At 37.7% G+C, this 66,937-nt stretch overlaps 4 protein-coding genes and 1 pseudogene across 6 annotated transcripts in view; 2 read left to right on the forward strand and 3 right to left on the reverse strand.

The window, feature by feature from the left end:
* Positions 1-271, forward strand: part of LOC133284692 (endoglucanase 11-like) — a 7,059-nt gene extending 6,788 nt beyond the window's left edge. The window contains exon 5 of the mRNA XM_061481769.1: positions 1-271. This exon is cut by the window's left edge and continues 392 nt beyond it. Coding sequence (XP_061337753.1) covers positions 1-271 — 271 coding nt within the window.
* A 35,455-nt stretch (positions 272-35,726) lies between these two features.
* Positions 35,727-39,465, reverse strand: LOC133284683 (disease resistance protein Roq1-like). Its single transcript, XM_061481755.1, has 5 exons — positions 38,975-39,465; positions 37,692-38,796; positions 37,224-37,520; positions 36,326-37,111; positions 35,727-36,236 (listed from the first exon to the last, which is right to left on the reverse strand). Exons 1-5 carry the CDS (start codon positions 39,463-39,465, stop codon positions 35,727-35,729), a joined length of 3,189 nt encoding a protein of 1,062 aa, XP_061337739.1.
* A 2,804-nt stretch (positions 39,466-42,269) lies between these two features.
* On the reverse strand, positions 42,270-44,002 carry LOC133284678 (purple acid phosphatase 18-like; annotated as a pseudogene).
* Positions 43,784-46,871, reverse strand: LOC133284677 (dehydrodolichyl diphosphate synthase 6). Of its 3 annotated transcripts, none has more exons than XM_061481746.1 (3): positions 46,694-46,871; positions 45,438-46,301; positions 43,784-44,401 (listed from the first exon to the last, which is right to left on the reverse strand). In XM_061481746.1, the coding sequence occupies exons 2-3, from the start codon at positions 46,258-46,260 to the stop codon at positions 44,349-44,351; spliced, it is 876 nt and encodes a 291-aa protein (XP_061337730.1). In that variant the 5' UTR covers positions 46,261-46,301; positions 46,694-46,871; the 3' UTR covers positions 43,784-44,348. The 3 variants fall into 3 exon arrangements, with proteins under 3 accessions (XP_061337730.1, XP_061337729.1, XP_061337728.1); XM_061481745.1 differs by having other exon boundaries at positions 45,155-46,301; XM_061481744.1 differs by having other exon boundaries at positions 43,784-46,301.
* An 11,039-nt stretch (positions 46,872-57,910) lies between these two features.
* Positions 57,911-60,513, forward strand: LOC133284697 (glycine-rich RNA-binding protein 4, mitochondrial). Its single transcript, XM_061481774.1, has 4 exons — positions 57,911-58,073; positions 58,176-58,244; positions 60,009-60,115; positions 60,184-60,513. Exons 1-4 carry the CDS (start codon positions 57,938-57,940, stop codon positions 60,289-60,291), a joined length of 420 nt encoding a protein of 139 aa, XP_061337758.1. The 5' UTR covers positions 57,911-57,937; the 3' UTR covers positions 60,292-60,513.
* Positions 60,514-66,937: the final 6,424 nt, after the last annotated feature.

Consider the following 66,937-nt stretch of genomic DNA (forward strand, 5'->3'; position numbering starts at 1 on the left):
GTATAGAGAGAATAAATGGTTCATTGGGTGCACACAAGGCTATGATAATTGGTACAACATCAAGGAACCAAATCCTAACATTCTGGTTGGGGCTTTAGTTGGAGGGCCTGATTATCATGACAATTTTGTGGATGAAAGGAACAATTATATGCAAACTGAGGCCTGCACATATAATACTGCCCCATTAGTTGGTGTTTTTGCAAAATTCTTGCAAACGGAAAACAAAAGTTTGGTTCAAACTTCTGATTCACATTTAGTTGCTTCCTTTTAGACACTATATGAATGTACTGTAGTATATGTTTGTCAGAAGCCAATTTAATTTTTGGTTTCTTTTTATTTATTTATTAGATGAGTGATATTTTGCTTAGCTGAGATGTTTTGGCAGCAAATGTATTTCTTTATAAACAAATCTTTATTAAATTGTTGATACCAAAGATGAAAAGATTTACTATTTATCGAATTTTTGAATCATTAATACCTATCGATCTTATGGCATCAACGTCCTTCAATCTTATAAGTTCAACAAAGATATTTTTGCCAGCAACGAATATATTTTTACTTTTTGCTTTTTATTGAAAATTAGAATGATCAACGGTACAATCATGAAAATTAATTGGTAAGAGGTTGTTTTATCTTAACTAGTAATCTTGAGACCAGGTTTTGAGAATGTAATTGTGTTAAAACTTGATAAGGAAAACTTTGCCACTCATGTGTCTCACCCGGATTAAATCGGACTAATAAGATAATTGATGAATCAATAGGTAACATAAGAAAAAAAGAATGATAAATTGTAATTGAATGGAAAATGGAGGGGGTTAAGTATGAATGTAGGTTTAATTTTTTAAATGACGGAATCACAGTACCATAAAATATGTTCACAATTTGTTTTTGGTATTTAAAGTATGTTCACAATTTTTACCAAGAAGTATATATGCCCAATGATAGAAATGAGTAATTGAACGAGAATATTCTAGACGTGTATTGTGAAAGGACAGTTCGTTGTTTTGTTACACATGGGAGAATTTTGGTTCTTATTTATTGTAGCTGCTAGGTTATATGTTCACAATATGTTTAGCAAATATTATCTCATTTCAACACTCCCCCTCAAGTTGGTGCATAGATATCAATCATGCTCAACTTGCTAATTGCTTCTTCAAACATTTTTCCTGATACAACCTTTGTCAAGATGTCGGCTAACTGATCTTCAGATTTGATGTAGGAAAATTGAATAATTTTTTGATCTAGCTTTTCCTTGATAAAGTGTCTATCCACTTCTACATGCTTGGTTCTATCATGTTGAACTGGATTATGGACAATTTCAATAGCAACTTTATTATCACAATATAACTTCATAGGCTGATTGTAGCAGATTCCTAAGTCTTGTAGGATGCTCTTAATCCACAACAATTCACACACTCCATGTGCCATTCCTCTAAACTCTGCTTCTGCTCTCGATCTAGCCACAACTTTCTGCTTCTTACTCTTCCAAGTAACTAGATTGCCTTCAACAAAAGTAAAATATTCTGAAGTTGACTGTCTGATAGTTTTATCTCCAGCCCAATCTGAATCTGTGTAGCATTTAATTCCGGGACTATTATTTTTTGAGTAAAGCATACCTTTTTCTGGACACCCTTTTAAATACCTTAATATTCGATACACAGCAGTCATGTGATCCTCACTTGGGTTGTGCATGAATCTGCTCACAACACTAACTACATAAGCAATGTCTGGCCTAGTATGTGATAAATAAATTAACCTCCCTACTAGCTTTTGATATCTGCCAACATCAGTTCGTACTTGATCAGGATATAAACCCAATTCATGATTCATTTCAATTGGTGTTTCTGCTGGTTTACATGCTGTCATTCCTGTTTCTGCAAGTAGATCTAAAATGTACTTTTTTGTGACAAAAAATTCCCTGATTTGATCTAGTAATTTCAATTCCAAGAAAGTACTTTAATGATCTTAGATCTTTCATTTCAAACTCATTTGCTAAATGTCTTTCCAATAACTCCATTTCAAATAAATCATCACCAGTCAAAACCATATCATCAACATACACTATTAACACTGTTACCTTTCCTCCATTATGTTTTATGAATAGGGTGTGGTCTGCATTACTTTGTTTGTATCCGAACTTCTTCATGACTAGAGAGAACTGCCAAACCAAGCTCTAGGTGATTGCTTGAGGCTGTATAGTACTTTTTTTAATCTACACACTTCATTTCCCTTCAAGTTGGCATGTTTGGCGCCTGGTGGAATTTCCATATATACTTCTTCTTCTAAGTTTCCATTTAAAAATGCATTCTTTACATCAAATTGCTTGAGTGGCCAGTCCCTGTTAGCTGCTATAGAAATCAGAATACGAATTGTGTTCAGTTTTTCTACTGGTGCAAATGTATCTTGGTAATCAACCCCGTATTTGTAACAGCCCGTTGTACACCGGTATTGTTAACATTCATTATGATATTAAGCGCAGTTACAATCACAGCAATTCATTTATAAAAATGCGAATAAACTTTTTCCGTTATTACGCGAGTATTTAAAACAATAAAAAGTGTAATAATTAATAGCTGTGACCATAACTGTAAACCCTTGCGGAATACTTGTTTAAACTATTTTTATATCTTATCTTACTCAATACAAGACACTAAGGGGTTCCCATAAACTCACTTAGCTAATTTCTCGATTTTGCGTTTTCCACTCATCTGAACATGGTTCGATTATTATTTTTCTGCGGACATACCGCACAAAACCAGTCCTTCCTCTTTAGCTATATTTTTTTCTTACTTAAATACCTTTCCAACGAACCATCACACAAGTCATTTCGATCTCGTTTGCTCCGGATATTGCCGTTTGAGGTTGGACAAACAAAACTGCCAGCCAACTCCAAAACAGCTCCAAACATCCTTCACTCCATGAATTATTGCAAAAAAACACTCACTCAATTGCTCTCAAATTTTTATACCATGAACTAGACACCTCAAGCTTCAACTTGATATATCGTAAACTTAATTTGACTGAGAAACGAAGCGGGAATAAAATTCTCAAAAACTGCCAGAAACAACCCCTGCACAGGTGCGTTCTGGACAGTCTGTGTTCTCAGGTTTCTACAGGGTTGCGAGCAACCCAGAAATTTTCCATATTTTAACACAATGTAGGGGACATCTCAAGAATTAAAATGGCGTATGGAACGTCCATATCGGACCTTTGTGGAGGGAGATATACTCTCCCGAAATTCGTCTAAATTCTGCCAATTCTACAGAAAATTCGTCAGAGTTTCCTTTGTTTTTCCTAAAATCTCCAAATTTGTAATTGCTTTCTAATACCTCAAATGTACCTAATAACCAATGGGTGGCACACACAAGGAACAACAATGCCTTGGGGCACTTACAACCCAACTCAGTTTATAGTTATTACACAATTTATACCATATGGATCACTTTATAAATCCTTAACTTGTTTCAATCACCAATGTCCATTTACATGCAATTTCTCAACATACAAATAATTATAATCCTAAAATAGGCCTAAAGCCCTTCCATCATATTACATCATGTATCCATTGTACAATTACAACATTTCACTTACATATTACAACTTACAACTTCATAACTTTAATTACAACTTGAAACATGAACTTTAATTTACAACTTGAAACATGAACTTCAAATGACGTATACAACTAACTAGACTTAGGCAAAATGACATGAACAAATATGACTATGAAACTCATCCTACATACATATGGAATGTACATGCCCTAAGTCTAGCCTAGGCCAAATGGCCATCAAAATGCAAAAAGTGCAAGTCCTCCAATAACTCATCCTACAGGCTTCTTGCCCGCCGCTCCAGTACCACTGCTACCTCCTGAAATAAAACCCCCAAGACGGGGTGAGATATACGAATATATCTCAGTAACCCAGAGGTTCTGGAGAAAACTCCGCCCAATGGCTCACTTCGATGCATAGGCGGACCCAGGGGAGGGGCTAGGGTTGGCCACTGCCCCTCCCTGATTTTTAGATTTTTTTTTACTATATATATATATATATATATATATATATATATATATATATATAAATTTTTGACCTAAAAAAAATTATTTTGAACTAAAAAAGTTAAGTAATTGGGCTGAAAATTTCAAAAAAACTTAAACAAACACAACTTAAGAAATTGAAATTGTAGTTTTTTCCAAAGGAATGAGCAAACTTTTAGGGTTCAAGAAAAACTTTCAAAATCAGACACACTTGATTATCAAGAGGGTGGCAAAAATCATTGTCAAAGAAGACAAAAACAAAACACACAAACAGGGGTTCCAATTTTTTGAGCTAAATATTGGGGAAGGAAAAGAGCCCACATCCATTGTCGAATGGAAGATAATCAAGACTAGACTTCAAAATTGAATGGAAAATGAATTTCTTGATGATTCTTTGATTACATATGTTGAAAAAGAAATTATTTTGAATTTTAGCACAAATTCAATTATAGAAGAGTTTAATAATATGAAAAAACGTAGAGTAAGAATTAAGTGAATTGATCTTAAATTTTGTAATAAAACTCTTTCAAACTTTTTATATTAAGTTCATATATGATTGTATGTACTTTTCTTAATAATATATATATAAAAAATTCGCCCCCCTCTATAAAAATTTCTGGGTCCGCCATTGCTTCGATGCATATAAATAATATAAAATAACCTCTTTTCAAAACGGGATAAAGCAAGGGATTTAGAGAAAGTGGGGAATATATGAATACAAAATACGACGAAGCAGGAATGGTAGCTACCAATACCACGCAGCGTCCTCGGCATATAAGCCTATGGGTCTCATCCAAGGCGTGTTCCTAGAACATCAACCAAGGTACCCCTCCCATCCGCATACACCCGAGACTTCCTAGTGTGTTCCTATCCGGATCACACACCACGACCCTGGGTCAACTGGAACTCCCTCTCGGAGACCTATCCAGTGGAAGTCCGAAACGTCCGAAGGCAAAATCTGTTTACTGGCCAAAGACTCGGTACCTATGTACCAACATACATCTACATGCATGATCATGTTATTCTACACTACTCATATACATTTCCTACCATCACCTTCAACGGGTATGGTGGAACACACAAGGGGAACAACCCTCAGTACCAAGAGGTTACCTCAATGAGCCTCTTCACTTAGCTCCACAGAATATACTCTCCGAGCTCGCTACTCAACAGAATGCCTACACAGAGGACATTCCCAATTACTTAAAACTCATATGAATACATGCAATTATCAATTATATAGCATGATTCCAATCGCTTACCTCAATCCCACTTGGTCCAGGAACAAGGGCAATCCACCGACTCACGGTTCGGGGTTCAAATCAACGTATGACAACCTACAATAACCATGTACAAACCGTTAGTACACGGCAATTCTATCAAAACGCAAAAAAAGTCAAAACCCCCTACACCCTTGTAGGTTAGGCCTTCTTAGGCTTATTTCACAATTTATTTTTCTAAATTTTCTTTCTCATTTTATTATACTTCCTTAGGTTGCCAAAAGGTTACACCAAGTGCTGTTTTTCCATTTTACGTCTTTTAAACAACGTTTTGCCTAATATTTTACTCTAGGATCCTTTATGGCATTTAACACCCTCCATTATTTTTCATTGATTCTTCCACTTTCCAACCACCACACAACCCATCTAAATACCATTTAATACATGATACATCATTCAAACAATGTCAACAACACCAATTCTCCTCTTTTGCCCAATGGCTGAAAATTCAACATGGTGACCTCCAAGGGATTTCCATCAATTCCAATTACTCCACACCTCACACAATCCTATTATATCATCATATAATCATACCACAACTCACCAATCCAATCCCAATGTATTTTCAAATTTCAACGTCATGACACCTCAAAATTTTCTAAATTACACAATCATATTTTTCACCAAAAATTTTCATTGCATTTATAGCTAATACACATTATTTTAAGACATATTCATGTACAAACTTTTTTCAATTAAGCTCTCTAAACACATCAATCACAAAATCCCCCTTTAGGGTTCAAGAAATCAATCACATGATTCAACCGTTTAAAATACAAGGAGACTCACCCAAATGCAAGGCACAAGGCTCCTCCTAACCATACTCCACCATTGGAGCACCTAGAATCTCCATGAACACAAATCTCCAAGCTTGAGCCACGGCCAAAAGGGAGGAATATCTCAAAACCTATTGGTTTTCAAGGCTTGGGAATACCACCAATGACTTTAGAAGGCAATTTCCAACAAGTTTCAACTCAAATTTTACTTGATTTGGTGCTTGGATGAGTGATTAATGGAAGGAGAAAGTTTGAAGAAATTTTGAAAGGGAGAGAGAGGAGGGCGCGGGTTTGGAGAGAGAGAAGGGGAAATAAGGATGATGATGAATAGTAGATCCTAGGTGGCTTAAGTGGACTTAAGTGGGGTGGGGCCCACCGCCACCTCACGCATTCCAAACTTATTTGAATTTCCACTAAACGTCCGTAACTTCACAACCTATTTAGAAGCTCTAATTTTCAACATTAACCATTGTCCTTTAATTATACTTGATTAGATGAATCCTGAGTTTTCCAGTCGTTTGGAGAAAACGTTGTTTTAAGTTGTTGCGCACGCCGTTGGCACGCTTCCCCAAACTAACTTATTTCCATCAATTTTTATCAGAAATCATATTTCCTAGTTCTATAGACCATTTATAACTCATATTTAAAACCTAGAGCTCAAAATTCATTCGGCACGTTTTATGGTGCAATCGTACCGCGATATTTTTACCCGGTAAAAACACTATTCACGTTTATCAACAAAAAAAAACACTATTCACTGATTTTTCTGAGACTTGCCTAACCACTCAATTTTTCGTTCTGAATCCATTTTCAGGGTTATTTCTATCATCTGAGACCTTCTACTCAATTTTTTTTATCTTTCTAGGGTTGCGTGTTGGCTAATTATCGTTTTGCCCTTTCTTTGTATTTTGGTCTAATCTTCAGGATTTTCACTAATCCTTCACTTAATTACTCATTTAATATTTTAATACTTAACTTAGAATTGCGAGGTGTTATAGTATTTTTGTGCGTATTTTGCTTGTATTTTGCTACTGGCTTTATATCTGTCAAGGCTGCCATCTGCTTTAAGCTTCACACTAAACAACCATTTGCATCCAATTGGTTTCTCCCTGGTTAGTAAAGGAACCAGGTCCCACGTTGAGTTTTTTTTGTAAGGCCTTCATTTCTACATTCATGGCTTGCTTCTAATTTGGATCATCCAAAGCATCTTGCACATTGTTAGGAACAAATACACTAGACAATTGATTAACAAATGCAATATATGATTCTGGAAACCTATGATTGGACATGTAGTTACCGATAGGGTATTTGACCTTAGAGTTTAGATCTGGTTCATAAATTTGTTTTGGTACACCTTTATTTGGTCTTTGTGACGCTCTAACAGGTAAGATGAGACCATCTATGCTAGTAATAGAAGGTCCATTTGAAGAAATAGGAGTAGGATTAGTGTTTACCTCAGGTATGGATTCAGGAACATCCAGGGACGATGCCTCAGTTATAGGTGTTAGACGCGTAACAAAATCATCCGTGAGAGGGGTAACATCCGATCCATGAATGTGTTGAAGAGTTATAATTTCTTCTCCAGTAGTAGGTATCTCCCCCTGAGAAGAAGTAACATAATCTCCCCCTGAATAATATGGTTCCAATTCTTGAAAAGACACATCCATGCTGACATGCATTTTGTGGAGAACGGGATCATAACACGTGTAAGCTTTTTGTACATTAGAGTAACCCACAAATACACATTTTTTCGCACAAGGATCCAATTTGTTTTGTAATTCCTTGGGGATATGGACATACATCGTGAACCCAAAAACACGAGGCTCAAGGTTGGGAATGTGAGGAATGGAGAAATAAGATTTCAGAGTATGTTGTGGAGTTTTAAAGTGAAGGGCGCTGGATAGAGTACGATTGATAAGATAGGCAGCAGACACAACAGCTTCACCCCAATATGTTTTAGGTAAATTCATACCAAAAAGGGAGGCACGAACCACTTCTAGTAGTTGTCTATTTTTTCGTTCAGCTAGGCCGTTCTGCTGGGGTGTATAAGGGCAAGAGGTTTGGTGTCGGATCCCCTGTGTGCTCAAGAAATCAATAAAGCGGCCATCTAAATATTCTCTGCCATTATCAGATTGTAGAATTTGAACCCTAGACTGATATTGGGTTTGGACCATGCTGAGAAATTTTTTGAAGGCATCAAAGACATCACTTTTGTGTCTTAACAGTGACAACCAAGTCATCCGAGTACATTCATCAATAAAAGTCACATAATAGTAAGCTTTTGAGAAAGAAGGCACCTTTGCAGGGCTCCAAACATCGGAATGAGCAACTTGAAATGGAATAGAACTTTTATTAGTACTAGGAAAATAAGGAACTCTGTGACTCTTGGCCAATTCACAAGTGCTGCATTTGAAATCAGCATTATTCAAATGGGAAAACAACCTAGGAAATAACTTTTTCATATAACTAAAGGAAAGGTGACCAAGTCTTCGATGCCAAAGCCAAATGGTAGCACGAGACTGTTCTGGACCGGTTGTTGCACATGTAGTAGCCAAAGAAGGATGGCTAGGATCAGGGACCTCCAAGAAGTAAAGCTGGCCACGTCTAACACCATAACCAAGAGTAGTCCGAGTGGGGATGTCCTGAAAAACACAGTGAGAGGGAAAAAAGTTACTGAACAGTTAAGCTTTGAAGTTAATTGGCTCACAGAGAGTAAGTTGTATTCAACAGAGGGTATAACCAACACAGAGTCTAGAAATAAGCTATCAGAAAGGGTTAAGGATCCTTGACCAGTAATTTTTGAGGTACCCCCATTGGCAGTGGAAATAACGAATTGTGAAGAATTACAGAGATTGAACAACTGGGAAGAATCTTTAATCATATGATCAGAAGCACCTGTATCAATTATCCAAATATTATTCCTAGACAATGTATAGAAAGCAAGAGACTTACCCAAAATACCAGATTGAGTCAAATTGGCAGAAAGGACAAGAGCATCTCTAGCGGAGACAATGGTCATGGCTTTCGCAGGTATTTTCTTCCGGGAACGTTTATTGAAAAACTACGGGGTTGAAGATTCAGAGGAGGTTTTGGGATTGTTCATGGGAAAATAGAAATTCGAATTGGGTAACAGAAAAAAAAATTCGAGTCAAGCAAATTGAACAATACGATGTGGAAGGTTGAATGAAAATAGGTTCCTGGATCAGAAAAGCTCTGATACCATGTCAAGACAATGGTGCCATATTATGAATATTTCTGCATGTTTATTCTTCCTCTACTGGGGTAATTATATACATAAATGAGGACTCTAGGTCCATTACAAATTAGCTGTCAATCGGCTATGAATAAGGAAATGAAATAACCTGTTACTATTTCTATTTAATAGAAAACTCTTATGATTATGTCAATCAACTGCAAATAAGAAAATTAATCTATTTAATACAAATCTCCTATGATTATGTAATTGTGTAATCAATGAATAAAATTCCAACAATTGTACAACTCAGCAAATATTATCTCATTTCAACATATTCGAACTTGACCATATTGTGAATGTGATGCTAATGGCCATTACATTAGTTGAGTAAGACAACCTATTTGCCCCATCAGCATAGGAAAGGACTAAGTTTCCCTTGTAGTTACCCTTGGTTGCCAAGGTTTTGTGGTAGTGGCTACATATACGATAGGCAACTAGTGGAGAAACAAGGTAAGTGGCTCCAAAGAAAATCTTCAATTACCATAAAGGAGTAACCGCTTTATGTGATTGGCCTCTCTATTCTTGCTTTTTTTTTTCTTCAAAAAAGAAAAAAATTATTAACCTCTTGCAAATTCAAGATAAATATGTCTATTATAAAGTCACCCAATAAATCTGACTCTTCAATGAATAATGCACATAATGAGAACTTTATATCACCATGCTGCATTTTTTGATAGCAGTTATATGAGCTGTTATCAAAGGAACACTATGACAATGTCGTCCAATAGTGCATAAAGGCGAAGATATAGTAGGTATAGCCTCAATATTTTCCCACATGCCATTAGGAAATGGAACATTGGTTGTGTCCATTTGTAAAGTCATGGCCGAAAAAGTTGTACAATGACATGATCACAAATTCATGTGATCAAAATATGGAAAAATATCAGATGAGATCTAAAAAAGCTAGAGATTTTGTCGATCTAGAGTCTAATTGGGGGAAAAAAATTTAGTGCTCGTCTCCCATATGGTCCTTCCATTGAATGAGTTACGTTTATACTGGTCCTTCCATTGAATGAGTTACATTTGTACTCTGCGAGCACCAAAACTATTCTCCTAATTGGGCATGCCAAAAAGATGTTGGCACGTAAAAAGAGAAAATATTTAATATGATCCAAGTCCATTTATAATTCAGCGATCTAAGCCAATAAAAAATGAATATTTTCTGACTTGCTCACATGGAGGAGAGAGAATTTTTTTTTTTTTTTTGAAGTGGCAGATCTTCAATGGAAGGAATAGGTGTGTCAGGACTACTATAAATACTCTCAAAAAAGCTAAGAATCTAAGATTGCTTTTGTGGATAAGGCATGCTTCCACGTTTTTTTGATTCGATTCGATGCCTTTTTTATTCTATTGAAACAAGAAAAAAATGCTTTTCTTCCATAATTTTTAGAGATAAGTTATATTTATAAATTTTTTATTTACAAACTAAATTATATACTTTGAGAAGTATATACTTAAGTATTTGTACTTCCTTGAGGCTTGAATACATGGTTTAGTTTGTAAAAATTTATAAACAAAAAATTTATAAGTATAACCCTTTCCTATTTTTTATATGGAAAAACCTGTCATGTGTTAGCATTTCTAGTTTCAAGGAGCCTCCTCACCAGTGTTCCATGTTTTAGTGGGACAAATTTTTGGATGAACTACCTAATGAAAATATATACCTTAACCCAAGCTCTCAACATTTTTATAGACCATACGCAATGCCCAACCAGAGCAAGAGTTAAAAGACTTCCACCGTTGAATTGCCAGATGAGTATGGTTCAAACAATACTGGATGGGATTGATGTTTTTTCATTACCGGTGTCCCAAGCATATATGAGTACAAAATTCAGACACATCATAGTTGTAGCAACACCTAAAGCTTTGTTGCTATTCCTTAAATTCCTTGCACATAATTTGTTAAATTTAATCTAGAATATGAAGCGCACACATTTAGAATCCTAATCCAACTAGACAAATAACAGTTGAAGATCATTCTACACATTAAAGATTCACCAGATCCAGTTGATAGTCGGTGATGGCAATCACAAACTCGTCTTATTCATTATTTTTGTTAATACCCTTTTGCTCCTTACATCCTCTCTGTTTTCTACTTTCTTAGCCTTTTAAGCCCTACCCCTCTGAATCCTTAACTCCATTCAATTTTTCATAGTTAAGCTAAGGTATTGATACCACCCACCATTCATGCATGAGATAGCAGAACTTCACCATTTGAAATAAGAGAACATCCTTCAGCTAAGCTATCAAAGTTGTACATTAAAAATAGTATCAAACTAATCCCCTTCAAGAAGGTGTTTAGCTTTCTTTCTTTCTAATTCCATCATATGTTAGTTCATATATAATTCACTCAAACTATAATAACTATCTAGTTTACTCATTTTCGGAAGAATTTCCACTTATTTTGTTTTTTATAGGATCAAATTTCTACAACCAGATTCTCATAAAGTGAGAGTGAGCTTTCGGTTGCTTCTTTGTGATCGGAAGGTTATAGGTTATAGTCTAAAAAATATCTCTTTTGCAAAATTATAAGAGTAAGACTACATATAATCAACATTCACCTTTTTGCTAGCAAAGTTAGGGAGTCTTTTTGCACTCGGATTTGCCATGTGCCTTTTACATTCATATAAAGTGTAGGGTCTAACTTCTTGTAGAATTCAAATACTACCATCGAAGCAAAGGGATTACAACATATCAAGCAGGCATACATATGAATTTTGGTGCCAGTGTCATCATGTTAGAGCTAGATATATATCCATATCTGTACCATTTTGAGGACTATAAGCCCACTATGTTCCCTTCTGGGATGGAGTCACTGTATGAGTTATATCTATAATGACCCTAACATGATAAATCTTAATTAGAGATCTAATTTAAGGATTTAAATGCCATAATTAGATTCAGTGAGTGATTTCAAGTATTTTGACTGTAATCATGACTTGGTTATGAAGAGTGCGTTCTGCCGGAGAATTTGCAGTCTTGTAAATTAACCGGTATAACGTAAATAAGCAAAACGATTTTAGAGACATAATTTGACAATTCTGACGCCAAATATGAGTTCAGAACGAAAAATTGTAGTCTGGCACTTTCCGTGAAAATCTCGTGAATAGTATTTCTACCGGGTATTTTGTACCGCTGTTTAAGCAACCGGTAGAGTCCAGAAACAAATAATTGATGAAATGAGAATAAGAAAGTCCAATATATGCCAAGAAATTCAAAATAGACCCAAGAATGATAAGTTTATAAGTTTTAAATTTCGGATGAAAACAGTTCACAATTAATGAACCACAATGCATTTCGTCAAAAACGGTGCAGAAACGGTACTGTAAATTAAGAATATTGTTCCTTAGGAAATAAAAATTAATGTAAATGAGTTTAGAAAAATAAAAATATGTTTGTAGCTTTAAGTTGGTTCCGGGGCAAATTAAGTAAAAATACATGATAGAAAAACATCCGATAAAAAGGCCACATGTGCCTATATAGCCTTGTCACTTAAATGAATCACTATTCATTTCAGATTTTCTTCTTCTCTCTCTTGTAAGGCCGAGCTGCACATTGGGAAGAAGGGGCTAGGGTTTTGATTTTTCTTTCTTTGATTTCTTCATCATCCATCCTCCAAATTCAAAGACCCACCATATGAAATTGATTAGAAACCACTCAATGAATCCATTCCACCTATCAATTTGAGCTATAGTTGAGTGTGTGAAGAGTTCTTCCTCCCCCCATTTTCGTGGCACTATTCATCAAGGAAGAGAAATGACATTTTTGGTGGAGCTTTGCTTGGTGGATATCTTCTAGGCTTTGGAAGTTGATTAGGGGTAAAAAACCTTTATTTCCATGATGTTATTTTGATGATTTGAGTCATAGAAATTGTGAGCATGTGTAGGGGTGTGAAATAAATTAGTATAAAAGAAAATTTGATGATGGAATTTTGATGTTTTGAATATAAGCATATGAACTAAGCATGTATACATGTGTTAAATGAAAAAGAAATTCCTTGTGTTGCATCTCCCTAGGTTCGGCCATAATGGGTCAAATAGGGTTCATTGTGCAAAATTTTATTTGATATATTAAGAGGGTCTAAAGTTTTGGAGTGAGTATGAATTTGGTAAATTAGTGTGAAGGCCAAAGTGGGAAAAATCCTTTGTGTCTTGATTCCCTATGATTCGGCTATGGAGAGTGGTGAGGGACTTGATGTCCAAACATTAAGTTGGAACAATATGGAAACATACATTTGTATGTGTAAGTTACACGTAATTAAAAAGAAAAGAACCCTTGCCTATTTCCTTATAGTGTTCGACCTAGAAGGTGGTATAGGGGTATATTTTGTTACATTTTATTTTAATGAAATATGTTGTAATTCAAGATATAAAATTGAGTAAGTTAAGAAGTTAAATGACTTGAAGGATGGTTGAAAAATACCTTGATTCCCTAAGGGTATGATCGCGGCCTTTTGATGTAAAATGGCGTGAAGTATGTTGAAAATTCTTAAGGGAATACTTCATTAAATTAAAGAACACTAACGATTACAAAGTGGTCTAGACTTGTGTATTGGCATAGGATTGGCAAAAACGTGAAGAAGTGAAAATAAGCGATAAAATGTATGCCTTATGTAAGAACATGGCATTAGAGCATTTTATTGATATTATTGTGGATTCTTCTCTAGGTGTGCCTAGGGACTGAAAATGATCGGAATCTCTTGAAGATATATAAGTAACTTGTGCTACAAGTAAGCGTATTGGTAAAGCTTCAAGAGGTAAGCTCTATGTTTAAGCAGTCTTTTCCTGCTTGAGTGCCCCACCATGGTTAGTGTACTATGGTTGGATTGTATGACTATTGTTTTGATACTTTGTATAGATGCATTCATATAGAGTTATATGATAACATGATATGACTTGTACTGATATGACTTCTGTAATAATGTATGGTACACTGATGCCTTCTTGGGGTTTCCCTGAGATTGACAATGTACACCTCTGATATGCTTTGGTTCCGCTTGGGGTCCTCCCTTGGGAACAAGTGCTTTGGTTCCGCTTGGGGTCCTCCCTTGGGAACACGTGTGTTGATTTCCGCTTGGGGTCCTCCCTTGGGAAGGACGGCGCACGCCTCTGATATGATATGGATATGTGCTTTGTTCTGTTATGATATCTGTTATATGTGCATTGTATACTCTGTATCTGACTTTCATGCAGGAGTGAGCCAGGGGTATGGAGAATTCTCTATAAACCTGGAGCTTATTGAGATTTGTAATCTCACCCCTCGTTGGGGCCATATTTTCAGGTGCCCAGATTCCCGGTGAGACCTCTCTAGTCAGGGACGCGACCCGTGGCTGAGGATTTTGGACAGATTGGATTTTGAGTAGCTTTAGGCTACTTCTATTTTGGAATATAGTGCTTTCATTTAGTATTTCAGTATTTTGTGGATCATGATGTTAGATCCTCTATTTTGTATATGGCCTGTATATGTTTTGTACATGTCTGTCAATCTGATGCATGTACATTTGGGTATTCAGGCACATTATATGATGATGTAGTATTCAGTTATATTTATGTATTGGATTGCATGCTGTTAGATTAGTGGCACGGAGCCATGTTATGCATGCGCCCATGGATGGGTATATGATTATATTTGCATGACTGGTACTTCTGGATTGATGTGCTGTATAAACTGTTTATCAGGAAATGCTTCTGAGTGGGATTGGAAAATCCCCAGTTGTCCAATTTATAGAGGAAACTCTGTCCGATTTTCGTTTACGTCGAATGAGAATTTAAAAAGAAAAAGAAAAAGCTAACTCGTATTTTCGTAAGTTAAGTCTTCAGTTGTTTCTGTTTATATCATATGCATTTTAATTGAACCGGCTCGAGACGGGGATGTTACAATATCTCCAGCACAGGTAAAGACCAAGCTAGGAGATATAGTTCCAAATATGAAGCTAACCCGATGATAAAAGGGGGATTGGGTGTGTGTGTGTATGTGACTCAAGATAAATGGGATAAATAACGATAGATAAGATACATCTTCTTGTGTATGGAGAGAGGTATTTATAGGGGAAGGTGATGTTGATCTTGTATGGGTTGGTGAGGAGGGGGTCAACCCTCATTGGGATTTGCTAAGGGTGGCAGGCGCTGCTATGATAGCAGTGATGCACCCCTTGTGCCTGGCGATGTCAGCATGTGACAAATGGCAGTTACCTCTTATGGCACTTGGGGCGGTCTCCTTGGGAGTTATAATCCCAAGATGAGACATTTTGGTGTCTCACCTAAGAAGCATCATCGTTTTGGGGACAGTGAGGCTGAGGGTTGGTAGGGCTGACGTGGGCAAGGGTCTGGGCTTAGACCTTTGGGCCATTATGTCGTTGGGCCATCCGGAACAGGAGCCCCCCCAGCTTGGTAGCAAGCGTAGGTTGGTGCCAAGATACAGGACCCCCCATCTGAGTGGCTAGTATTGGCGGGATGAAGGGTCTCCCAGTGACTTGGTGAACATTTGGAGTCTTGTACGTTTGGCTCCTTGGCGGGTCATGTGGCCTGCGGGGTACTTCTTCGGCCGTTCACCTGTCTTTGACAGGAAATGTGGCTTTTCAGTTTTCGAGGGACAGTAATGATGGGTGCCTCCATCATTGCAATTAACTGCAGGCACTCAAACGTCACGAAGCACGACACATTAATGCGATGTGAGGGGTGTCTTGTCCCCCTGTAATTACCATAGGGTCCTTCATCACAACCGCTTATTATCTGACGGTTGTGTTATCCTACGGTCGAAGTTGTGGGGCACTACACGTGTATGCCATCCTTAACCCTTTGGCCCAATTTAAAGGGGGGTTTTCCCTCTATGAAACCTTCTTCACTAATCTCTGGCTCTTCGTGTTCTTGCCTTCTCTTTTCTGGTTTTCTCTCTTCTGTGCGAGTGCTCGCATTGATCCTCTTCCCTTCCATTCTTCCTACCTCTACAATCTTCATTTTCTCAGGTACAGTGTTTCTAGCTTGTAACTTTCGCATTTCTTTACTTTTCTTTGGGTTTGCTTATCTTCTCTTCTTTCTCGTGATGGTCGAGTTAAAAGACTTGACTGGTTTGGTCTTGCCTGAGTTGGGGGTGGATGTTAAAGAAGATGAGTTCGATGAAGCTTTCGACACGTTTGATGGCTGTGTAGTGGGGATGGCTACGCGGGAGTTCCTCGCTGGTCGTGGTGGGGAAGGTAGGAGCGTCCCCCCTCTCCGCTCTTTAATTCCTGGGGTTGAGTCATTACCCCATGGTAGGATACCAGAGCTTCTGGGTTTCAGTGGAAAGGAGATACAAAGTCTCTTGCCGGAGAGGGCTTTAGGGCCTGTGGTTCCGTATTCTAGTGAGGCTTCTGGTTCCTGTCTTCGTGGTGGGCGCTAGGCTGTAACTGGTGGGGGGCTTCTAGATCTGGTAGGCACCGGTCTGCGGGATCTAGAAGGCGACGATCTGGGGGATCTGGTGAAGGTGTTGGGCCTCGCCTTTTGCGGAGGAGTCATTCCAGGTCCTCTGATCGTTCTTATGATCACAGGGCAGGTCCGCGCCGCCGTGCTTTGCGGGGCTCAGCTTTTGGAGTAGGGCGACTTATTCGGCCCTTATCTTCTATTAATCGCCAACCTCAGAACCGTCCACTAGAACTTTATTAGCATCCTCCTCCCTTAAGAATAATCCATTCAACTGTTGAATCCTCTGTTTCCTTGTGCGCATCTTGCGGTCATGCTCCCCCAATTCCCAAATCTTTCCATCGCCTTAAGTACGACGAATCAGCTGACAACCGACTAGGTAGGTACCACCCGGAGGATGCTCGGCTTGTAAGGTATGGCGTGTCGGATGCCATTTATGAAGATATGTGGATTTATAAAGTACCGCCTGCATGGTGGCCTTCTCCCTTAAGCTATTCAGACTTCTATACATCAAGTTCTTCGGAAACTTCTGATTCTTCTGGTAAGTTTCTTTGTGTTTGGTGGTTTTTGGTTGAGTTTATTGGCGAAGGGGTGGTGGTGGTTGAGGAGCAGGAGTTGGACGAGGTGGAGGTTTGGGGCTTGATGATCTGTTGACTTCTGTTGGCGTCAGTTAACGTGTTTGGCGTTTGACTGTGTGTTTGACCCTCCCAGGTTTGATTTATGGGTAATTTCCTAACTATCATGGCGGTTGTACAAACTCATGAAATTTTTTTGGCGAGGAATTGGGCGGACGACGATGTGGTATCTCCTTCCTCTTGTTACACAAATACAGATATTTTGAGCGAGGCTTATAACTCTAAAGGCAATTTTGACTTTACTGAAAATGCTGAAGACGAGATGAGATGGCAAAGCTTTATGGTAAGAGAAACCGATCGAGTCTGTGACAAGCCACGCCGTGAGGCGGTCTCTCAATGGCGGTTCATGGTGTATAAGACTCACTTTACCGATCAGAAAGTGAGGTTCCCTTTTTCTGAGTTTAAGATGGGAGTGTTAACACATCTACAGGTTGCACCCTCTCAACTGCACCCTAATGCTTGGGCGTTCGTTCGAGTATTTGAGAAGATATGCCGATACTTCGAATGGGTGTGCTCTGTACGATGATTCTTCTACTGCTTCCAGGTGTTTCCCTCACCAAAAAAGCTTGGTTGGGTTTCGCTGAAAGCGGGGACCAGACTGGGAGCGATATTCTCTACGTACGCTGATTCGAATAAAAACTGGAGGGTACCTTCTTCTGGGTTCAACCAGTACTTGGCGAGGGGGAATTACCTTTCTTCCTTGACTGGGAAAGTGGGGAAAGTCGGATTGAGCTATATTGGACTAAGGCCCATTATGAGGTTCCCGCCAGTCAGTATTCGTTTGGGTATGAAGCTTTGTCTCCGGAAGAGATACTGGTAGTAGACTGGTTTGTGGAGGTTAAGGGAGGCTTCGATCGGTGGCCTACGAAGCAAGTGTTGCGTTATGGAGGTATGGCGGTGACTTGAACCATTTATGTCTGTGTTGTGAGTATTAACTGTCTTTATTAACATTTGTGTCCTTTCTTTCTTGCAGTTGAAAGCTTATCGATGGAGGCGTTGAGAATCGCGCGTGCGGCGGCTGCCAAGGTTAGGGCTGCTAGTGGCGGGGTTCCTCCAGTTGTGCCTGGCCCTGCCGCGAAAAGAAAAGATGTAGATAAAGGCAAAAAGAAGGAGGTTCACCATCGCAAGAAGAAGATTCGATCTGCGGTTAATATTCCTACTGCCGAGCTGGAGAGAAGGGCGGCTGGGCCTATAATTAAAGAGACGGCAAACAGGGCGGTAGGTTCGTCGGCGAGCGAGTCTACTTTCAGATCCGTGTCATCTGGGCATGGAAACTCAGGGCTAAAAAGGCCAGGAGATGGGACCTTAGTCCCTCCTGGGGGTGCAAAAATGTTGTGTCTTGAGTTATCTGAGTCGAGGCAGTTGATGGATAGTGACTGCCATGTCTCGGGCGGTTTCTTTGAAAAATCAAGTGTCAGTGGGATGATGGTGACTAATGCTCCAGATGGCGGGGGGGCTCCTGGCGACGGCAGGTGTACAGGAAACTCCTTTGCCTGCTAGAATCCCAGTCGGCAGGGCCCTGCAGTTGTCAGAAAGGTATCTTGACTCTACTTTCCCTAAACCCGTGCTGAACATGGTGGTACCAGATCAGATCAATCGCCAGGAATCATCGATTGCACGCAAGTGGTCATTGGTCGAATTTTGGCTATCCAAGAGATTGCCCTCGCTGTCGATAGTCATTGCTCTGCCCAAGATGATCGCCTCGAACAGATAGGGCGTAAAGTAGATGATCAGACCGCCGATGTTGGACGCCTTGTGAAGAAAGTTAGTCACCAAAACACTGCATTGCTAAAGAAGGATGGAGAGGAGGTTAAGCACCTGACTTCTGAAAAGGAAGGCTTGTCAAAGTTGTTGGACAAGTCTATAGCGGAGAAGGAGAGTCTCCAATCGGCAAAAGATGCATTATCGGTCGAATTGGTCTCTGTGTATGGGAACCTTCACGCCGCCCAAGAAGACTCCAAAAAATCAGCTGGGCGGGTGGAAGAATTGAAAAGTTCCTTGGCAAGCCTTCTGTATGAGTCTTTCAACAATGCGCTCCAACAAGTCTGCATTCGACACCCTGATCTTGACATTACTGGTTTCAACCCTGAGTATGAGGTGGAGGGAAACCGGATACTTCAGCAGATGTCAGATGGATGGGTGACGGTGATTAAGGAGGGTCCCAAGACGGATGAAGATGATGACACACAAGGGGACCTCCCTATTGGTGACGCATCCGATGAGGGCCATCATGTTGGGGATGAGACTGGGCAGGATTTGTCGATGGGGCTTGCTGGCGTCACTTTATCTGGCTCGGGCGTGGAGAGCGGTGGCGGGGGTGTCATTGTCGCTGGTGTGGCTGAACATGCCTCAATAATTGAAGAGGAGGCGGCCCCTACAGGAGACCGCCAAATTTGATTTTGTAAATTTTACTTCCACCTTTTTTCCATGGTTGGTATGTCAACCATGGACTTGTATTTCTTTTTTCATTAATGAAGTTTGCTGCGCCTTTGCTTTATCTTTCTTATTCACATCCGGTGCATGGGTGCAAATATGTTTTAACTTTTAATTAACTAATGGCTGGAGTGAACACCACCTCATACCGAGGACGTTGGCTGGGGGTGAGAACCTTCCCAGTCCCACGTATGGCGGGGGTGAGAACCGTCCCGTTACTTGGACGTTGGCTGGGGGTGAGAATCGTCCCAGTCCAATGCATGGCGGGGGTGAGAACTGTCCCGTTACTTGGATGTTGGCTCCCGTTACTTGGATGTTGGCTGGGGGTGAGAACCATCCCAGTTTAACGCATGTCGGGGGTGAGAACCGTCCCGTTACTTGGACGTTGGCTGGGGTGTAGAACCATCCCAGTCCAACGCATGGTGGGGGTGAGAACCATCCTATTACTTGGACGCATGGCGGGGGTGAGAACCGTCTCAGTCCCACGCATGGAGAGGTGAGAACCGTCCTGTTACTTGGACGTTGGTTGGGGGTGAGAATCGTCCCAGTCCAACTCATGGCGGGAACCGTCCCGTTACTTGGACGTTGGCTGGGGGTGAGAACCGTCCCGTTACTTTGACATTGGCTGGGGGTGAGAACCGTCTCAGTCCAACGCGTGGCAGGAGTGAGAACCGTCCCGTTACTTTGACGTTGGCTGGGGATGAGAACCGTCCCAGTCCAACGCGTGGCGAGGGTGAGAACCATCTAGTTACTTGGATGTTGGCTGGAGCTGAGACCCGTCCCAGTCCAGCGCGTGGCGGGGGTGAGAACCATCCCGTTACTTGGACGTTGGCTGGGGGTGAGAACCTTCCAAGTCCAACGCATGGCGGGGGTGAGAATCATCCTGTTACTTAGACGTTGGCTGAGAGTGAGAACCGTCACAGTCCAACGCGTGGCGGGGGTGAGAACCATTCCGTTACTTGGACGTTGGTTGGGGGTGAGAACCGTCCCAGTCCAACGCGTGACGGGGGTGAGAACCATCCCGTTACTTGGGCGTTGGCTGGGGGTGAGAACCGTCCCAGTCCAACGCATGGCGGGGGTGAGAATCGTCCCATTACTTGGACGTTGAATTAGCTTACACTTAAAAGTAGTGAAAATTGATAATCACGTTTATTGAAAAAGTGGGGTCCTACCTCGTTAAAAACCTTTCCCAGTAAAACCCATTGGGACAAAAACTTGGGAGAGGAAAAGAGTGCAGGAAGTGTTACATGATAGTTTAACTATAATATCTCTTGAGCTTGTCAGCATTCCACGCCCTGGGGATTGCTTTCCCTTCCAGTGCCTCGAGGGAATATGCTCATCTTCCCAATTTGTTTGCTATCTGGTAGGGTCCTTCCTAGTTTGGGGCGAGCTTTTCTTCACGGGCGTTCTTATTTCCAACGTCTGACCGCCTAAGAACCAAATCTTTTTCCTCAAATCTCCTGGAAACAACTTTCTTATTGTAGCGAGTGGCTGACCTTTCTTTGGAATGGCAGTCGGACTGAGCAGCGTGTTCTCGGAGCTCCTCTAACAGGTCTAATGCTTCTCTAAGGTTTTGGTTGTTGGCGACCTCGGCTACGTGATCTATCCGCCAAGAGGGTTCGCCGACTTCTACGGGGATCATGGCTTCAGCGCCGTAGGTTAATCTGAAATGCTTCTCTCTGGTGGAGGATTGTGCAGTTGTCTTGTAGCCCCACAGGACACTCTCTAAGTTATCAACCCACGCCCCTTTATGTGCCTCTAATTTCTTCTTGATTCCTTTGGCCAGCATTTTGTTGGCTGACTCTACTAGGCCGTTGGATTGCGGGTGTTCTACTGTGGAAAAGTGATGTTGGATCTGCAAACTTTCCATTAATTCGCAGAACTTAGCGTCGATGAACTGAGTACCATTATCTGTAATAACTTTCCCTGGGATGCCAAAGAGGTAGAAAATGCTTCTCCAAAAGAATTTCCTTTCCTTTTGGGATGTAATGGTGGCTAAAGGTTCAGCCTCTACCCACTTAGTAAAGTAATCTATGGCGACAATCAACCATTAGATCCGGCCAGCCGCCATGGGGAAAGGGTCTAATATGTCCATTCACCACTTGTAGAAAGGCCACGGTGAGGTGATTGACGTCAACTCTTTTGGCAGGACTTTATGTACTTCAGCAAACCTCTGACACTTGTTAAACTTTTTGACGTGCTCGCGGGCGTCATATTACATGCTCGGCCAATAAAAACCAACTCTTAGTGCTTTATTTGCTAGCGAGTGCCCGCCCATGTGGTGGCCATTGATCCCTTCTTGGATTTCTTCTACGACATACTCAACGTCGTTGGGGCTCAGACACTTCAGAAGTGGAGTTGAGAATCCTCTTTTGTACAGGCGTCTTTGTACTATGCAGAAATGAGGGCTTCTTCGTATTACCTTCCTAGCTTCCTATTGGTCGAGAGGGAGGGCTCCCTCAGACAGGTAATTGACGATGGGCGTGATCTAGGTCTCTTCTGCGACTTCGGTAGTCGAGTCTGAAATGCTCATGACTATGCATAGGTTAGGCAAATCATGTTGGATCACAGAGCGATTGTTACCTGGACTCTGTTAGTATATGGATGTCATAGAGACAATCTTTTAATTAGATTAGGACATATGTGGACCTTTTTATTGTCGCAAATAAATAAAAGCACTATTTATCCTGTTTCATATTTTGTCTCAATATTACTGTTAATATTTTATATGAGTAACTGGATAAACCACTTGGAACAAAATAGGTATCTCTTGAGTATCTGTGATGAGATCCCGATCATGAGGATTCAAGGATACTGGATATTTATTCTTAATTTTATGTTCCTAGTCTAGAGACACTGAGAATGGGGATCAGTGATCTCGGGTAAGACTAGCACGACTTATCTACTTGTATTCGGATGCAAGGTAAAGACCTCATGAGCTACAGATATGGAGATGTCTTAGCTAAAGTCGTAGGTGGATCTATAAGGGTATAGCTCGCACTGAACAGACCAACAAAAGAGACTCTATGAGGAAATCTCACAGAGACTATCATTAGAGTAGTCTCTTTATATTTGGGTATGTCTTTCCTTAGACCAGAAGTTATTACCTAGACTGTGTTCTAGAAGGCATGCTTTGACTGTATACCTCATCTACCTGAAACATGGAGACTCATAGGTATACTGTTGGGCTTGTCCTGAAAGAGCACAGGGCTAGGGTGATAAGCTGAAGGAATTCGTCAAATCTCTGTTAAAGATTAGGTTATCTGTAAACCGGAGAAATCGGGATGACATTTACAGGGACTCGGGAATCTATGCATAGTAAAAGAGATCATGAGATGATCTGCCTTTAGAGTCAGTAAATTGAAGATTCCCTATTTCGAATAAAGCTTACCCTAAACCGCAAGGGTTGATACGCTTCCTTAACCTAGGTTTTATGGGAAGGTAACCGAGACGAAAAGAAATACATACGGCAACCAAATATGTGTAATAAGATGATCAAGTCATTAATCTAACTAGCTCTGGGGCAACAAAGCATTGCTAGCTCTGTGTTGTCATTAAATGGGTTGTGGGCTTGTTGGGCTCGAGCCCATTTATGTCAGTGGCTATGTTGGACCTAATGGGTCACACACTAACACCTTAATGTCATGATGATATAGCATTAAAAGTATTGGGCCTAATAATGGTTGTTAGCCCAAGATGAAGTTTGGAAGCCCACCTAAGAGGGAGAGGGCGCATGGTATTGTTAATGGGCTTGGATGGTCCAAGACATTACTAATTAATTTAATTAGTTAAATTAATTATCAAATATTGAAATTTTGAATTTTGAATTTGAATTTTGAATTTTGAATTTTGAATTTTGAATTTTGAATTTGAATTTGAATTTTGAAATTCGAATTTTGAATTTGAAATTTGAAATTTGAAATTTGAATTTGAATTTGAATTTTGAATTTTGAAATTTTAATTTGAAATTTGAATTTGAAATTTCAATTTGAAATTTCAATTTGAAATTTGAAATTGAAATTTGAATTTGAATTTAGAATTTAAATGTTTGAACGTTTGAATTCGAATTTGAATTGGCTATGAAAAGTTGTTTCATAACAAAAGGATAAGATGAGATCTTGTTGGAACAAATCCCTTGTATCAAGAGAAGATCTATGGAGATCTCCAAGGGCTGATTTGGGGCGCCATTTTGGTGGGAGATGATTGTCATCTTGTCAAACCAACAAGCTCCAATCAGATTTGGTTGTTGAGAGAATCAGTGAGCTAGTTGGTTCAAACTTGAATGCAACAGCTCAAATGTATCTGGACCCTTTTCGGGCTGAATAAGGGCGCATGAATTGGTGGTCATATGATGACAATTGGTTCAGAATTTTGACTAGATAAAGACCTAGTCTTATGAGGATTCAAAGGGGAGGTTGTTGGGATTTTTGAATTGAAACAACTCCACCTTTGTCTCACTCACTTGTGCGCCACTTTCATTATAAGTAAAGTAAAATTCTGATTTGAAACACTAATTTTCTCCCTCTCTTGTGCGCCTAGTTGGTGAGTTCCTCCTTAAGGTTTTTCAAAAGAACCTAGCCAATTCTTCTATATATCATTCCCACTCTTGTGAAGTTTTCATGCTGGAGACTTCACTCTTCTAAATACATATACCTAGCCTCCTTCTTCACCTATTGAGCGCATAGCAAGCCTCTCCGTTGTGGTCAATTGGTGGCTTTCAAGAAAGCGTTCTTGCATCTTGACGTGGGTGGTGTGGATCAACGTTAGAGGTTTGAACCCTTCAAACCTAACACTGATCGTCTTGGAGTTTTGAACTCACAAACAAAGGTAACATCACATGCCATAAAGAAGGATTCTTGATTGCATGTGTAATTCCGCATATGAAAAATTTTGTTTTTCCCTCTCACATGCTACGGCCTTCAAGGCCATTTTACTTTCAGACTCTTTGTGCTTGCTAATTTGGCGAGGATGTCTGCCCGGGTATTCTCTGCTCACCTGATATGCTCCACTTCTATCGCTTCAAAGGTTTGCATTAACTCCTTAACTTTCTCTAAGTACTTGCACATTAATGGGCCTTTGGCCTGATATTCTCCGGATATTTGGAAAGTTACTAACTGAGAGTCACTGAAGACTTTGAGGCGCTGAGCTCCCAATTCTTTGGCTTGGATCAACCCGGCTATCAAGGCCTCGTACTCAGCTTGATTGTTGGTAGTATTAAAATTGAAAGATAGGGAATGCTCAATTGCCAACCCATCTGGGTTTACTATTATCATGCCGGCCCCGGAACCTTTGGCATTGGAAGAGCCATCAACGTATAGTTTCCATGTTGCTATTGGCGAGGCTTCCGTGATCTGACCACCAGGCTGTGAGTCTTGTATCATTTCGGCTATAAAATCGGCGAGATCCTGAGCTTTAATGGCCGTCCTTGGTTCATAGCAAATTTGGTAATCCGACAACTCAATTGCCCAAGACATCATTCGTCCGGCGAGATCTGGCTTGTGTAAGACCTGACGGATTGGTTGATTAGTTCTGGCGACTATTGCGTGGCACTGAAAGTATGGTCTTAATCTTCGGGCGGCGAAGATGAGTGTAAGTGCGACCTTCTCTACCTGTTGGTATCGGAGTTCAGCTCCCTGCAAAACTTTGCTGACGAAGTAAACATGTCTTTGTCCCTCGCCCTTGCATTCTCAGACCAAAACAGCACTTATAGCTTCAGCGCCTACGGCGAGATATAAGAACAAGGTTTCACCATTGTTTGGCTTGGTGAGGACTGGGGGGCATGATAGGGCTTTCTTAAATTCTTGAAAAGCCTTTTCACACTCTTCAGTCCAAGAGAAAGTTGTCCTCTTCTTGAGCAGGTTAAACAGGGGGAGGGACTTGTGTGTCGAATTTGCAAGGAAACGAGTGAGAGCCACTATCCGGCCGGTTAGCTGTTGTACTTCTTTGACTGTTCGGGGACTCTTCATTTCTATGACCACCTTACATTTGTCCAGATTCACTTCAATGCCTCGCTCAGTGAGCATGAAGCCTAAAAATTTTCCAGCTGGTACTCCAAATGTGCACTTGTTGGGATTCAACCTCATGTTGTATTCCCTTAGCCTGTCAAATACACTTTGGAGGTGTGGCAAGTGTTGTTCAGGTGACTGTGACTTGGTGATCATGTCATCAATGTAAACATCGATGATGTCGCCAATTAGTTCTTTGAACACCTTGTTCATCATCCTCTGATAAGTGGCTCCAACATTCTTTAACCCGAAGGGCATCATAGTGTAACAATAGTTGGCGTTCTGGGTGATGAACGTTGTTTTGTCCTGGTCCTCCTCCAACAAAGGGATCTGATTGTAACCGGAGTATGCATCCATGAAGGAGAGCATTTTGAACCGAATGCGTTATCTACCAGCTGGTCGATACTGGGGAAAGGGTAGGCATCTTTAGGGCATACTTTATTCAGGTCAGTGTAGTCTACGCATATCCTCATGCTCCACTGGGCTTTTTAACCAACACTGTATTAGACAACCAGGTTGTGTACCTGATTTCCCTGATGAAACCTGTGTCTAGGAGTCTCCTATCTTCTTCATCAATGACTTTTTGGCGATCAGGGCCAAACTTCCTTTTTCTCTGGGCGACCGGTTTCGCCTTTGGATCAACGGACAGTCTGTAACAGCATACTTCGGGGTCAATTCCAGGCATGTCAGATGGCTTCCATGCAAATAGATCTCTATTATCTCGCAACAGCTTAATCAACTTGCTTTTCATCTCCGGCTCAACAGTCGCCCCAATGGTTGTTGTTTGGTGGTCAGCATCGCCTAGAACAACATGTTCTAATGCTCCGTCAAGGGTGGGTCTGGAGTGTTCCAGCCGGGGGTCATCTCTTGAATCAAACTCCACCAGGAAACACTGCTCCAGCTCTTTCTCCTTCCTACTAGAGCTTTCATCCATTGGTTGTGTTGTTCGCCATTGGCTGTGTTGTTCGTCGTTGGCATGTCGGTTGGTCTCTGAAAGTAACCTTGGATATTGGTTTGAGGGAGATGTTATAGCAGCTTCTGGCCACTGTTTGGTCCCCTCTTACCGTTGCGATCTTGTTGTCCCTTGCCACAAATTTCATGGCGAGGTAAGGGTGAGACATGCTGACCTCAAAGGCGAAAAACATCCTTCGACCGAGGATGGCGTTATACGCTGAAGGAGTGTCGAGCACCAAGAATTGAATGACGGCTGACTTTGAAGTGGGTGGCGTTCCCATTGACAGTCGTAGGTTGATCATGCCGAGGGGCTTGGTGACTGTTGCATTGAAGATCGACAGTTCCCCAACTACCGGGGTCAGATCATTTTCCGTAAACCCTAGAGCCTTGAAATAAGGTAAAAATAAAATGTCAGCAGAGCTGCCATGGTCAACGAACACTCGATTCACGCCAAAGTTGGCGAATATAGCTTGAATGACGAGGGGATCATCATGCCCGGGAAGGACATCGCCTAACTCATTGCTATCCCACACGATCGCTGGTTTGGCGGGGCCAACGACACTTCTTGCTTTGGTGATGGTTTTGCCTGATACCGCCAAACACTGCTTCAAATGCCTTTTCCCACAAACGACGCCAATGTACCGTTTGAGGACTGTAAGTCCACTATGTTCCCTTCTAGGATGGAGTCACTGTATGGGTTATATCTCCAGCACAGGTAGAGACCAAGCTAGGAGATATAGTTCCAAGTATGAAGCTAACCCGATGATAAAAGGGGGATTGGGTGTGTGTGTATGTGACTCAAGATAAATGGGCAGAATAACGGTACATACGATACCTCTTCTTGTGTATGGAGAAGGGTATTTATAGGGGAAGGTGATGTTGATCTTGTATGGGTTGGTGAGGAGGGGGTCAACCCTCCTTGGGATTTGCTAAGGGTGGCAAGCGCTGCTAAAGGTGGCAGGCGCTGCTAAGGGTGGCAGGCACTGTTATGGTAGCAGTGATGCACCCCCTGTGCCTGGCAATGTCAGCATGTGACAAAGGGCAGTTACCTCTTATGGCACCTCAGGCGGTCTCCTTGGGAGTTATAATCCCAAGATGAGACATTTTGGTGTCTCACCTAGGGAGCATCATCGTTTTGGGGACAATGAATCTGAGGGTTAGTAGGGCTGACGTGGACAAGGGTTTGGGCTTAGACCTTTGGGCCATTATGTCGTCTGGCCATCCGGAACAATATCCGCTATGTTGCACCGACACCGACTCGGGATATAGGACATGAGACACGATACTCCGACACGTTAATTCTAAAAAATATTAGATTTCGACACGTTTTGATATTAAATAATATTTTTAATTTGTGTAGTGTTTACTATATTTAATATTCAATAATTTTAAAAAAATAGGGGAAGGATATTGTAACAACCAAGTTGTGTTCTACCAATCAATCTCACTGTTAGATCGATTATGTTGATCCAACAATTATATTTATTTCCATCTTTGTTTGGTTATGATTTCCCATATTTAAAGTGAAAGCATTAAATATAAGAAATCATAACCACACAAAGGTGAAAATAAATATAAAGTATTAAATTTGGGGAATCATGACCATACAAAGATGGAAATAAATATAACCGTTGGATCAATATAATCAATCCAACGGTGAGATTAATTGGTAGTAACACAACTTGGTTGTTACAATATCCTTCCCCAAAAAAATAAAGCTCAACTTATAATATCCATCAATTTTGCAAAGAAACGTAAGATATCATAAATATTTATATTAAACTTAATAAAATGGTAATCGTAATCTAACGAATCTAATAGTTGAAACAAAAAACGTAGTGCAACGCAACCTTTAAACCCTTTTTAGAGTCTCTGCAACGCATGTTGGAGTGTCAGAGTGTGTCAGAAAATGTCGGATACGACACGTCAAATTTTTTGAAGTGCCAATACATCATAACATATCCATTTACTTTAATCAAATAGGTGTCGTAATTTGGTGTCAGCTACTATTGGTGGATAAGGCACAAAATAATAAACTTATTGTCACATTTACATTGGTGAATGCAAACACAAAATTAGTGTGAATTACATGACTATACGTTAAATTTGTGTGTGAGAGAGAGAGAAAAAAAAAGACCGGCCAAAAACTGAGGTGAGAATAAACGAATGGCAAAAAATTAATCAAACCAATAAAAAGTATAAGAGATGAAAGGTGAACAAGCATCAAGCACAGATTCAACTAGAAAACGTAAACAAAGTTTAATTAAACAAATTGCATCACTTAATAAAGAAGTTGTTAACTTGAAAAATGAAAACTAAACTTTGGAAATAATTGAAGCTAGTGCTAATTGCATGGTTTGTTTGTTTAGAAACAATGGTGCTTCTTCCTCCACTACTTCTTGTACTACTTGTGAAAACTTAAAGGATGAAATAAAGAGGTTAAATAAGGACCTAGAAAAGTTTACATGTACTAGGAAAAATCTAAATGTTATTCTTGGTAATTGTTGCGTAAAATCGGCAAGTGAACCGATCGTACCAAGTAATAAAAGGGTAAGTAGAGTATCGTCTCCACGAGGATTGAGGCACCGAAATTATTTTAACTATTCCTTTCTTGTTGGATTAATAAAATTGGTTTTGAGAATATTTGTGATTGTAAAAATTGAGAATTATTCAAGACTTGTGAACAATTCAAAGATGATTTTGAGAACTTGAGAATAAAAGATTAAAGTTGAGAAAAATATTTAAAAAGCTATTGCAGTAAAGGACGCCAACACCTTTCCGATCCCCACCTTGTAATATTAATTAATATTTACATTTAATTACCCATTGATCAAACAATTCACAATCTATTAATTGATTAGTTAAGCCCTAATTCCTTAGTGATCTTAACTTTATTAACCCTATTAGAATCCTAATCCCTTAGAAATCCTTTTTCGAGTTAATCCTTTAAACCAGTGAATTTTCCACGTTTGCATTTCATGTAGCCTATCCCTAGTGCGTACATGAACTGTTATTTTACCCTTTGTCAGGAACTAGAATCCCAATATTCCTATTGAAAACCCTAACCCTCGCAATCCTAATAGAGTGATCAATTCTATAAGAATTATAGATGAAGAACAGGATAAAATAAATGCAATTGAAATAATTAAATAAAAAAATTAACCAAACTACAAGGGGTTCACATGAAGGGTTGTGACCCTTACCACAATAATAAAAGACTAGCCAGACATATTCATGTCTGACAATTCAAAGTATTGAAAAGAATTCATAAAATAAAAACAATAACCAGAAAATTTGGAGAAGAAATCTTGAATCTTCAGTCACCAAGAGCTTGCTCCGAGTCCTGTTGTTCGCAATTTCTCCCGTGCAAAAGTTCTTTTTCTCTTGAGGTCTGAGTCTCTATTTATAGAGTCTTTGACCTTGTGTAGAATCTTGATCTAATCCTTGTCGCAATCTCAGTGCAATCTTGTCTTTGATTTAAAAAGGATTTTATGTTGATTTGTCCGCACCTCCCACGCCACTAGCGTGGTTCCCACGCTGTGAGCGTGGGATTTTTGTTCAGAATCCTGGAGCACCACGCAACTAGCGTGGTTACCACGCTGCAAGCGTGGATTTATGGAAAGTCTGGCGCTACTAGCTTCAGTCCCACGCTAGTAGCGTGGTAGTCTCTGCTTGATTTGGATCTCTGGCGCTACTAGCGTCAGTCCCACGCTAGTAGCGTGGTAGTTTCTGTGTGAAAATCTCCTTTCAACCTATCAACGTCATTCTCACGCTCTCAGCGTGGGCTTCAGTTTTTGCATTTTCCTTTTTAGCTCCAGTTTGTTTATTTTTCCTACAAAATCAACACAAAATCAGTTGTGCAATCTCTGATTGAGATTTTAACAGATCAACAGTCATTATTGCCTTTTTGCTTAAGATTTAATCAATATTCTTTCTCTTTTTGGCTTAGATTTACCCATATGTTGAATGCATATCAGTAATAAAAGACCTACACATAGAACTTTTGGCTTAGGCTATGAAAATAGTAAATTGCATCATGCTTATGTTAAAAAGACCCACATGTGTACTATGGGCCCATTTGGGTGAGCTTTTTTTTTCTCCAAAAGCTGCTTTTTTTCTTAAAAAAAACCTTTCTCGTTTTTAATTTGTTTGGATGTCTGCTTTTAAAAAAAAAGCAGAAGTCACAAAAAAAGCCAAAAACTTACTTTTTTCATAAGCTAAAAATTTTAACTTCTAGAAAAAGCAGAAGTCAAAAGCCAAATATTTTTTGCAAAAACTAAATATTTTTATAAAAATATAAATAGCTTTGACTTTTGTAAAAAACACTTCTAAAATAAGAAAGAGATAAAAGTTACTTTTTTGAGAAGGCCAAACAAACATATCTAAAAGTCCTTTTGCGAAGTGTAACTATTGTGGTAGAAAAAGACATAATGCATATCATTGTAAGTTTAGAAGAAATGTGAAGGGTTACAAGCAAATATGGGATGTTAAGGGCACATTACCTCCACATTTTTCACATGTTTCAAGGCTACCTGTAACACTCCGTTGGCCGTCATGTATTGTCATGCAAATGGTATTAAGTGCAGCATATTTAATCAAATAAAGGCAGAAGCTAAATTTATTGAATCACATTTAGTCTTATGTTAAAACGTGAATAAAAGTTCTCCTTTCCTAATGTATTGCAATTTACCGATTATTTGATGTCCAACTAAAACTAAGTGAGCAGTTTTAACACTTCACGTCTTTTAAAAATAAAACGGACGACATCTCCTTTGTATTTGGTGGATTTGGGGATCATTCCCACTTTAGCAAAAGTACCTAATTGATAGTTATCCAATTTCCATACACGCATCCAACTATCAACCAGTCCAACCCAGAATCCATCCATGGATTACACATCATAGAATCTGTGCCTTTACTTTCTAATCATTAGATAATCATACATCAATTTCCATAAGTAACATGAGAAGATAAATGTTGAATAACCTCATACATTCTTCCTTGACATACATTATGAATAAATTAAAGTTTACATACAGTCCATATGCATGTAACTCAAAATATCATATCAAAATAATAAGACCTTATTTATGTTCCTCTAACAGAATATACAAGTCTATACAAAATATGCATAGGTACACACTATGCTCTCCAAAAATACATAATCATTAGTAAGAACATGTAGAACAAAATAATCATCACAGTCTCATGCTATGAAATAAATTACAATGACAACCTCTTGCCTCGTGATGCTCCAACACCATCAGTGTGTGTACCTAAAATATGGTCCCCAAACGGGATGAGATAACAATCTCAGTAAATTAGGGGTTACTTGGAGGATTCATCCACCCAAGTTCACTTCATGTGTGAAAGCAGTAAAATAGAGAGAATATTATATTTATATATATATATATATATATATATATATATATATATATATATATATATATTTGTAATCATGCAATGAACATAATCTTAATCAAACCATTTCTCTGGTCAATCAGCCATCGACGAAATGCTTAAAAACAACCAGTCCTATTGACCAGAGAATACTATGTAGTATGCATTACGCAAGGAAATCATCTTCCAACATGCAAGGTATAAGGAACCATCATGTTATACCAGGCATAAGGAATCATCATCTTATGTCTCACATAAGGAATCATCATCTTGTGTGGCACACAAGCAAACACAAATACTTTGCATTATATCACATTTTAGTGCAATTATATACACCACATATAAACCACTTCTCCCTCGGAGCATGGTGAAACAAATAAGTGATAAATTCCAAATTCCAAAAGCTTACCTCTTGAAGCTATGTGCTATAACACTTCCTTTGCCTAAGTTCTCTTCTAGTCCAAGAAACCAAACCACAACCTTCCAAACTAGAACCACCTATTTAAAAGGTGCAAGTGTGATCAATCATAATATCAAACATAAAATATCAAGCTACCAATTATAATAGCACCATGAATCACATTTTGGCAACTTACCCTACACTTGGAATACTTAAAAATCTAAGTCTTCTCCAATGGCTTGATCCAAAGGATGCTCTTCCACTAAGATTTCACTTGGTTTCACACTACATCAACAATCACACATTGAACCACAATCAAAATCCAACTCTAAGCCTTAAATCATTAAAATCCAACACTTTGTTAATGAGTCAAAATTTCAAGTAGGTTAAAGTGATGGTTTCTATGCTTTTTCTCTCTATCAAGAACATTCCCCTAACATACTTTGTGAAGACATTTAAGTTCATTTTCACAACTACCCCTCCAACCATGAAAACCCTTTTTGAATAACATAGAATCATACCATTTTCATGAGAATACAAAAGATTGTAGGTCCTATTACATCGGAAGCTTCAATCAAGATAAAGTGAGGGACTTTCCAACTTTAAAACCACTTCCCAAGCTCCTCCATGAAGATGCACGAAAATGGTGTTTTGTGGGGATGGTTTTTCTCTCTAAAACCAAGGCTTTTCAAGTGGGAATGGTGGAAGGGCTTTGGTTTCTAGGTGAATGTTTAGTGAATGGGTGAAGATTTGCTAGTCTTTCCCAAGCTCAACTAAAAATAGCATGAAGGAGAGGGAGAGAGGAAGCTTTTGGGTGGAAAAAGATTATGAGAGAGAGAAGAAGAGAAAGAAAGTCACGAGAAAGAGAGGAAGACTGAGGAGAAAGAAAATGTGGTGTGAGATATTTGTCTTAAAGAATATCTAACAATTGTTAATGATTCTTGTACCCCAACACACTTAACACTCACTTAGAATATTTTCTATTTTCCACTAATTTATTTTTGAGAAAAGTGTTTGTCCTTTTAAATGACACAACTTGCATTCTTTCACTCTCACAAAGAGGTGAGACCCACACCTTTATTTTTTTGTCCACTCTCTCTCCTCCTTTGTCTATCTCTTTCTCTCACTTAAAATGACACAATTTTACTTCCTTTAAAATGACACACACTTTGCCTTTTTTTTTTTGGGATATTTTGCCTACGTGCATTTTTACCACAAAACTTTCATTATTCACACTTTTAATCCCAAAAGTGATTTAATTTAAATAATAAAATTTTCATTTCATTAGTCTCCTTTAATAATTAAATAACCCCTAATTATCCATTTCAATTATTTGGGTTATTATACTACGTAATACTAACCAACAAGGACCCAAAAGGATTCAGGTACCAAAAGTCAATTGAATTAACTTGTTTTGTAGGTTGAAGTGTGCTTGAAGGCAAAAAAAATATTAAATGGTATCTTCATAGTGTATGTTCCAGGCATATGACTGGGAATATAACTATATTCTCATCAATGATCATGAAACAACATGGACATGTCACCTATAGAGACAATAACCAAGGCAAGATCCTTGGAATTGACAAAATTGGTAATTTTTCAACTAATTACATTAAAAATGTGCTACTTGTGGAAGGTTTGAAATACAACTTACTTAGCATTAGCTAATTATGTGATAAGCAATTTCAAATCACTTTTGATTCTATGACATGCAACATTACTAGATGCTTAATGGTGAATTTAAATTCATAGATCATAAATTTGATAATGCATACATGCTTGACCTGATGATTTTTCTTCACATGATTCTAATGCTTGTTGAGTAAGGATGATGAGTAATTGTTGTGGCATAGACTAATTGCACATATTCAAATGAGTCATCTAAATAAACTAGTCAAAAAGGATTTAGTAATTGGTTTGCTAAACTCAAATTTGAAAAAGATAAGATGCTTGATGCATGGCAAAAAGGGAAACAATGTTAAAACATCATTTAAAAGTAAGAATTTTGATTCTACTTCTAGGCCACTTGAGTTATTGCATAAGTACTATTTTGGTGGCAATTACTATGCACTTATGACCATTGATGATTATTCTAGGTTCACATAGATATTATTCTTACATCACAAGAATGAATCATATCGATCATTTTAAAAGTTAGTAAAGCATGTCATGAATGAAAAGAATATGAACATTGTGTATATTAAAAGTGACCATGGAGGAGAATTTGAAAATTGAAAAAATTTGTGAAAAGCATGGCATATGACATAACTTTTCCTCTCGAAGGACCCCTCAACAAAATGGAGTTGTTGAAAGAAAAAATCGCACCTTAGAAGAATTGGCAAGAACTATGAAAACAATCTTTCAAAATACATTTGATTTTGTGTTTAATATTCTAAACCTTTATCTCTTTAATTTTTGCATTTGATTTGTGCTTGTTGTGTTTTCATTTTTGATTTAATTCTGTTTTCGGGTTAGAAAAGGGTTTGGCTTTTGTTCTTTGATGTTTTCTTTTGTTTCTAAGTGAAAAGGGCCTTAGGGGAGTAGGTTCACGATTGATTTTGTGTTTGTCGTGTTTTCATTTCTAATTTCATTCTGTTTTTGAGTTAGAAAGGATTTGGTTTCCGTTCTTGGACGTTTTCTTTTGTTTCTAAGTGAAAAGGGCCTTAAGGGAGTAGGTTTCTTGCAAAAGAAGTAACCATAATTCACCCCCTTCATGTGAATTTAATCATTCTTGTCTAACAGTAGTGAGTCACTAGGGAAGAACTTTTGTAATCCTACTATTCTCATAATGAAATATTTTCAAGACTAGATTATGTGATTTTTACCTTTCTGCATTTGAAAGGGTTTTGCATTAAAAAAATTTGTGTGTATCGTGTTTCTTCCTTCTCCCCATTTTTGTTGATTTGGGTTGACCTATTAAGAGGCTGATGTCCAATTGGCGAGTTGCCAATAATCAGGCACAATAATCAAGCACTCTAGTCTTGGTACTACTTTTCTTTTATTCGACTTATGCAAAAGATCAATAAACACAACTAAAATTAGTTACAATTATATATCACAACATAAGAAAATTTACCTTGACGCTAGTGATGGCCCTTATCAGCATTAATACATGTCGCTGTTGTTGAACAAATTGTGTCTCACTTCCATGTTACTATTGAGTTGTGTCCACGAACTTATGTTTTTTCAGCAACGGGTGGTTTTGTGATTCTGAACTATTGGGATTATCATCTAATTTTCTATTTCTATAAGGATTAGTGAATCGAACAACCACCATCTTAGTTTTCTGTTTGAATACATGGATTCCGCTTTCCTTAAGGATTGGTATCTTTTGATTTTTTTTCCAAAACTCACACGTAACCTCCACATGGTTCCATTCATTTTCTAAAGGCACTCGATTATGGTTGGGTTTTTTCTTTTGCATATCATAAAGATATGTTTGATCCATTTGCACCATGTTGTTATTGTCATATATGTCACCATTGATGATCACGACTGGTGTAAAGTCATTAGACACGTTGTCCATAACAAGACAAAGAGCTATGGCAGGGAACTTGTTACGAAACCAGAAAGAAATTGATGGTCCTTTGCTGTGGTGGTTGAACCACTTTGGAATCCTTGCTGCTCCTAAAACAAACATGGTGTTTCCAGCCTCATGTATTTCCTGTTAGTCATAAGTAATTCATAAGTTCAGAAACATTAAGCACACTATCAATCATCAAATCAAATGCATAAAAGAAAAAGAAAAAAAACCTGTTTCTGCAACATGCTTCTAGACGAGGAAGTCGAAGATTTGCAGCTTCTTGCATAGAAATATATTAAGTTTGGTGGAATCTCTTTCATTTCTTTAAGATGTTTACAATCATCCAAATTAAGCTTGCTCATAAAGCGACATTCTTTGACACCTTCAGGAATATTTGTGTAATCAATACCCGAGAGTTTTACATCTTTTACATTAGCAAACCAAGTGAAACCTATTGGATGAAATTCATCTAACAGGTTACACTGTTCAAGCTGAAGATATTCTACGTTTGAAGACACCATGATTTCTTGAACCTCATCCTCTTTTGGAAATAGGCACTTTTTCCAATCTGAACCGGTAATCACAGTCAATTCTGACTTCATGACAACGACACTTGTTAACTGAACAATTCCACAGTCACTGACAAATAATTCTTGAAGCTGAGTAATATTTTGAAATACTAATGGCAATTCTTTTATGGGAGTTTCATAAAAGTCAATATATTTTATGTTTTCAATCTTTCCTATTATTTCAGGAAAAGTCTGGAGACTTGAGCAACATGAAAGATCGAGTTGTTCTAGAGAGCTCAACTTGATCGGTGGAAAACTTCCAAGTCTGGTGCATCCATTAGCATTCAAGATTTTAAGTTTATCTAGGAACCCAACTGAATCGTGAATGGTAATTAAATTCACACACCCTTCAAAAGAAAACTTTTCTAAATTTGGGAGACCAGATACGTCAGGTATCTGTGTTAAACCTTCACACTCATCAAAATCCAAAACTTTCAATCTCACAAACTCCTGCAAAAGAAGGAAAAAAACGAAAAACAAATAAAGAAAAAAACTAGTGAATAATCTAAAAATGAATTTATTAATACACGAGATTAGGGAAATGAGTTCATTAACTTGCCTTTTTCAATAAGACAACCAACTCTAATGACGTAAAGCAACCTTTGGGTAACTTGCATATGGCTAGTTTCTTGGGGAGAAAATCAGATGGTAAATGTTGTGAAGGAAATCTCTGCCATTCTAGAACTCTCAAACTATTTGGAAGATGTTCGGGACCTTTAGAAAAATGACCTTTTCTTATAACAAGTGTTTTGAGGTTTTTCATATTCTCGAAGGCCTTTCCATTCCATTGTACTATTACTTCTTCTTCGCCAAATAAGGGGAAATCCAAATATATGATTTCAATCGCATTCGTTCCCTTTTATCACATAAATCACGAATTAGTCTTTTATAGATGTATATATGTATCTTCAACACACATATTTAGAAGAAAAACATTGCATATTAAGACGTGAGGATAGAATAGTCTAAAAGAGATAAATCAAGGTTAAAGATGAAAAATAGAACCTCCCATATCAATTTTACTCACCGTATTTTTTTCCAAAACATGAAATATATCTTCAGAAAACCATAGTCTACTGCGTTTCCCAGGCTCTTTCGGTGATTTACGTCGAACAATTTCTTTACCCATGTCCTCTATCAAGTCATGTAGTCTCACCCAACCCGAGCTAATCTTTATAAGAGATCTTTCTGCTAGCACTCCAATATGATATTTCATGCATTCACCATAATGAGCATGAAGTATATCTTTGACCTCTGCGAATTGATATCCTTTGAAGCAACAAGCAATGTCAAGAAAAACACTCTTCTCTTCTTCCTCCAAAGCATCAAAGCTTAGTTTAAGTATCTTTTGGATTTCTTTATTTGGAATTCTTTCATAGTAATTTAAGGCAGATTTCCAATCTTCTATACTTTTTCCAAACAAGTTGGAACCTATTACTTCCAAAGCCAATGGAAGTCCACAAGCATAAGTTGCTGCACGGTTTAAAATGTCCTTGTAACTTGGATCAACTTTGTTATTTTTAAAAGCATTCCACCTAAGTAATTCAAGAGCTTCTGTCTTATTTAACCCATTGATCTCATATGTTCTTTCAACCCCATGACTTGCCAGCAAATGTTTGTCCCGAGCGGTAATGATCACTCTGCTGCCAGGACCAAACCAATTAGATCCTCCAGCCAAGGCCTCTAGTTGCTCTATTTTGTTAACATCATCTAGAATCAAAAGAACCTTCTTTTGTTGAAGCCTATGTTGTATTATTGAAATTCCTTGTTTGACACTTGTTAACTTAATTTTTCTCCCTCTAAACATTTCAGAAAGAATGACTTGTTGGAGATGTTTTAACCCTTTTTTGTTTGAATTTTCTCTCACGTTCTCAAGAAAACATAAGCCATCAAAATGGTCAGCAATCAAATTATAAATAGTTAGAACTAGGGTTGTTTTACCTATACCCCCAATTCCATGGATCCCTACCATGTGGACACCATCATCATTTCCAACATCCAAAAGCGACTTTACATGTAGCACTCGTGACTCTAGTCCAATTGGGTAATCCGCAACATGTAAAGGAGCACGATTAATCTTGCTAGAGACCAATTCAACAATCTTCTCAATAAACTCATATTCATATCCTTCCCTGTTGAATGGATAAGAAAAGTTTTGTGAAGTCAAACCAAACGTCTCACATCCATTTCTTGATATTTATGTTATTACAATTCAAAGTGTTGGATATATAATGATTTAACTGGTTCGAGGTCAACGAAAGAAAAATAATAAAACAAAATCAAAGGTAAAAGATTGGTGAAGTTTGGTACCCATGTTTGTAATGATAGCCGGACAAATTAGCTACTTGTTGCAAAGCCATCCTCCATTTTAGCAACTTATTCATGTTATCATTGAACCTCTCCCCATGCATAGCCATTGCTTCTCCAAAGGTCCCTCTCTGCTTTCGCACATCAGATGGATCCACTTCATAAAAAACAGGCAAAACCAATCGACCGTTTCCCTTAATGCAATCAATGATCTTGGAAAGTTCGTCTAAGCAGAATGAAGAAGATGCATAGTTTTCAGAGAGTATAATAATAGCAATCCTGGACTCTTCAATTGCCCTGAGAAGTGATGGTGTGATTTCCTCTCCTCTCTGAAGCTCCTCATCATCAATGAAGGTGTGGATTCCCTTGTCTTGAAGAGTTTTGTAGAGATTTCCAGTAAAACCGTAGCGTGTATCTGTGCCTTTGAAGCTGAGGAACACGTCGAAACTGAATCCATAGGTGAAGAAGGAAGATGAGAATGCTTGAACAGCCATGAGAGGAAATGTTAGTAAGAGTAAGGATGGAGTGTTGGGTCTCCAAAATCAAAGAAGAATGGAAACTGATAAGAGTGCAATGTTAGAAGTAGTTAGTATCGGTATGCAATGTAATTCACGCAACGCGAAGAAGGTCACAAAGTCAGGTCCTTGGAACCGAGATTTCAGTAAACATTCATGAAATGTCTTTTTCTAGAATTGCAGAAAGTCATGAAGGACACTATAATGGAATGTAAAACACGTAGAAGACTAGTGATATGGACAGCACTACAGGGACCAAATCTTCCATTAAACACACGTTTCTGTCAATCATTCTTTAAAGGTCCTATATTTATTTTTTTAAGAACCTTAGGTTAGTTTATTTAAATTTTATTAATGCTATTATTTATATTATTAGTGATGGCTTTAAATTTTATTAATGATATAAATAAATTTTTAAAAGGTGGCATATTTATATTATTAAAATTTGAGGTTAGTGGGCTTAAATTTTATTAATACTACATTTCGATTATTACTGTAATATCAATTTTAATGGCCTGAAATTTTATTAGTGATATTATTAAATATCATTCCTAAAATTTAATAAATTCGAACTCATTCTTTCTTGCAAATTATAGTATATAGCACCTTTAAAAAATTTAATAACAAAAATAACTATTAATGTAAAGAAAATTAGAAAGATGACCTTTGTTTTATATTGTTCGGAACCTAGTACTTTACAGGCACCTCCAGCTTTATGTGTTGGTGATATACAAAGACCCAGTTTGTGGTAATAGTCATATTTAAGAGCATCTAATTTTTCTGTTCATCAATTAAATCTGGTTGGGTTTCTCTTCGATTCTATATTTATGTTTAGTTTTTCACTATACAAAATTATCATTTGATTTTTCTAGGTTCCCAAGTTCACCTTCCTACGATTCAGGTCTTATGGATGTCCTAAATGCATGACTCTTCCTCACTAAGAAGAGATCATACAAATAGCCTTGTTGAAAGTTGCAACGAACCAATTTCCTCCCACACTGACATTATAGAAGCATTAGATGTTGTTCCTGACAATCACACAGTTAGAGACTCTGAGCTTGTACACCGTCAAATCAGAAGGCAGCTATTGAGAAACTTAGCATTGAAAGGTTTTTTTTTTTAAAAAATAAAATAATTTTCTTATCATCTTGAGAAGGGTTTAGACAGGTGAAGAAACTATATATGCTGTTGCTAAATCCATGTTTAGTTCATGCAGGTGGCGTCATGATGAGTTACTTGCTTTTGAGAATGCAAATCATAGAAGTTATGTAGACTGTGAGGTATATGTAACCCTTTCGTTTGTTATATTATGCATATGAAGTTTTCTTTATTAAGAGAGGTTAGTTAATAATTAGAAAGATATTGTAGAAGAGGCATTGGATTTTCTCGTGGTTATTTTGGCTGTTTTATTGCTTTCCAGTTTCTATTGTGACAAAGGATGCTGTAATCAATTTGCACAGTCCAGATGTATTCCTATTTTGGGTTATGAATCTAATATTTTGTGTGGTTAGGGTAACCTAAAATACGTGGAGGGTATTATTCATAAAGTCCTTCACTTTAGTTGCATTACTAGGTATTATTAGTGCAGCCAGCTAGAGTCTCTCCTCAGGAAATTAACAGAATCTTGTCTGCCGATGCTTACGGGTATTATCATCAAACCAAGAGACACGGCAAGCAATTAGCTGGAACTTTGAACATGATAGAAACTTCAGCCAAAAGAGACAGCGACACGAATGTACCAGTTGGGGGGTTTGGGATAGATGGTATGTCACTAGCCGGGTATTTTTTACAAGAAAATAATAAAAGAGTGTTACTAATTTTATGTTAAAGGAGATAAATTATCTCATGTCATAGAGATAAATATGTAAGCTCCACCATCTAAAAAAATAAAGAAAAAAACTGCATAATTATCGAATGATGTATAAGAGAAAAAACTAATCTCATATAACATGATAATAGTTTTTACCATTATAAAAACAATGTTTTATTAGGCTTTGTGATTACAACGTAGAGATTATGGGGTGTCATTATATGCTTCATGGTTACAACCTTTAGCATTCGTAAATAATGGTGTATTAATGCATACTTGTAGCCCCTTTCATACACTTTCTTGGGAAGAAAGATGGAGAAGAGAAAATAAAATTTTCTGAAGAATTAGTGTTTTGATAATTCATTGTTTTTTATCTTTTCTAAACCTTTCTTCTTTATTTTTATAACAAAAATACAACTAATGGGGAGAATGGTTGGAAGTTATGTCAAGTGAGAAAAAAAAATATTAAATAAGAGGGAGTCAAAGCGTATCTGTAATTTGTTGACAGTGTCTTAATTTAGATTATGGGAGGAAGGAGAAAGATTTTACAAGCTGGAATTCACGAGATACTGATATCTGTTATTCGAACTTGGTTTGTCTGGACATCTTAAAATCGCTATGAAGTCATACATGTAACTGTATTCTCAAAACCTGATTTCATTTGTTGGTTCAGACTGGGTGAAATCAGTGTTTAGTAGTTCAAGACAGAATGAGCGGACCCAGAAGTTTTAACTTAATGTTTATTTACCGCTTTGCGGTTTTTACAGTTTTATTCATAGATTGGGGGGTTTACATTCTATCTTATCCCCTTCACCCTGTTATCAGACTATCAGCAAACAATGATTTCAGATTGAAGGCATTTTGTTAATTAGACCATTGTGCATCCTAGTAGAATCATCATGAATTTTTTTTTTTAGTACAAAGAATCATCATGATTTTAATCATTGCATTTGGAATCAAATCTAAATGCCAGTCAAGAATATAAACTAAACACATTTGTCACTGGTTACTAAGCAACCAAGTTTTAGTTTTCCTAAATAGAAACAATCTTACAAGTTCACACAATAATACTAGCAATATTATCAATTGTAAATAGACAACCATCCATATACTCTTCCAGACTATTCCAAGTCCTAAGTATTTAAATACAAGTACAACAACCAGCACACTCAAGCTGCTAGTAATCTTATATACTAATCTTTGGAATTGTCTACATATACCAAACTTTTTGCTATCCACCTAGTTAAGGAATGACAGCAGCAGACCTGGGGCTTTTAGGGTGTCATAAGCATACTCCTGAGTTCGTGTCTCTTCTGATCAACACCATCCTGATCTGAACAAAGAGTTTATCCATATATCATCAGCTTAAACTGACTCATCATCATCATTCCTGTGCCAACTCCAGAAGGCATGAGTGGAACTTACAATCTTCAGCTCACCATGACCAAAACTGGCTTCGCGGAATTCTGACCACTTTGGCTGTGGGTTTATATACCTGTCAACAAAAAATGATGTAAGGATACATCCGGCAACATTCAAAAAACAAATCTTGGGCCACAAACTTGCTGACTAACAACCTCAATATAGATTTTTTCACATAAACTATTCAGAGAACAGATTTCTATGGAATGTATCTGGCATTGATAACTTACTTATGAGCTAAGCCTTCTCTGTTTCCTCCATCACCAACAGTGATATGGACAGCACCACAGGGATCGAATCTTCCATTAAACACACGTTTCTGTCAATGAGACAAAGTACCACTTAGGACCCAGTTTCCCTTAAATCATGCTTATAAAAAAAAAAAATACCAAACCACAAAGGCATACCAAACGTTCACAAGCATGAACATGACAAGCAAGAACTAAATCAACACTAGCAGCATAAAGTAATGGCTCCATAGCTGCCATCATATCATCCCCTGCACCTTGATGAGCCTTGTTACTATTATACCAAGGCACATGAAATAACACAAGCAGCCAAGGTGTCCTTTCCCCGTCCACCTTTAACAGATCTGCCTTGAAGAGAGGGATGAGGAAAAATTAAACAGGGGGGCAAATTTGTGGCCAATGGCATGACCAGATATATCAAATGGGGATCCTTTTAAATGCCCCTGGTGATCATGAGCTAAATATTTCAAGACTGCCTAGAGATCTAATTTAATCTTCCCTTAATGGATCTGAAATGTGTTATTTATTATAATGGAAATTATTTTGAGCTTTAATCCATTTCCCAGTGTACTTTCCTCTTTAAAATGATAAAGTATAGAGTAAAAAACACAAATAATAATAACAATAATAATGTTCCTAAAGAATTACAGAAGATGATATCCATATATATTATCTAGTCCATCCACTTATAGCAGGCCATGGATTCCATCCGTTACACTTATCCTAATATAGTTACTGTTGATCAGTTGGGGCATCAACTAACCTTTAGCCATGTGTATTGTTCTGAGTATTCATCATAATCTGCATAGGAGCCAAGCATGATAACGCGAACACCTGCAACTTCAAAAAAATATTAGATATTTGAAGTTGATCCACTTTCCTCAAATGGCATTTTCCACCTGGAATTATAGGCTGCAAACCCATTCTTTAACAATGGTATGTTCTCCTTTTCATGGTTTCCCTCTGTTACCATCCATGGCCTTGTACTAGCAAGTGGCTCCACTAGCTTACCAAATGCATCCCACAGATGTTGCATACAATCAGCATATGGAAGGTCTCCTGGAAGCAGGTACACATCATGTTTACATTGGTCAATATGAGCCAACGTTGATTCAGTCCAACCAGTTTGACCAAGATCCCCAGCCTCTGCAAAAGTAATTGGGAATTGAGCTGCAGGTGTTTTGAGCTGGAACTCAGGACCTTGTCCACCACAGCGGTAAAAGTACACGATATTATCTTCCAAAGGCCCAATTACAGTATGGTGTATCTATCCTGAGCTATATAACAGATAACTATAAGAGGTGCACTCTCCTTCAGCTACTGAGTCATATCTCCCGGGTAATGATGTTCCATATTCTACAAATGAAGGTGAATGTTTATCATCAGTTATCCAGGTAACTCTTATGTGCTTGTCTCCTGCCAAAGAAATGTGTACCTGGAATAGAAATAGATAAAGTGAGAGCTTAATAAAGGAAGCATGGTTCACAGCTCACATAACAGTTCTCCTAGAATTGGCAAATAATTCACCTAAAGCGAAGCCAACTGCTTAATAAGCAGTTAAACAACAGTCATTGTCTGTGTACACGTATTATAAAAAATATATGTTATTTCATTTGTGACATAAAGCCCATTATGTAAGACAAGACATGAAACAATCACTATAATCTCAATACACGAGTTTCAGAAAATTAATGGATGATGTTTGAATACCATCATCAGAGAAAACCTTACAGCTTTATATAGAGGTGTCAAAATGGGCAGAAGCCCACGGGCAAGCCCTATATTTGGCCCTAACCCACACGGGCTAGGGCCTAATGGGACGAACTGACCCATTTTGACAGTTTATTTACACAACATACATTCATGTATATTTTGTTAAAACTCTCCTTTTCACTTCCATCCAAATCTTGGTAATTTCAACATTTGTTAAAACAGCATGATGCTACAAAACACTTCCTATGCGCAAATTGAGATAAGGGTTTAGCCAGACCCATGTCTATAACAAGAGAGGCTGATTACATGAATTCAACCTTTGTTGTCCAAATCGAACCTCCGAATCACATGACAACAACACCAATAGTTGTGTCAAGATTCCCCTTCATAATTTCAACATTTGTTATCAAAGAAAAATAAACAAAAACATAAAAATGGTCTAAAAAGCAAAGCAATCTGCCATCACATGAATTACATTCTAAACTTTGGCTGATAAGGTTACAATTAAAACTGTTTCTTTTTCTTTTCCAAGTAAAAATGGTGTCTCTGAAAGTTGAGTACTGCCAAGACCAAGTGTCTTAGACCAATTTCAGGCCAAAGTGCAGTTGGTGCATACAAAGGGCATGTACAAGTCTGCCAAAGAAGAAAATTGCTGAGACGAGTCTCTCCAGAAGTTCTGATCAAAATGTCTGGATCAGGTGCCACTGCCATGTACATGTTCTTCTCAATATCTACCAGTTTAATGGAAGGAAGCTCACCCTGCTTATACTTTCTCTCTTCAGTTATTTCAACCACCCCATTGCATGATGTGATTTCATCTTCACTGTAATTACCATTATGATTTCCAACATTATGCTCAAACACGCCATCTTTCTCTCCAGCACCTCCCACTCCTTTAGTTACACTACTACTTGTTTTGGTTGGTTCGCATGAATCTTGAAAACGCAAATCAAAACCATTTCTTATCAGGCCCTGATCAATTCTTGCAAACGCACCATTGGAAACCTTGGCAGCTTTTGATGCTTGAACTTCATTCCATTTGTCCTTGCAGGATTCTTCAATAGCATGCACAATCTCATCACTTGAAGTATAGGCTACACAAATTATAAGAACTCTCTGATTGTTGTGGGCAGTAACTCTCATTGCCTTTTCCGCAGCAAGCCTTACAGGTTCGTTCAATAGTCGCAGGTCACCAATGAAATGTAGTCTAATACCATATTCATTAATAATGCTATCCTGTTGAAGCAACTCTTCAATCTTTACTCGCATCAATTCCATCAAGGTTTGAACCTCTGTAGGCTTCCTTCTAAAATTATCAATGCTGAATGCATAGACAGATACATACTTCACTCCCAATTCATAACAGTATCTAAGGATGGACAGGAGAGCTGAAAATCCAGCCTTATGGCCATCACCTTCTTGCATGTTTTTCTTCTTTGCGTACCTTCGATTCCCATCCATGATAAAAGAAATATGATTTGGTACAGGACCCACAGATAAAATGGCAAACAAGCATTTTCTTATATAACAATATAAACCTCCAAGTAAGTGGCTTGTAATATCTCCAGTATTTTTCTGCATCGAAGTGTTCAATAATGAAACTTGAAAAGTTTACGCTAAACCTGTTTAAGAAGAAATTTTTGTCATAACTTAAAATTATAATTACGCTCAGAATTTCTCAACCACTCAGCTCTAATCACAGTCTATACACCTTACCTATAGACCTATGGAAATAACAGAAAAACCAAATTGGAATTGTAAATGAAAAAAATAAAATTTCACAGGTACCAAAAAAAATAAAAAATAAAAACGCGGATCATTTTTTCTATTGAGGAAACAAACTGAGCTTTCTGTGAGGCAGATCATAAAAAAAGATAAGTATTGATTTTTTTTTTTTAAATCACAGTTAATATGCCAAAAATAGATTGGAAATTAAGAAGAGAAAGAGAGGAAAACGGTTGGGAGAACTTGTTGAGGAAACAGTGATCTAACATGGAAAAGGAAGTAGTAATACCTGTGAGGTGAGACGAGGTTTGGTTTTGATTCACAGTACAAAAACAATTGAATCGAAGGAACAATGTGAAGAGAGAAACACAAAAGGTGTTGCTGTTAAAGAAGGGGAACAGATGCAGATTGAACCGCAAGTTCCAACCACACTTCCTCTATGTTTACGTATTTTTAGGGTTTATTATTTCTGCAAATATAACAGTGCGTGAACCATTTTAAGTGTTTTTATAGGCGAATATATAAATAAGGTACCATTTATTTTTAAAATTATGTTTATTTTTTGACAAATTAAAAATTATAATAATATTTGTTATTAAAATTTTAAAATAAATTAAAATTATAAAAATATTTTGATTTCCATTCCAAAATAATTTAAATTTAATAAAAAAAATTTATTTGACAAAAAACAATTCATATATATATATAAAATAAATATTATTTTTTATAATAATACGAAAAAGGAAAAATGTTTATCATTTTGAATGACATAAAATTATGTCTTTTTAAGAGAGAAACACAAAATAATATTTTTTATTTTAAATTTTAATCAAAAAAATCACACATTTCTCTCCATGATTTTCATTTCTTATGTCTGTCTCTCTCCTAGAATGACATAACTTATGTCATTTAAAATAACAAACATCAAACACTTTTCATAATATGAAATATATTAAATTTTTTATTTATAAGTGTCTCTCGCTAGAAGTGACAAAGTGGGCTGCCCCCCGCCCCGTCCCAGCCCGCCATAAAATGGGCTAGCCCACTCAGTTCCGTCTTTAAAGATGGCCAAAAAAAAGTCAGTTCCTCTCGTCTCGTTTGGGCGGGCAGGGTGGGTTGCTTGCCAAGCCGGTGACATTTTACAATAAAAATAAAAAATCCAGCCCAGGAGAACTGACAGGCGGCAAGTTTGAAAAACTTAGCCCGACCCATCCCATTTGACTGACGGGACGGGCTGAACTCGTTTTGCCATCTCTATCTCTCACGAGATATCACATCAATTTTCGCACCCACGAATCCATATTCTCTCTTCCTCCTACCGTAAATATAATAACAATAGCAGGAATAAGTTATATGAGTTCATTTTTTTTACAGTAGTTAATGCAGATAAGTTATCTATAATTAAGTCCAAAACGATGTCTTTTTGAAGCAGAAATCAAAGTATTTTTGTAATTTTAATTTATTTCAAGATAATAATAATCTTTATAATTATAAATTTTTAATATTTCAACATCAAAATAATATCATTTTGAAAGTTAATGCAAATAATCTATATGCAGTATCTGCATAAACATTTTTCTGAAGTTATATTCATTATATTTTTTCTTATTATGTTATGCTCTTCTTTGGAATTTTAAATTGTTTATTATAATAATCTAAGAAAAAATCTTAAATATCCAGGGATCCGTTGTGAATGAGAATGACTTTTCTTTGGCGGAGCGAACCTCCACAAAACATAACTCACAACGTTTCTCCTCGTGCCTACACGTGGCAGCCTCTTTGAGCTTCTGGGATGGATAACAGGATAAGGCCGGCCCTAAATACAAGGTCTTATACTCTTATTTCTATATTTTATTATTATTATTATTCAAGTTGAGTTCATTTCAAAAACATTAATTAATTTAAGTTATTTAGTGGGTAATTTGAATCGTGGTTGAGTTAGAAAAAGCCTTAAAATGAATTAGTTTCTAATTATTTTATTAATGATGCATAAGATATTGTTATTTAATATATGAAATTTAAAGAATATCCATAGAATTTGAATTGCATAATTTCTTTTTTTAAGTAGTTTTATCTCACGAATGTCATTCTCTTTTTATTTGGCTTCTTGACATTAGATAATAATCCGAGAAAAAAATGCTTAACCCAATAAGATAATCAAATAAACTGGGTTTTTCATAATTCATTTCAGTGTTTTAAAACTTCACCCCACCCCCGGTTGACCCGGGTCAACCCTGACCCCTACTCTCTGAGGGTTGGGGTCACAAGTTGGACCCTATATGCACATTAACCCCTCCGACCCCCAAAGCCCGGTCGGGTTTCAGTGACTCCCGGGTCAGAGGGGTCAAAGGGGATCACTGCATGTTTATTTTTTTAAAAAAAAAATTCCATGAAACAATTTCGTTTTATTAAAAAATTAAAAATAAAAATGCTTGCAAACCTAAATCTAATCGTTCTCTTCTCTCCCAGTTATCTATATGTCTTCAATCTTCACCTCGTAGACGTGAATCTTCTAGAAAAGGTAAGAATTTTATTTATTCAAAAGAAATCCTTACGGTCATCGATGGAAAACAAAAACTTATTCTTACTTCCTTTAAATTTTTCTTTGTCAGGGACCTTCTCCAAAAAGGCAGAACCAGGTCAGCGTATTGATCTCATTAGAATATGAGTTTTGTACTTTGGTATCTTGATACTTTAATTAGGTTGTGTAATATTGTGGTTGTAATTAGAGAATTATGTTAAGTATATTTTGAATCTTTGATAATTAGTGGTTTGTTTTTTAATATTTTTATATATGATATATATATTTATATATTTTTAATATATAAAACCGGGTCAGCATAGTGACCTTGTGACCCCCCGATTGAACCTGTGACTCCATGACCCCTGACCTCGGTCGGATCGATGGCCGGGCCGGATTTTTAAACAATGATTCATTTAATAAATCTGTGGGTTTTGGTTCATGTTATAATGTAATTAAAATATTAAAAAGTTCGAGATTAAAACAAAATTACAACTTTATGGTTGTATTGCCTAGGAAGCAAGTAGATTATGATTCCATGCGGATTATGATTCCATGCGGGTTATTGCTGATAGACTAATTAAGTTAGTGCATTTTCTGAAATTGAAAGTGACTTCTCTGGCAATAAGTTGACCCAAATTGATGCAAGAGAGATTGTTAAAGTTTATAGGATGCTTGAGAGTATTATTAAGTAATAAGAATATGAAGTTTACTTCTCGATTTTACGGAGTTCTGCAGAATACCTTTGGGGTGTGTTTGGTTGGAGGTTTTTGAAGAGATTAATAGACAAATGTGAAGTGGGGAAATTGGATGTCCATGTTTGGTTGAGAGAGGTTTCTAATTTAGGTACCTAAATTCCTTTGCTAGCAAATCACCTTATCTAGCATTTTGAAGCAAGAAAACAGGCCAAAGAAACCCTTTTCTGATGTGGTTTTCTTAGTTAGCTATGCATTTGGGTATACTGTGTAATAAGGAAAAGACTTTTTTTTATGGGTAAAGGGCAGCAAGGCTTATCAACATTTTTTAAAAACAAAGATATTTTTGTAATATCACATTTTTTTCCCATCTATATTTTACCAAAAACCAAACATAAATTTTACAAAAGTTATCTAATTCTCCCGGTAAAATTTTCCCTTACCAAACAACTTTTTTTACATTTTCCTACCAAACTCATTTTCCAACCATTTCCTTACTAATCACATTTTACTATGATTCATAAAAATTTCTCCTCAACCAAACGCCTCATTGATCCCTAGTTGAGGCTTAACATAACTTGTAATTTCAGAGGTAGATGATCAAACTAAGCTAACTATTCAAACACTAGAGTATTTGTTGTGAGCTTACACTTAGAGCAAGGTATTAAACAGAAATATAAACTTGTCAGTCATTATCCCGAGTTGAGAGATAGGTAACTTCTTTAATTTTGTGGTCAAAATTCTTAAAAGGAAGTGTGAATATAATAACTCGACTAATTAAATTATGTAATTGGGAATCACTTAATAGTTAAAAGAGGTTGATTAGATGAAAACTTTAATTTTCAAGGTAAGTCACTTTTTGGCATAAAAGTGCAAATAATAAAAGTTTTGAGATAAAAATACAATTAAACAAAATTACCTAAAACCTAGAAATGAATTTAGTGGAAACCTATGTTGCATTGACTCCAACATGGGACACCGGACACAACACTTCGACATATTAATTCTTAAAAATATTAGATTGTTACCTCCTCTTCCAAATTCTTTTTCTTTCGTCGTTTTTACCCAGCCATTATTTTGGTACAATGGTTTATTTTGGTTGCCTGGGAAATTGCTATTGGAAAAATTTTATTCTCACATTTGGTACAAGTTAAAATTTATTTGGAAAAAATTTATTCCCTGCATTTTTTTTACACTATCAAATCCAAAATCAGAATACCAACTTGGACATGTTATTTTTTCATTCCCAGTAGTTGGGAAAGCATTGACATTAATCTCTGTCGAAAATACCCTCCTGAGCCCTTATGGTACAAGTTCGTTCGCTCGTTTTGCTGAATTGGTTTGCTCACTTCATTTCTCTGGTTAACATAATACTTCGTTTTGCTGAATTCCCTTTCAGACCTGTCAGTTAAACGATTAGCAAAAATACGGGGGATTTGTTCGTTCACTTCGTTTTGCTGAATGGCACTGTAACACAAATAGTCACTCCATATCCATGAAATAAGCTTGGAAAAGAAATAGAAAATGGGAGATATGGTTGCATACTAGGACGATGAGAGCTAATACAAAATTTTTTTTGATCTGGGAGCATTCAAGAAGAACATGGGTACAATGCTAGAAGAGTTCACCGAGTCAGTATGTCGTTCTTAGCTCAGAGTGGTGTTTTTTCATTTTCTTTATAATCGTCTCTAAAATACATACATCATTAACAGGTTATTTTCGTTATTTCATATCATATTTCCAGCAATATTTTGTCATTAACCAAACATGCACTCAGGAAAAATGACAAATATTCCCGAAAATATTTTGGCCTACCAAAAACCTTTTTTGTAAAATTCTCGAGAAAATAATATTCCTACCATATTCCCAGTTATCATGATTTCTGGATATCATTATCAATTTATTTCATCGTTAGATCGACTATGTTAATCCAACGGTTCTAATTTAACTTTGTAAAAATCTTTTTTCTTCTCCCTATATTTAATTTCACCTCAAATATGGGGAATCATAACCATATAAAGGTGGAAATAAATATAATCATTGGATCAACATAATCTAACGGTAAAACAAACTGGTGATAATATTGGTAGTAACATTAATTGATAATAACAATACTCCATTTTTTAAACATATACCAACACAACACATACCATTACGCAAAATCCATCCATTTATGGAGAGAAAATTAGATAAGTCACAACACACAAACTAGCATACGATAATAATTGATAGGTCGTGATCGACAACAACAGGGGTTGTTGGAGGGGTTCGCCATGAATCAGGATAATTTTGTCTTAAATTGGTGAAATATGTTTAATTGCTATAATATTATAGTATGAAGGGGTAAATTGTTGCAATTAAAAGTTCAGAGTGCTATTTTGAAAAAGCAATCAAGTATAATGTAATTTTATATAATTTATTCAAATTAATAATTAGTGGATCAAAGCAGATACGTGAGATTAAAAAAATGAAGTGAAAGTGCTTTATAGGAGAGAAAAAATCACTTGAAAGTCTCACTTTTTCAAATTTTTTCACATTCTCTCTCCTCTTCCACTATATTCAGTAACAAACTATATCCTCTCTCCTATAAATACAAAAGTCAAACCCTCATATAAGTATCTTGATTTTATGCACACAACTCTTGATCAAATATTGATTTGAGTGTTAAAATCTCTGCAGTGCATCACCACCTCTCGCCCAATGTACTCGAAGGAATCATCATTGACTATCGATAAGGTTAAAATAATCTTGTGCATCAACTAAGGCAAACATACTATATGTGAACAAGCTCACCCACAACCAAAGTAATAATAATAACAAAATAAAGAAAAGACTTTTACTCGCTCTAACAATTTTTTCTTTTTTTTAATTTCAAGAATACGTGAAGATAAACTTTAAACAAAGACATTTTAATGATATATATATTTTAATTAAAAATTCACATATTTATAATAAAAAAGTTAAACATACCAGTGTTATAAAAATCGAACCGACCCAGCCAGTTTGAACCGAAAATCAATAAATCGGGGGTGTGCCGGTCCAGGTAACACCAAAGACCAGATATGCTAATGAACCGGTGAAATCGGGTTGAACCAGCCGATTATTATTAAACCGGTGACTCGCGGGTCAACAAACAAACCAACCGGTGATGAACTTTAACCCATATCTCTTTTGGAATCCTTCAAGATATGTGATAGACAAAGAAGAAGAAAACTCCATCGACATGATAGAAGAAGAAGGAGAAAACTAAACCATCGGTAGATGAAGAAAAATAACAAATTTAGATCCCGATCGATGAAACTCAAACCAAACTCGCCCATTCTTTTGAAAAAGGGACGCGAGAAGTGGATTGAAGCAATGATAGAAGGATGTGTTGGGAACTCGGTTCCCTCAAGTCGGCTAAGCAGCCTTTTACGGAAGTCAGTCAATGAGATCCTTGATCTCGAATCTCGGCAATTACCTCGGCTTGAACTTTACCAGGTCGGGAAACGCAGCGGAAAACAAAAAACACAAAACAGAAGAGAGAGAGAGAGAGAGAGAGAGAGAGAGAGAGAGAGAGAAGGAGAACACAAGCAGATTTTAACGTGGAAAAACTTTCTCCAATGAAGAAGTAAAAAACCCACGGGACCTAGTCCAAATAAAACATCCACTATGAAAATAATGGATACAAAGAATCAAAATACACCAATGTGGTGGTTAACACAACCTCTCCAACAATGGTGATAATCAAACTACCCTAGAGATGTTTCACTCAAACTCTCTCTAGAGATCTCTCAAATACAAAGCTTAAAGATTTGCTCACAAATTTCTCAAATAATTTTTCTCTCTAACCTAGCCTCCACCCACAACTAATGAATATATAGAGGAGGTGAGATCTAGGGTTTAGGGTTTTTAGGAAACCCCTTAATGGGCTTGGGCTTAGCATTGAAGGAGGAATCCCAACAAATCCCTCCCTCCGACTTCAATGCGTCGGCTTCAGCATCAACCCGGCTCTTTCACAGCAGTCTTCAAATTTTCTTGTTGGAACCGGCTTTGTCATCATGTCGGACCAATTTTGGTCAGTGTGTGTAAAATCCCGGGCGTTGACGAGGGCAGGGAGTGATCGTCGATGCGAAATGGCATGGACAATGAGCGGCTCCTGTCAGGCTTCTAGCGACAGGGACACATGAATGAATCGAATCAACACCCGAAAGAAAGGGATTTCAGAGACTGTGCTGGTATGAGACGGTACAATTGAGAATAGCTTATAAGAATTAATTAGTACTACCTATACTAACAAGATGCATCTACTTTTCGGTAGCCCGGAACAGAAGAACTCCATAGTTAAGCGTGCTTGACTTGGGAAAATTCTGGGATGGGTGACCTCCCGGGAAGTTTTCACGGGAAGTGTGCGAGTGAGAACAAAGCATGCTGAAAAGTCTCGTGTTAGTGTGTGGGGACAGTCGTTGATCCTCTCAAGTTGCCAGGCGTTACAAGTGGTATCAGAGCAGGGCCTCTCTTCCAGTACGGTGTGGTTCGAGGACGAACCAGGCGGAAGCTGGTGGACATATACACATCCCGGGAGCTGACGAGGGCAGAGAGTGATCGCCGGTGCGAAAAGGCATGGACAAAGAGCGGCTCCTGGAAGGCTTCCAGCGACGGGGGTACATGAATGAATCGAATTAATACCCGAAAGAGAGGGATTCCAGAGACTGTGCTGGTATAGGACGGTACAGTTGGGAATAACTTATAAGAATTAATTGGTACTACCTATACTAACAAGATGCATCTACTTTTCGGTAGCCCGGAACGGAAGAACTCCATAGTTAAGCATGCTTGACTTGGGACAATTCTGGGATGGGTGACCTCCTAGGAAGTTTTCCCAGGAAGTGTGCGAGTGAGGACAAAGCATGCTAAAAAGTCTCGTGTTAGTGTGTAGGGACAGTCGTTGATCTTTGCAAGTTGCCAGGCGTTACAGTGTGCACTTTAACGAGTTCGAGCTCTCCATCTTCCACCACATCCCGTATCCAGTGATACCTCACATCAATGTGCTTAGTGCGAGAGTGGTAGGTCGAATTCTTCGCAAGATGGATTGCGCTTTGATTGTGCAACCCAGCTCGTACTTGTCTTGATCATGGCCGAGTTCCATGAGGAACTTCTTCATCCACAACATCTGTTTGCTTGCCTCAGTAGCGGCAATGTACTCAGCCTTAGTTGTCAATAGTGCAACACATTTCTGAAGTCTTGATTGCCAAGAGACAGCTCCTCCGGCAAATCTCATCGTGTATCCCGTCGTCGACTTCCTCGAGTCAGAATCTCCCATAAATCAGAATTCGAGTAGCCTTGCAACTCGGCTTTGCCTTCTCCAAATCGGAGACATAAGTTGGTCGTACCTCGGAGGTACTTGAAGATCCACTTCACTGCTTCCCAGTGCTCTTTGTCGGGGTTTGACAAATACCGGTTTACCATTCCAACAACATACGCCAAGTCGGGTCTAGTGCAAACCATTGCGTACATGAAGCTTCTGACGGCGGATTGGTACGGGATCTTCAGCATCTCATCTTTGTCTTCATTAGATTTCGGACATTGCTTCTGGTTCAGCTTTATGTGTCCGGCTATAGGGTGCTCACTGTTTTGGCTTTGTCCATGCTGAATCTCTTCGAAATCTTCTCAATATACTTCTCTTGACTCAGCTACAGTAGTTTCTTTTGTCTATCTTGGATAATCTTGATTCCGAGTATCTGCTTTGCAGGGTCGAGGTCCTTCATTGCGAAGGACGAGCTCAACGCCTTCTTCAGGGCGACTATCCTCGATTTTTCTTTCCCTACAATAAGCATGTCGTCAACATATAACAACAAAATCAAAAAATCTCCAGCATCATACCTCTTCACAAATACGCAGTGGTCAGCTTCCGTCTTCTCAAACTTATGATCAGTCATGAATGGTTTAAGCTTCTTGTACCACTACCGAGGTGCTTGCTTCAAGTCATAAAGGCTCTTCTTCAACTGAAATACCAAGTCTTCTTGGTCTGGAACTCGGAACCCCTCAGGTTGCTCCATATATAACTCTTCTTCTAAATCACCATGAAGAAATTCCGTCTTCACGTCCATTTGTTCTACCTCGAGGTCCATCGAAGCCGCCATGGCTAACACGGTTCGGACCGAGGTCATTTTCACCATAGGAGAAAAGATCTCCTCAAAGTCTACTCCTTTCTTCTGATTGCAGCCTTTCACTACAATCCGGGCTTTGTATCTCGGCTTCTTCCCGTTCTCTTCATTCTTAATCTTGTAGACCCATTTGTTTTTCAGAGCTCGTATCTCTTTCGGCAACTTGATCAGCTCATAAGTCTAATTCTCGTGCAAAGACTTCATCTCGTCTTGCATTGCCTTTTCCCATTCTTCTTTCTCTGAGCTCGTCACAACCTCAGCATAACTCTGAGGCTCACCGTCTTCAACAACGTGTATTCATTAGATGGTATCTTGTAAAGGGTCTTCTTTCACGAAATGGATATCTCGGTTGTTCTTCAGCTTGAGAACCCGGTTCATCATTCTCATCCCGAATCTCATCATCATCTTGGACCTTAGTATCCTGGTCATTATCAGCTTGTTGCTTGTCATCATTTTCTTTATTTTCTTGATTTTCTCCCCCTGCTTCAGCTCGGACAAGAGGGGTAGATTCTTCACGTCTGACAGTAACCCGAAATTTGGGCTTCGAGATGTCATGAATGTTCTCATCTTCATGAAAGATCACATCTCGGCTTCTCACGATCTTCTTATTGATTAGATCCCAGTCGGAACCCGAACTCACATCTCGGCGAACCAAGATAGATGCATTCTTTTGTCTTCGCATCAAGTTTAGCCCTTTCATCTTTAGGGATATGCACGAAAGCTCGGCATCCAAACACCTTCAATTGATTATAGGTCGCTTTCCGACCTGTCCAAACTTCTTCTGAATGATTTCGGCAATCCGACATTGGATAGCATACTTCAGACCTTCTCTTCAATAGTCCTGTTCATCCTTTCAGCAAGTCCATTCAACTATGGAGTCTTGGGGGCGTCTTTTCAAGTAGGATCCTGGCTGCTCTGCAATATGCATCAAAAGGGTCGCAATACTCACCACCATTGTACCTTCAATTTCTTGCCAGTCTCCCTTTCAACCATTGCATGAACTCCTTAAAGGATTGGAGTACCTAGTCTTTAGACTTCAACAAATAAACCCACACTTTCTGGGAGTGGTCATCAATGAATGAAACAAAGTACTGAGCTCCTCCAAGAGATCTCTCTGACATGGAGTATACATCAGTATGGACGAGATCAAGAATATACCTGCGTCTTCTGGGTTGATCTGGTCTCACAAAAGAAATACGGTGCTGCTTTCCAGCTAGGCAGTGCGTGCAACTCTCCAACGCTTGGCCTTTCAACCCGGTCAGTAATCCTTTCTTGTGCAGGATTTAGAGCCCTTTCAGGCTCATGTGGCCGAGGCGCTTCTGCCATAGCTCCAAGCTAGGTCCATCTCGGACAGAATTGGCTTTTCCGCCATTGATCTTTCCTTGCATCACGTACAAGGAGTCTTCCTTCTTACCTCGGGCAATAACCAAGTTTCCTTTGGTCAGCTTCCATCTAACACTACCGAAGTAGTTCACTAACCCGACATCGTCAAACTTGCCTATCGAGATTAGGTTCAATCGCATGTCAGAAACATGCCTTACATCTTTCAACACAAGTCGACACCTAACATATGTGGTCAGGGTCACATCACCCAATATCAATGATGTCAGTTGCTTACAAATCAGAGTTGTTGATCTTTTTTGATCTAACGACTATCAAATGAGGTATCAAATTTCACCGGTGTTAAAAGATCATTTTCATATATATAGGGATAAATAAGAGTTATGTTGTAAGAAAAATAATTTGGTTATACTAAGACATGACAAAATATAATCATTAAATAAAGTGTATCATCCAATTTTTTTATTATTATTATTTTTTGTTGCATGATAGAAATTTCTTTCAAGTAACATTATAAAATAAAGACCCGTATATATATCCGAGTCGTGCAGGTTAAACGAGTGAGTAAACACTGCCACCGATCGGGCTTTTATAATAGGGTTTTATTAATCTCCTTTCACATGAGATAGGTATCTTACGTGGTAGAAAGAAAATGGGTGGGTCTCACCATTACAAGAAAAAAGAAAAAGAAAAAAAAAAGTGGGGTGCGAAAATCGAAGTGAGAGAAAATGAAATAAGTTACCTCCCGTAGAAGTGAGTAATATTTCCATTTATAATATTGAAACATATCTGAACAAGACGAAATTGATTGTTGAATCATATTTGGAAATATGAATAAGAAGTCTCTGGCGTTACTTGCCACAACCATTTCGACGAAGCTCCGCGTTCCACCTTCTCAATGGCGATTCTACTGTTCTCCACCCTTATCTTCCTCTCCTCCTTCCACCAATAAGCTCTTTGTTGGAGGTCTCTCTCTCTCTCTCTCTCTCTCTCTCTCTCTCTCTCTCTCTTCTCTTTTTCTTCTCCTGTTGTGTTCGATCTTCAGTGCTGACACTGCTGGTGTTTCAGGGTTGTCATGGTCAGTGGACGAAAAGTCCTTCAAAGACGCTTTCTCTTCGTTCGGAGATGTCACTGAAGGTAATATGAGCTTGAATATTTTTCTGGGTCTTTGTCCTTTTATCCATTTTCATAGTTTTCATATATGCTTCTACGTGTTTGATGATTTGCCTCAATAAAGTGTTGTTAAGAAATTGGAAGTAATGAACGACTGACTGTGTAAAAATATCAAATTTAATAACCAGCTTAAGCTGGGGAGACTTAGATATCATTCTGTTTCTATCTCTGCTTGATGTTAACGGGACTTAGATATCATTCTATTTGAATCCGTGCTTGATGCTTATTCACCTTTCATCTCTTATACTTTTTATTGGTTTGATTAAATTTTGCCATTTGTTTATTCTCACCTCAGTTTTTGGCCGGTCTTTTTTTTTTTTTTTCTCTCTCTCACAAATTTAACGTATAGTCATGTAATTCACACTAATTGTGTGTTTGCATTCACCAATGTAAATGTGACAATAAGTTTATTATTTGTGCCTCGTCCACCGAAAGCAACTGACACCAAATTACGGCACCTATTTGATTAAACTAAATGGATATGGATATACATCCAGCTCTAACATGGTGACACTGGCACCAAAATTCATATGTATGCCTGCTTAATATGTTGTAAATCCCTTTGCTTTGATGGTAGTATTTGAAATCTACAAGAAGGTAGACCCTACACTTTATGTGAATGTAAAAGGCACAGGGCAAATCTGAGTGCAAACGGACTCCCTAACTTTGCTAGCGAAAAGGTGAGGGTTGATTATCCGTAGTCTTACCCTTGTATTTTTGCAAATAGATTCTTTTTTAGACTCTAACCTATAACCTTCCGGTCACAAAGGAGCAACCTAAGGCTCGCTCTCACTTTATGAGAATCTAGTTGTAGAAATTTGATCTTATCAAAAAAATAAGTGGAAATTCTTCCGAAAATGAGTAAACTAGAAAGTTATTATAGTTTGAGTGAATTATGAACTAACATCTGATGGAATTAGAAAGAAAGAAAGCTAAATACCTTCTTGAAGGGGATTAGTTTGGTACTATGTTTAATGTACAGCTTTGATAGCTTAGCTGAAGGATGTTCTCTTAATACAAATTGTGAAGTTCTGCTATCTCATGCATGAATGGCGGGTGGTATTAATACCTAAGCTTAACTATGAATATTTGAATGGAGTTAAGGATTCAGAAGGGTAGGACTTAAAAGGCTAAGAAAGTAGAAAACGGAGAGGATGTACGCAGCAAAAGGGTATTTAACGAAAATAATGAATAAGACTACTGTAGGGTTTGTGATTGGCATGACCGACTATGAACTGGATCTGGTGAATCTTTAATGTGTAGATTGAGATCCTCAACTGTTATTTGTCTAGTTGGATTAGGATTCTAAATGTGTGCACTTCATATTCTAGATTAAATTTAACAAATTATATGCAAGGAATTTAAGGAATAGCAACAAAACTTTAGGTGTTGCTACAGCTATGATGTGTCTGAATTTTGTACTCATTTATGCTTGGGACACTGGTAATGAAAAAACATCAATCCCGTCCAGTATTGTTTGAACCATACTCATCTGGCAATTCAACGGTGGAAGTCTTTTAACTCTTGCTCTGGTTGGGCATTGCGTATGGTCTATAAAAATGTTGAGAGCTTGTAGTTGCCATTTAGTTATTTTGGAAACACCTTTAGGACACCATCTGACCTGTTCCTTTCATTGATTCACATTCATTCCTTGTACAATATAATTATTTTTTATTCTGTTATTGTGTCAATCATATGTTCTTAATTAGTGGAGTCCTTTTCTTGTAGTTAGGATAGTGTATGATAAAGACAGTGGCAGATCTAGAGGCTTTGGATTTGTCGTCTTTACAAATGAAGATGATGCCAAATGTGCAAAGGATGCAATGGATGGAAAAGTAAGACGTCAAGAATATCTTATTATCATTACCTATTGAGGTTCTCTCTGATGGTGATTTCTTTGCAGGCACTGTTAGGTAGACCATTGAGGATAAATTTTGCTCTTGAAAAGGCCCGTGGTGCACCTGTTGTAGTTCCTCGACTTTCAGATGTTGGACATTTAAACAGGCACTGAACTAAATTCTTGTGACAGTGAATCATATATTACACATTAGCTGATAGTTACAAAACTTGAATTGGTTGTCATATACAATCAGGAGAGAATGACATTTACTAGCAGCTGAAGAAGGTTGCTCAATCGATTTTTAAAATCTGCATTGAAGCAGTCCTGTAGTCAGGTCATCATTGTATTGTTCATTGAGAAAGTTTCTGCAATACGATAGATCATGTTTGATGCTTTGATGTTCTGTTGGGGTATCAGTCTTTAACACAGGATTTCTATTTTCTTCTGTAATATCCCATGTTGATTCCAGTATTTTACAAATATAGTGTTCCAACGTTAAAATATAAAGATTTCGAATTTTTTTTCTAGATGTAAATGAAATGCACGATAAAGACATAAAATAACAACAATAATAATAATCCTAGGCATATAATTAAGGGAAATACTACTCTCATTTTACATGAGGTAGTTATCTCCTTTTCTCTTATTTCGAAAATCGTGCCCCTTCTTTTTTCTTTTTCTTTTTTGCTTTTAAATAGCGGGTCCTACTTGAATTCTCTCTTGTAACATGAGAGAACTACTCTCATGTTACATGAGAGTAATATTACCCTATAATTAATAATCGAGCATGGATATACCTTATGTAGCACTGATACGACACGCGACACGTGACACGACACGACACTCCGACACGTCAATTCTAAAAAATTGCGGATTTCGACACGTTGGGACACGTTTTAATATTAAATAATATTTTTAATTTATATAGTGTATATTTCATTTAATATTTAATAATTTAACAAAAAAATGAAACTAAATTAATAATACCCATCAACATGTTATAAAAATGGAAGCTTTAATAAAAATAAAATAAGAAATGGGACGAGAAAGAGATATAATATCAGATAGAAAGATCAAATCATATGAGAGAGATATCAGAGAGAAGGAGACACAACAAGAGCGTGATAAGAGTTGACAACAATGATACTGAGATGATCTCTTATCTACTTAAGGGGGGAAAAAGACAAAAAAATAAAATTGATATGATCAGGTGGAAGCTTTATTAATATATTTTAATTTTTTAAAAAATTATAAAAAATTACGAAAATGCCATTTGACCGTGTCGGACACGGTCAAATTCGCGTGTCGGAATGGTCAACGTGTCGGAAAAAGTTGACCGCGTGTCCGACACCGTGTCGGAGCGTGTCGCCGTGTCGGAGCGTGTCAGACACGACTCTCCCTGTTTTTACAAGTGTCCGTGCTTCCTTGGATATACCCAAAGGTGGTTCTTGAAAATGATATACAAGTTAAAGGCTAGCCCTTAAACCACTTACTAAAAATTCTATGAACTAATTTTTTTTAAAGATTGGTAAGATCACTTTATGTAATGCCGCACCCTAAGGACTACGAACTTGGGTTAAGGTATATATTTTCATTAGATAGTTCATCCAAAAATTTATCCCACTAAAACATGGAACATTATGGTGAGTAAATCAAAGTACGTACTCGAGTAAGAATCCTGCATTTACTCAAGTAAATGGCTGAGATGAAGCTAATTTATGGACCAAGACACCTTTCATCACTCATGGCATTTCAAATTCTTATTTCAACATTGCTAACTCCCACTCATACTATATTTATTATTTATCTCATATACTATATTTCTATGTATGCACCCATGACCTAAGACTTGAAAGAAAGAAATTATGATAATCATCTGTAACTTACTCAGAATTCAATATATAAGTTATAGGGAAAAGTGTTTGTCCTTTTAAATGACACAACTTATATCATTTCACTCTCACAAAGAGGTGAGACCACACCTTTATATTTTTTTGTTCACTCTCTCTCCTCCTTTATCTATCTCTTTCTCTCACTTAAAATGACACAACTTTACATCCTTTAAAATGATACACACTTATCCCTAAATTATATTAGGCATTCTACCCAAGGACTGAAAACAGCTTCACTAGTATTTCAGGCAAACCAACATCATATTTAAGCACGAGATCAGATCCATAGAATACATTATTCCATTTCTTCCCTTTAGCGAAATTTTCAAGGAAAAGCTTGTAAACATAGGGCTTTCGAGCCATTTACCAGGACTTAAAAGAGTTCACTCATGTTTTTAGGCTATGGTAAGAAAAGAAAAGGGATATCTGTCTTCGTTGGAAACATAAACTGTTAGAAACGCAAGGTTTTGGCTATAAAGTGCAATCTGTCCAATGACCTAAAACATGGCGATGTAGTGCTGTAGTGCACTAAACCTATAAAATCCATTATTACACTTTGGTCCCACGGGGGATATTGTTCCATTTCATACCTAAGCCAATTCATAGGGAAAAAGACATATCCGCATAAGGCTGTCCAAATTTGAAAGATTCTTTCTTATATGCAACATACATAATTTCATCAAATATCTTTCTTGATCTAGAGCTATTCCACGCGGGACTACAAGGCTCAACCAGTGAAAGGCCTGAGACCCAAAGACCATTGTATTATGGGGAAGGAAACACGGTCATCCCACGTATCTTGATGACCCTGCAACCTCCTGACAAATGGCACCAGCAACTGATAAAATTGCGGTCACACGATATTAGCTACTCAGCACTTTACCACCACACCCATAGCTAATGGCTAGAGGACAGACAAGAGCGTATAACTACGCCTACAAGACTTAGCTTGACATTACGCATCCTATACATGAGATAGCCTGTAAAGACTACCTCTGCCCACTAATGAGAATGAATATCGGCATACTAAGACAACATAACAATGATGCTCATCTACTACATATATAGAGAGACATTAAGCCCAAGTATGATCATCTTCCATCATTACTTGAACACTTTGAACTCTTACTGACTTAAGCATCAGAGTGCCTATAACGCCTCGTTGTACACCCATAAATGTTATCATTACTTATGATATTAAGCACAGTTACAATTACATTGATTAATTAAAACTACGGATAAACTTTTCACAAAAATATTGTTCATTTACTTTTTAAAACAAAACCGTACTTAATATAACCAAAACCGTAATTATAACCATGTAACATTTTCCAAACTGAGACCACTACACTTAACCATTAACTTTAACCTTTTCATTTTGATAAACCAGATGTCTAGGGCTTTCCGGAAAGATATTACAATAACTATTTGGTTAAGTATAGCCGGAGTTATTAAACTCGCAACGTAGCTAACAAAATCAAACTTTCAGAATTGAAGCATCAACTTCAATCCTAAACTGACATTGATATACTCATCCAATGGCTCTAATATTTTACAGAGTTATAGCTCTATGCGTTAGCTTCATATAGGTTCAAACATCACTCAATTTGGAGCTCTATAGCTCGAGTTATGCCAATTTTACTAACCTACGTTCGTTCTAAAAACGGGTTGCGCGCTTAAGCACGCTCTTCGAACCCTTTTTTCACATGATAGCACATTTCAGCACGCTCCAATGCGCTTGAGCACACACTGGCAGAGGAAATTGGTACTTTTAGGCCACCAAGAGCGCTTAAGCGCCCTAAGCGCACTTCGACAGATAAAAACATGTTCAATCTGCAAAATGACACATAACATGATGGAGCATTGGGTGAATTAGGTACATAATAAACTAGAATGACCAACAATGATCCATCACATATTATGGCACTCATATCCCACCATATTCATCAATTTATCATTCAATTCAAAATAAGAAAACATAGTTCACATTCAATCATTGTTACAATGAATCATTTACAACAATATTCTTTAAGATAATTATATGCCAAAGGACTTAGCTACAAAAGGGACATGATCAAAGCTATTAGCCATATACTACAAGGCATTCACTACCACAATGATCATGCACTAAGTCCTCCAAAATACATCATGTGGCCTCAAAATATACATATACATGTGACAATGTACATAACATATAGATCCACAATCCTAGATAAGATGCAATTCAAAATGACCGGCTATCAACATATGACTTCTAGTCCAAATTCGGCCATTTGTCACAAAGGCTCCTGCAACATCTGTATCTGAAAGGGGTCCCCACAAAACAAGGTGAGATATACAAATATACCTCAGTAAACTAGGGGTCCTTGGAGCATTTATCCACTCCATAGTTCACTCACAATATAATAGCAATAACAGTAAATAATGCAGTAAATACATATCCATGCAGTGTGTCAAACATCTCCAGGAGTCATCCTTCAAGCTCTCATGCTGTCCTAAGGATACTCAGAAGCAAATAGTCCTACTAGCCAGCTAAACTACAAAGTATGAATTACGCATCGTCATGCAACATCCAAAACATAGGGAAACACCATCCTATGCCACACCCAGTGCATACACATACGTATAACAAAGCATTAAACTACTTTATTGTATTTACATACACCATCAACAACAACTACCCAATCAGGGCTTGGTGGAACAATAAAGGGATCAATTCCCAAGGTCCGAGGGCTTACCTCAATGCTTCCAATCCAACCTTTGTTCACCAACAAGTTTGTAACCAATCAAACTTTGAATTCAAGCCACAATCTTACAAAATTTACACCAACACCTGGTTCACTCAAACAACCAAGTCAAGTTTCATTGCTTCCACCGGTTCTTGGTCAATCAAAGATGATTCACTTGCTTCAATCCTAGGATCATACAAGGAAGGGATTGCAAGCCTCCAAGCAAATCAAATCACTCTCAAAGCCCCTTAATCACAAGTGGGTCACCACTTTCATCACCCTTTTTCTCTCAATACAAGACTTTTTGGTAGATTATGGATTAGGAGTTGTGTTTGCCTCTCAACTCTAAGCATGATTGGTCCAAGAATCAAAAGATTTGGTTGAGAAATAAAGAAATTAGGTTTTTGGAGCTTTTGGCTATGGATTCTCGGTTCTCTCTATTTCCATGCGAAGGAGATGAGCAAATGGTAGAGTAATTCTTTGTTTTACACTTGACATAAGGTAGGAAACTTTCAGCCCGGTAAAAATTTATCTATCTAATGACTTTATATCACTTTCAAACTCTACCCATTGGTCTGGGGCATTTTTTCAGTCATATTTCTACTTTTACTTTTATATTTTGGGTACTTTTATCTACACACATTTCTCCCCATAATTTTCACTGACTGCACTTTTTACCTCAAAATTGACCTTAATTCATTTAATTATATATTTTACTTCTTTCAACCCACTAATACACGCTTAATTACTTAATTACATGTAATTTATTAATTAATCAGGTTATAGCTATTATAGTGCCTTATAAGTACCTCCCCCCAGTCTCCCCAAAACACCACAAGCATCCTAAGCAACCCAAACATCTTGGAACTCATCCCGCCAGCCAAACGTCTATCCCTCAAAAGCGTATCTCGCAACAACAACCCTAGACAAGCCCTAGACACTTAGCATTGCAAGTTCAATTGTGTTTGATCCAGCCTAACAATTATATTGGACTGAGCACTTCTTAGAATACATCAACTCAAGAATTACAAACAGCTTTCATTACATCTCGTTGGGCACCAAAAACATGCCTATTACATACACATTTATATACTAAGTTGGGGAGGACATAATACACAATGCATAAATGGATTTACAAAACTTTGCAACGTTACAACAACAAAGTATTAGTCTTTACAAGCTTCCAACTTAACTTCACAATAAAGGCACTTAGAATTTCATTGAATATGTTAAATAAATTAGACAGTCCATAACATAGAGCCAAGTCTTCTTTTGCTTAACACCTAACTTTGCATTCCCTCAAATATAACCCCAATAATTGGATAAGATACAATCTAAGTAAATCAAATGAACTTGCATCTCTTCTCTCCATTATTTGAGCTCATGTCATTGTAAAAAAAGAATGGCTTTACACCACAAGAGACAGGTGAATTGTGGTTACTTCTTTGGCAAGAAACTTAATTTTTAAGCTCGTTTTACAAGAAAACTCAAGAAGACGTGCGAGAGCAAAAACCATACCCTTTTCAACCCAAAAACAAAATCAAATCAGTGATACATACGTAACAAACAAAGAATCAAATGCATAAATTAAAAAGATAAGCGTGTAGAAGACCAAACACAAGGATTTATCTTGGTTCACCCTCAAACCACTACGTCTAGACTGCGATCAATCATCCACTAAGCTCAGAACTTCCAACCAGTGCCTGAGAAACCGATGTGCAATGAAATTTTACAAGATTCTTGACCAATCTTGGTCATTATCTCAACCTATACACCTATAGGATCATTTCAATCCACAAATTCGAATTACCACAGTCATACAAATCAAAACAAATGTAGAACAATCTTTTTACAATCCCAATCAATATTTGATCCAATTCAACTTCAAATGTTTTCTAACGACTTCTAACACATGTATGAATGTTTCTAGCTACCTTTTAACAACTTTTCATGTGTATGTAATCTTGTATGCATGATTGGACTATGTAGGTTCCTTAATGCACGTTAAGAACTTTGAATGCAATTCTTGTAGTAAGAGCTTAATAGTCTTCATTCTCTAGGTTACTGTAACACCTCGTTTGCAGCCGGTGAGTTAACCTACATATGGTACACTAGCGCCCTACAAATTATGATTTAAGTAGAAGACTTAACATGCATATTTATTTTAGTTATTGTAAAAATACCAATAAACTTTTT

The sequence above is a fragment of the Gastrolobium bilobum genome, unplaced genomic scaffold, assembly GCF_033153095.1.
Source record: "Gastrolobium bilobum isolate Gb01-03AN ecotype WA unplaced genomic scaffold, APGP_CSIRO_Gbil_v1 utg6879, whole genome shotgun sequence".
Taxonomy (NCBI): Eukaryota; Viridiplantae; Streptophyta; class Magnoliopsida; order Fabales; family Fabaceae; genus Gastrolobium; species Gastrolobium bilobum.

Coding starts and splice junctions, on each gene's coding strand:
- LOC133284677 (XM_061481745.1), bottom strand. CDS start 46,260: ATGCAGAAAAATACTGGAGATATTACAAGCCACTTACTTGGAGGTTTA.
- LOC133284683 (XM_061481755.1), bottom strand. CDS start 39,465: ATGGCTGTTCAAGCATTCTCATCTTCCTTCTTCACCTATGGATTCAGT. Junction 37,112..37,223: donor TGGTTGTCTTATTGAAAAAG/GCAAGTTAATGA, acceptor CTTTTGCAGGAG/TTTGTGAGATTGAAAGTTTT. Junction 36,237..36,325: donor GAAGCATGTTGCAGAAACAG/GTTTTTTTTCTT, acceptor TATGACTAACAG/GAAATACATGAGGCTGGAAA.
- LOC133284697 (XM_061481774.1), top strand. CDS start 57,938: ATGAATAAGAAGTCTCTGGCGTTACTTGCCACAACCATTTCGACGAAG. Junction 58,074..58,175: donor CAATAAGCTCTTTGTTGGAG/GTCTCTCTCTCT, acceptor CTGGTGTTTCAG/GGTTGTCATGGTCAGTGGAC. Junction 60,116..60,183: donor AGGATGCAATGGATGGAAAA/GTAAGACGTCAA, acceptor ATTTCTTTGCAG/GCACTGTTAGGTAGACCATT.